The sequence below is a fragment of the Cucumis sativus genome, chromosome 6 (assembly GCF_000004075.3).
Source record: "Cucumis sativus cultivar 9930 chromosome 6, Cucumber_9930_V3, whole genome shotgun sequence".
NCBI classification, from domain to species: Eukaryota; Viridiplantae; Streptophyta; class Magnoliopsida; order Cucurbitales; family Cucurbitaceae; genus Cucumis; species Cucumis sativus.
Genome location: NC_026660.2, coordinates 1,711,984 through 1,782,189, shown reverse-complemented (window position 1 = coordinate 1,782,189; position 70,206 = coordinate 1,711,984). Strand labels below are relative to the sequence as shown.

The following is a 70,206-nucleotide window of genomic DNA, read 5'->3' as shown; positions in this document are numbered from 1 at the left end:
AATATTTGTATTGGAAGGGAAATAAATAAATAAAAAAAAAAAAAGGAAACAAAAGGTAATGTGGTGTGTGATGGTAACAGTTGAAGTCAGTGAATGAGATTTTAATATTTACTTCGGTGTTTCTGACACTTTGAAGGGACCCATTTTCTTATTCATTTCCATCCATCAATTCAATTTTTCATTTCCCTCCCTATTTTCCTTTCTTTTTTTCCCACCCAATATTCCCCAAATCATACATAAAAGTTCAAATTTTACTATCTCATTCATACAACCTTTTTACTATTTAAAATAAATAACTCCTGTAAACAAAATTTCTTTGTCAAAAGGATCACAATATTACACATAAAACTTAGTGGCATCATCATTGGGTTTTTAAGTTTTTATGTAAATTTGTGTGTGTCTCTCAATTAATTTTCTACTTATTTTTGTAGTGGCTAGTGGTGGGACGTTTTATCTCCAACAAGTGACATTATTAGAACTTTAAATTCATGGTGTTGAAAAACTTCTAGTACTTTATATCATCCAAATATTTTATGAACTCTTCATAAAAAGAGCTTGAAGAGTAAACCAATCATTGGTGTTCCTTAAGAGTCCGGTGGTGTGGTGGTCCAGTCGAGTATAGGGGTTATTCCAACATAGGTTTAAAGAAGAAAGTTTACACAAAAAAGATAGGTTACTGGGAATGCAAGCAGTCAAACGAAGCATGAGCATGAAGATATAGTAGCTTCCTTAAAAAACTTAGGGTTGGATAATGGTGTTATTGTCTTTCTCGTTGGGGAAGACAAAGACTTCCTCCAAAGAAAAATGATATTTTACCATATAGAGAATATGTGATGTTAGCAATTTCACAAGTCTGTATACATGCATTAACTTGATAGACGACAGTTATGCAAAAGAAGAATGGTTGAAGAATTTTCATATGAGCTAAGTAGATAGAAGTTGAGGATTTAGAGAAATTTGTTTAATCATAACAAAATATTAAAAGAGTAGTTGTCTCAAGTAATAGAGAGCTCACAAAGAATTTTGTCCTTACTTTTAGAAAAAATGTATAGTTATTTATGTTGGAGATGCTGTGTAAGGTTTTGGTTAGTAGTTGAAAATCAAATAATAATAAACACAAACAGCAATGGGCTGAGCCACTGAGCAATATAAGGATGAGGGCCATTATTCACTTTATATATTAATTGAATTTTTTTTCTTTATATATATATATATATAATATAGTAATACTGGTATGTTAAATCAAATCAACTTAAATGTTTATTTTCTATTTTTGAATATATAACACTGCATTCAAATATTAGATTGATTTTACAAAATTGGTGATATTTAATGAATGTTCTTGGTGTCTCCATGTTCAACTACTATACTCATTTATTAAATATTATATCTCCAATTGTCAAGTAGTATCAGAGATTCAAACATAATGTTTTAACAAATCAAATTATATTAAATGGAAAAATATTAATAAATTGGGAACAAACTACCATAAATCTTACCCAAATCCTAAATCAAACTTTTATTTCTTTTGGTTAATTTAAACTTATTTGTTACTTAGTTATATAATTTAGAAATATAGCATTATGAGATGAAGACGAAGAGAGGAGGGCTTGCAGCAACCACTGGGCCCATCTCAACCCAAGCCCACCATATCTTTTCATGTGCAATTATGCTTATTTATTCATTCTTCATATTCTCCCCATCAATTTCATGTTTCATCACATCTAAATATCATGCTCACCATTTATTTTTCCTCTCTTTTTTATTCAAATCTTTCAAACCCATCATAAAGTAATAAAAATCTGTTCAAAACATCCATACTGCTATCTTTTCTTCAACCAAAACATTAAGTTCAGTGTTTCATTCAGGAAAAAGACAAATAATATTAAATTAATTAGGATCCGAAAAAAATGAATTTAGCTGTAGAAGTTTAGAGAGTTGTTTAATTCAGATGTAAGTATAAGGGGTTAATAGAACATGCATTGCAAATTAATTTTGAAAAAAAACTATAAAATAAATAACGTAATTTTTCTTAAGAAACGTTAAAATTTATGGAATTTTGTGAATTTGATTAAGAAGAAGAAGAAGAAGAGGAGGAGGAGGAGGGGCGGCACGTTGTGGCGGCATCCAAGTGTAGGAAAGACCAAAAAGGCGCTATTTCCAAAAATACCAACCGAGTCCAAATCCACCGACGAATACCATACACCTGTAACCAAACAACCCCTTCCACCGACAACCCGGGAGATTTTCCCTTAATTTTTGCTTTTCTTTTTTAATTTTTCTTTTTTAATAATAAAAATAAATAAATAAAAAAAATAAAAAGAAGAAGAAGAAGAAGGGATAAAAATATGAAATAATGAAAAGATTTTAAACTAAGGACGTCAACCTTTACTTTTTTAAGTGACAGCTAATGAAAGGGACAGAGAGACAATCACAGGTTGCTGACTTAGCTGTCACTGGTCCCCAGTTTTCCTACGTGGATTAGTGTTACCCCTACGATCCTATCATCCTCTTCCTTTTAATTTGAAATAAACAATATTTGTTTTTCCAGGCTCTCACCGACGATCCCGTTTGGACTGTACACTCCATAATTGGAGAGTGGGGTCATGGGCCTCATGGCTCTTGGATTTTGCCACCTGGCTTCACTTTAGATGTCTTAACAGTTTTGATGAATTGGACGTACACGTACTTTTCTTCTCCTAATTAATCTCTCCTCTCTCCTCTTTTTTCTTTTCAATTTTCTTTAATCATATGTGTTTTATATCATCACTCCTCCACCCAATTACCTCCCTACCCTCCTTTTACTTTTACATCTCCCAATTACCCACCTGCCTTCTCCCATCTCCTCTCTCTCCCTCTCTTCATTCCTTTATTTCTCCTTTTTTTTTAACTTAACAAACTCATACTAAGTGTTATTCATGCCAAAATCTTTAATGTGCTTCAAAAAAATGTTTAGAGTTGTATTAAACTTCATATAACGTCCATTGTTATTGGATGAACAGTAGGTTCTACACATCTATATAAACCCGGTTTATGACCAACATATACCATATAGCCAAATTTACTAGCTTGTACTAGTAATCCAATTTATCATTTAACAAGTAAAATAGTAAAGGACTATTTGGAAACAGTATTTCAAAATAGTTTGTTTTAAATATACATAAAACTTATTTGACAAAATAAATATTTCATTTCTCTTCTTTGTTTGTTTGTTAGACTTCTTAGACTTCTTAATGGCTTTGTCCTTTGCTCACTACTTCTCTATTTTTGTAGAATATGTTTTCTTCAAGTTCTCTATTGGGAATGTGTTGTTGTGTTTTCCACTTCAATTTTAAGCAATTGTAAAAGAAATGAATCATTTATAAATATGCAAAAAGGGGTTTATTTTAGGATAAACTTATTGTATTAAACTTACACTATTTTTGTTGATTTTTAGTTTTACTACTCTTTCTTCATATTTTGAAATGATATAAGTGAAAGAGTCGTGTTAAACAAAAGAAATAGACAAATATATGTAAAAGATTGAACTAATTACCAATTATATGGATCTCCTAAGTTTCATTTACTATAAATATATTTTTCCAAAAAGTTACATAATCACTTTTCAACCAAAAATTACCTAAACTATAATAACTACATCTTGTTATAAATACTATTTTATAATCTATTATAATCTTCAATTAACTACGGGTAACATTATTTCAAAACTCTAATTAATTTACTATCGTATTTACTATTTGCTATAATTTTTACTATTATACGTTTACTTTTTTTTTTTTTTTGGTACGATGTTTACTACTTTCTTCTGAAACCAAAATAGTTTACACCTCAAACACATACTATTATAATTCAAACCAAAATAATCTACACTTCAAACACAAACTATTATAAATCAACTACCCTAACATAAGATTATAAAAATCAACTTCTTACTCGAACAAATACCTTTACGAGTTGTTTGGGACGCTAAATGAATTATTATAGTTTGTGGATTATAAATAGTTTGTGTTTGAGGCAAATTATTTCAATCTGAATTATAATAGTTTGTGTTTGGAGTGTATACTACAATAATATGTGTTTTGGGTGCAATTTATTTTAATTTAAGTTATAATATAGTGTGTGGTGCAGGTTATTTTTGTTCGAGTTTATAATTTTTTTTTCTACTATTTTTTATTATTAAATAAATAATGGTAATTTAAATATTAAAAAAAAATTGTTAGTCTCCTAAATTAATGGTTCTTATTTATTAATAAAATTGTGAGGACACTCAAACTTATACCATCGTTAAAATTAGACCCAAAATTTGAAATTTATAGAATTTTGATATTTAGTTGCATATTTGTTAAAATGTGTTGTTTTTTAATTAAAAATATTTTGTTTGTATCAAAATTTATTTTCTTCTTCCATAGAATTTGATAGTAATTTGGGAAATAATACTTTTCCTACATTTTTAAATATCATTTTCCACCGTTGTATGCTAATTCTAACCGTTATAATCTCCAAGTTTGAGGTTTTATTTTATTTTATTGGTTTCATTTTTAGAACTAAACTCTGAAAAGAGAAAAAATGAAATCGTATGAAATAGTTAAAAGTGAAAATTATTATTTGTTATAGTTTACCCCGCTTCCTATGTTTCAAAATGTTACACAAACTAGTCTCAAAAGTATTTTTATATACACAAGTTTGTTTGATTTACTATACTATGTTTCTATTAATGTCAAACAACTATAAATGAAGACTATCAATCACTATGAACTAGTTTCTTAAGGTTATTATTAAAGTTAGTTTCCTAGAGAAAGTTTTCAAAATTAGTCGTTAAAGGCGGTCAATTATTGAAATTGGGAGTCGATGGTGGTATTTGCTGGAGTTGGTTACAAAAGGTGGTCACTGGCACTGGTAGTGATCATCAAAGTTTTTGTTGCTCGTCAAAGGTAGTCATGTGAAAGTGGTCGTTGTTGAAGTTGGATGGTTAGAGGTGATCTTCACTAGAGTTGAACAAGTAGAGAGAGTGTCAGCGTTGGTCGTCAAAGTTGGTAATCAAATAGGCCATCATTGCAGGTGATCTTAGAAGTTAGTCATTGGGAATTTAATTAGTCGTTAGAGCTAGTCGTTGAAGGTGATTTTCACCAATATTAGGAGTCGGAGGTTGTCTTTGATTGAAGTTGGGCCATCAAAGTGATCATTAGAGGTCGTCAAAAGGTCTTGGTTGGGCCCCAAGTCCAAGTTTCGAAAGAGTATTGCTTCCAGTTCTTCCTCTTCCTATGACCAACAGATGCACTCTAGAGAGGTTAGCTAACTAAAGGCTAACCTTGAAAAAGTTGACCACTTAATTGAAGAACAACGAATAAGGTCAGAAGAGCATAACTGACAAATGGAAGAGCGTGACCAAATAATGAAAGAGACTACTTGAAAAATGGAAGAAAGTACTAGAAAATGCACGACAAATGGAAGAGATGAGAAAGATGATTTAGGAAATGAGTCGGGCACAGAGAGGACCGTGAACATTTGGGGAACGTATTTTTTTAAACTTTTAATTTGTTTAATTTCTCATCGGTGATATATATTTCTAACTTTACTTTTATGTCATTTGCATGTTTGAAATTCTTTGAATTTGACGCGTGCCACTATGTTTTAAGAGATAGTGTAGTTTTTTTTTTTCTTTTAATGTAATTGTTTTGAAAAATTTGAACAACAACTTTAATTTTTATTATACATTCAGATTTTGTATTTCATTTTATAAATTGCAATTTTTTTTTAATAATTTGTTATAAATTTTTTCTGTTGCCTTCCGAAACGGAGACGAAAACGATACCCCACGATAACAAAAATAATAATAAAAAAAATTAACTACAAAATTTCTTCTGACGTATATCCTACTTTGGGAAGGGATTCCCCAACATCTTTTCCATGACATCAGGAAAAACTTTTTCAGACATGGCGTCGGGATTGCCTTAACCCTGGCGCACAAAGGAGACGCCAAGCGTACTCCACTGTTGATGTCATCCACACGTCGACATTGACGGCGTTGGGGATAAGATAATCCCAACGTCATCCCTTTGGTGCATCAAAGAAATCTCCCCTAACGTTGTACTCCTAACGTCCTTCCCAACGGAGAGCTTCTGACATTGGAAAAACCTATCATTTCTCGACATATTTTTTGTATTATTTACGACGCATTGGGGCGCCAGAAATAATGTCTCAATTCCTTGTAGTGAATAGAGAGTCAAAAACAGACAAGCAAATGAGAGTAAACAAGAAGATGTCACTACGCGTCGGGAGTTTTCCATTGTTTCCAGACGTCTTTGTTAAGTCGTCAAGAGTTGACATCAAAAGATACTCTATATCCCAACACTACACAATATGCGTTAGGAGATACTCGATCTCCCGATGCTCTGATTATTATTGTTCTTTCGTTTAATATGTTATGAAATATTGGGAAAAATCTTCCAAAGCCCCTTTTTAGATTATATAATACATATTATCTAGGAGTATTTAAACCTAAATTATTATTTTTAGAATAAATAAAATTCTTGGCTACAAAAACTATTAAATAATTTTTCTTTTCTTAATTTTTGTTCCAAGGTATATATCTAAAAGTATAAGACTCTTTTTTAGAAAAGATTTTTCCCTGTTTAAATAAAATTATTTTTAAATTTTTCCCTAATTGAATATATAAAAATCTTTTATTTTAAAATTTGTTCAATTCTACATAAATAATAGAAAAATGTGGTTTTCTTATAATTATTTCAATATAAAATTACATAAAATAACGAGGTTTTCTAAAATATTATTTAAAAACACAAGCTATTTACATAGACAAAAATTCATTACACTTAAAAGTTTGGTATAAGATGTTAGACATTTTTAAAAGTAGCAAAATAAATTAAAATATTTACATGCTATAGCCAAATTTTAGAGTAGTGTAATACGAAATTTTGCTATACAATACAAATATTTTGATTTATTTTGCTATATTTTAAAATGTCCACGTAAATAATTAAACAACTTTACCTAATTTTATAATCAAATGCTCTAAATTCACACATATTCCTTTCTTTTTCTTTCATCCTAAATAAGTTTATTTAATTCAACAATAGTAGATAGTAATTAACATAATGCAAAACATTAATGGTTATTGAAAGGAGATAACAAAAATTAAAAAACAAATCAAAGTATTTACAAACAATAGAAGAAAAAAAAGAGACTTAAATGATATATAGAGAGCTATGAATTTTGCCATCGTTAAAATTGAATAAATAAGATTATATTTTCTAAATAACTAATATACAAAATCACCATTGAATTAATCATGACCTATTGAAGAACTAAGTGTCGGTACAAAGCAATATATTTCAAATAATAGAAAAACAAAAAGTCCTTTTTAAAAATTATTTTTTTAATAAAAAAAATCCCCTTTATTATTTAATCAATTTAAAGGGTTTATTCAAAATTTGTCCAAAAAAGAAAAAAAGTGTTTATTCAATTACTAATTTATATGCTTTATTGACCAAATAAGAGATATTTTATATCACACGCCTTGGTTTTTCATTATTCAATATCTAAGTTTACATATTTCAATCATTTATTTATTGAATAGAAGTAAAAAATTATAGAAATAGTTTTTAAAAATTATTTAAATAGTCTCCTATTTTATTATTATTTAATCAATTAAAATTAATTTTAATTACCTAAATTTAATATTCATTAAAAGTACCATAGACTGAAAATAAACAAATCTCATATTTCATAGTTTGAAAATTATTTTTCTTAAGCGGCAAAAATGATATTCTAACCAAATAGAAATATTAAAAAAAGGACCTCTGTCATTTTTACAAGTAAAGCAAAATAATAAATAAATACTAAAATCTCTTTTACCAATAAAAATTGAAAACAAAATATTTAAAAGTTTAAGATACCAAAAAAAAACAACCCAACATTTTAAATGGTTAGAATAGAATATGTACTTAAAATTTACAAAAGGAAAAAAAATGTATTCATCAATTCGTTTTTAAAGTCAATATCTATAAACCATATTAAACTTATGGACCACTATCGTTTGTTTATTTAACTTTAATGTTACCAAGTAGATAAAAAATATAAAAATTAAAAAACAATTAATTGATAACAATATATTTTATAATTCTTAAAATTAACACTATTAGTTAGAGATTTAAACTTGACATCTATAATTAAATATGAGGATGGATTAAATGAATTAACTAATTAAACAATATTCAAAATTAGTTTTTTCTTTTCTTTTTTGGTAATATTTGGATTAAAATATAATGGATTAAAGGTATAATACATTTGTTTCAATTATAGAGGAAACTTTCTATTTTTTTGGTATCATAACAAATCTCAAATCAATGAAATTGATAAAAGCATCCAAAGCAAAAAGGTCAACCTCTAGTGGGTGAGAGGGGAAGGACATTTTTGGAAGTTTGTTTTAAACAAAAAAATCAAGTGTGTAAGTGTAAGGTTTGATTAGAGAGAGGATTTATATCTGATTAAATAAATAAATAAACATTTTAATAGTAAATTGATAAAAAGGTATTTCCCAAGTTGGACTTTAAAAAGAACATTCCATCTTGAACCACTCAAAGCTAATAATCAACTAATCATGTACAAAATTTCAACTAGGTTTCCCCCTATTCATTCTTTTCACTTACTTTCTCAACTCATCAATTCATATGGATAACACCTCCATTACTCCATCATTAACACATTACAAAATAGAAAAGAAGATCAAATTATCATCCGGTACATGTATTCAAGTCGGTTTATAACAATAGTGTCAATTCTCTCGATGAAAAACTAAACTTGGATAGATTTGTCTTTTTAGTACAAGTAATAGTCTATATATTGGTTTGATAAACTATTGCTATCATTTTTGACAATAGAGTAACCTTCGTGTTCAAATGTACTACTTTGTATTTTCTTAGACGTATTTGTCAAGTTGTTATCTTATTAGTTATTTTATACGTTTTTATTTGGATTCATCTACGTGGTTGGTATTTTTTTTTCTTGATTTTTCATTAAAGTAAAAGTGCATGTTTATAATTTTCTCAAAAAAGAAAAAAAAAAAGGTGCATGTTTAATTATAAAGTTTAAAATTGTGTCGGTAAGAGTTTTACAATATATGAATTATTATTAGATCATACTCACACATTTTAATAAAAATCAATTTAAAAATACTTTGATTTCTATTGCTAATATCACAACCTCTCAAGTAGATGTTACATCATTTTCATTTATATAAATTAAAATAGACCCTCATCATTTTTAATAATTTTAAATGCAAATTATTTATGCTAAGATGTGGTGTCACTAAAAGGAGTAGTTTGTTTAACAAATTCATTATTAGATTACATGAACGTATTTAATGATTGTTTTTTATATCATTATACAAATACAAACATTAAGTTAATCATATTATAAATTACCAATCCTAAAGCACCATAATTAAGTAAATATTATCCTCTTTGTTTAAATCATTAAGAGTATTTTCTCTTCATTAAAGCAAATAAAGAGAATCAGTACATGTGTTTGTTCTTCTGAAAAGGAAAATATAATTGAGAGACTTTTTTTTCTATTTATTCATTCATTCTTACAAATGTGATTAAATTGACTCTACCAAAACAGCCTCCATTTTTGTTTTCTAAAAAATAATGTGCAAAACAAAAGTTAATAGGCTCCTATTTATAAATTCACTTGGTATCTTCCTTCTATAAAAAGTAAATTACGTTAACATATATAAATTTTCAAAAAATTAAAGTCCATCGTTACAAGCTTAGCTCAATCGACATCAATATATATATATATATATATTGAAAATGAAAAGACTCGTAGTTTAAATCCATGAAATTTTTCATCTTTGCCCCTCCACTTCCTCGAAATTAAATATGGAGTTGTAGACAAAGAATCTAAAAAGCTAATCTAAACAGTGGCTTATTTGTGTATATTGTATGAATATCTTTGTATCTCAAATGTTATTATTGATTGATTCATTATGCTTTTATTTTTCCCCTTTCATTTTGTATTGCTTCACCTTTTTCAATTTCTTCTTCATTAAGAGATGGATCCACACAAACATCTTAATCTAGAATCACTTTCCTCCTCGAGATTACACAACAACCATATTTTGTAGCATAATTATACTTTAATGCCCAAAAAAGATTAAAAATATAAAAAGTAGATGAAACAATTTTATAAAACACATATGTGTGGTCTTTTGGTTTCTATATACTTTTGAACTATTGTAAGTTAGAAAAATAGATTATAGAAAATGACATATCAAAGTTGAGTTTGGGATGATTGAAAATGACTTCACCAATTTAAACTTTCCTTCAACTTTTAATACTATATTCCATTAGATAGTAATTAAAAGTGGTTTTTAAATTTTGTTAACAATGGGAGCATTTTCAAATATAATTAAAATGACCAAATATAGATAATTTAAATATTAAAAAGAAATTAGTTAAATAATGTATTTTGAAATGTAAATTTAATGATTTTGTAGTGTTATTTGAAGGTAATTAATTTTTCTTTTTCTAAAAAAAGATTAGTAACTATTTGGATTATTGAGCTAATATATTCCAATTTTGTGTTTTTGTTTCATGAAAATTATTGTCATTATGTAACAAATTTTGATAAGAAAAATAAGTAACTAAGTTTAAGGTGAAATATATATAGGAATTAAAATAATATATAAACTAAAATAGTAATAGTTTCTTAAAATAAATAAAGATATACCTAACTCAATTTTATTTTGTGTTTGTAAAGGTGCATAATCCAAATTGAGACACTTTACCTGAAAAATATAATGAGGAAATGATTGACATATATAGCAATAAAATAATATTTATCACAATAATTTAATTTGAGTTAAGAATCAAAACCAGATTTTGAAACTGATGATACAAATATTATATACATTTAACTATTTTCACAATGAAAACTAATGTTTTCCTAAAATTACATCAAATAAAACTTTGTAATATCAAACCATTATAAAATTTAATTTTAAAAGAACAAATCAATAATTTTGAGCCATCCTTTTATATATATATATATATGTATTTACAAATTATTTAAAATTAATTTTAGATAGGCAAAACAAATAAACTGATAGGTGGAAATTGAAATTGAAAATATAAAGTTGTGTAAATTGAGTTTGATGGAGGGCGTAGCGTCGGTGCATGAGGGTAGAGAGAGAAAGAGATGGTTTAAATATGTTTGTGTGTCATTTGATATTTGGTTTGATGATTTTGGATGGAAGAATAAAGAAAATATATGGTAGGTAATGTGTCTTATAAACCCACCACTTTACATTCCAATGGTTTTGAGGGGTCCTTATTTTCCCTTCTTCACTACCCACTTTGTTTGGTCCCCCATTTCTTCTATTCTTTTTTCCATTCTTTACTATTCTTCTTTGTTTGGGACCAATTGATACTCATTTCCTTTTTCTTCTCACATTTTACATTTCCTCTCTTCCTATATGTTTAGACAAGGAGTGAAGTCGTATGATTAGAACAACTACGAGCTCATCCAATTCACAATCTAAAATGTTTATGAAGTATAAATTAATTGTTTTTTCATTTTTTAGTTACGATGTTTATAAACTTTCTTGAAACAAACAAATAGCTCGATAATATCACTTCTTCTAGCCCCTGCTTCTTAGATCAAACACCCTTGAAATAAATTAAGAAGAATTGTTGTCCAACTATGCTCATGCTATGTGAAACAGTTAGTTTAAAGTTCTTATTGATACAATCAAAATGAGCCTAATGAATCAATTGACATAAATTTTATGTTCTCAAAAGTCAAACACAAACATTGAATTTTTCTATTATTGTAGAAATAAATAAAATAAAGTTTAAAAGTATAAATGACAATTTGAACTTTTTTTGTTTTTAATGGAAGTCATTGCAAATATAGTATATTGGTTGATACAATTAAAGTATAGACAAATTTTAAAGAAAATCTTAACTAAGAGTTTAAATTGATTCTAACAATTGTTGGGAGTAAATAAAATTGGATGATAATTGATAAAAGTTTGAACTATAAAGGTTTTTTTTAAAAATGCATATGATCAATTGGTCATGTATAATGAATTGGAATTATAGAAATAATAGATGGTACAAGTTTACAAACAAACACACCGTCAATAAAGTAATAAACTTGATAGTATTCTAAGTATTGAATCTCACGATGCTAAACCCAATTCTAATTCTTTAGGACAATGTAACCAAAAGTAATTAGATGTGAATAAATAGTGATTAGGTTAAATTTGATTTTAAAAAACAATCACAAAATGGGATAATTAGGGATACAACTTAGTTTCAACTCTGAGAACCGTATGTTTTAAAAGATAATGCACATGCATCATACCTAGACAATATGACTTATCAGGAAAAAGAAAAAACATTTCATTCGATCATCTCTCTAGTTTTTTAATAACCTAAATAGAGAAATTTATATAATATGAACTGATCAAGCATCAAATTATGAATTAGACTTTATTTAATAATTGTGATGTAATTTTAATATTTTTTAGCTCTATCCTTTCAATAACATTTAAGTATGGTTAATTTAGTCTTTTTACAATATACAAGGATTTTATTTGGAGGCTATTTAAGCCTTGCCTTTAGGTTGTTTAAATTAGATTTTGACCCTGAATAAGTTTTAGCCTTTGTGTTTGTTTTCAAGATTAGCATTAAAGTTTCTTGAATTTTTCAAAAACATTTAGGTGGGACTGATCATCCCATTTGTGAAGTGTTAGAATTATGGGGTAAAAAATTGGTTCTTGAGAAGATTTTCTAATTTTTATTGAATGATATGAAAACCTTAGCAATTAGATCGATTATATGCTAGAAAAACTCGACTAATAAAAATGTTTTATTTTAAATATTAATTTTACAGGAATTTGACATTAATAAAAACACTTTGTATATCAAATCGAGCATTTTAAAAACATAACCATTAAAAATGTGTGAATGCTAATTGGTCGATTAATAACCATTAACAACATTGTTGACTGACTCTTTTAATTAAAAATTAATAAACCAACTCATTGATTAGGTGGATAAATAAGGGGAGAATTAATTAGCTTAGTAAATAAAGAGAAAAATAAATATATACCTAATTTTGTAGGTTGATTTAATTAAAATATTAAATTATATAGTTTTATCAAATTATAACACTCAATTTTTTTTTTCTTGAAACCCTAAACTTTGCATATTAAGATCCTAACTTTGCTAAAGTGATTTAATATATACCTTTGTCAAATTTTCTAGAAACTTACTTTAGTTAAATTAAGGCATTTGTTTATTACTTTTAGAAAGAAGAGGGAAAACTTACACAAATACATGAAAATGATGACTTTTCACATTTTACAATATAGGGAAAAACTAAAATAAAATGTAGCTTTTAAAAAGTTTAGTGTTAGCATTCTAATCTATATTCCACGTACCCATATATGAGAATTAATTATGACTTTTCGTATTGTTTTTTCTTAAGAGTTTTTCTTAACTTGTTGTACTCGAGGGATGAAGTGTTTGCTTAACTTGTTTAGGGGTGAGTTTTGCTTATCTTGTTGTGTTGAGGGGTGCGTTTATAGCTTGAACACAACAGTTTTCTACTCGATTTTGAGTCCAAGTGATTTTTTAGAGTTTTGCTTTAACTTGTTGGGTTGAGATGTGAGTGTTTGCTTGATTTGTTTTATGTATCTTTGTTTACTTTGCTTTGGAAAGTTAAATGAGGTTTTTGTCATTTTAGTTGGAATATTAAATGTATTCAATTTTGTAATAATGTGTTTTGTTTGATGCGATTGTAGATAAATTGTTGTTCGAAGATGATGTCTTTAGTCGGTTTTTGGAGATGATATCTTCTTTTATGTAATTATTTATTCAAAAGCACTTGGTAGACTATTTGTAAACTCTTTTTTCTAATTTTCATTGCAAAATATACTATAATTTTGTAATCGATCTCGTCTTACTATTTTGTTATTTATTATATATCATTTGGTTTGATAAATATTATTTTGAATTTTAATTTATTCAGGTTGCTATTAAAAAGTTGAAAGAAATAATAAAAAACAGAAAATTATTTGAAGAAACGTCTTTTCGATGATGTTGTGGGGAGTTCATGAAGAACGTCGAACAACGCGGTTAGGAGATATATTTTTAAACTTATGTAGCAAAGGTACTCTCGACAAAACGCTTACAGTGTCAGAAGTTATCTCTATCTCCCGGTGGCTAAAGTCGTTTGCAAAAAATAGGTAGTCATAATCGTGATGATCCGAACTCCCAACACTTACGAGAAGGTCGTCGGAGGTTCTAACAACTTTCAACGGCCTCCTCTTAAACACCAGGAGTTATTCTCCCGACGATATTTTCTCAAGACCACTTTGTCAATGACGTTTTGTTTGTCGGACATTCATTTTTTATGTGTTTTCAGACTTTGTTCAACAAATTTTTTGATGTGTATTTTCCTTTTTTATAACTCAATTACAGACTTAACCAACTTATCACCCAAACACCCTTAAGTGTGTATCCTCACTTAACAAGTAATTGCTTGAATAAATATTTTAGAAAAAATATAAATTAAGTTATTTAATAAAAGAAAATTATTGTAAATAACGAATCTATTGAAAATATTTACAAAATATAGCAAAATTTCAAATTTGGATACTCATAGACTTCTATTAGTATCTATCAATATTACTAATAAACACTTATAAACACGTGAAAAACACAGTATTAACTTGGAGAATTATGTTTGCATCAATGTTATCGACAGATTAAATAGTATAAGCAACAGTAAGAAGAGACAAAAGACAACCAAGTTGACAACCCAGTTTGGAGTAATCACATCTACATTTAGACGACCTTAAGCCCTGATTGAAAAGAACATTTACTAAAATTCAAGACCTTCACAAGTACATAGTTTATCAAGAATTAGCTATCTTGTATTACACAACTTTTATATGGTAAATGTTTAGGGTCTCCCTAAACCACTTGATATTGTGTGAACAAATGATTCGATCTAAGCTCACCTTAGATCATATGTTTCATGTTTCACCCTTACGTTTCAATGGTCAAGCTCCCCATAAGAGAGACTCCTCATAATAAACTTCAACGTTAGACTCCCTCTAACTTTCACAAATCCTCTAAATGAAGTAAATCACAATGTCAGTAACAAGGTGTTCAACACCACACACCATGCACATGATTTTTTTTAAGTCAACAACTACGAAAACAACCAAATCTCTTAAAATTCCGAAAAAAAGACTTAATCTTCTAAGATCTGACAAAAAAAATATCTATATAAAATTATGTTACATTTTGTAAATATTTTAGTTAATTGTTGAGATATTTTTAAAAATAATAAAATAAATTAAAATATTTATAAGCTATAGCAAAATTTTTGGATTCTAAAATAATTATAACTAGTGATAGATCAGTGCTATCAATGTCACTAATAAAATTTTGCTATAACTTGTAAATATTTTATTTTTTGATAATTTTTTTTATTTTTCTATATTTGGAATCCAACCTTAAATCAAATTAAGGGTTGTAATTGATGGAGAGTGGAAGTTTTAGTTGGTAAAATAATTAGTATGGGATTTTAATTCACCAAAAGTTAAAAGAATTAATGATGGTGAAGGATGAAATAGTTGGAGTCACAATCAACAAAGCTCAGTAATTGATATATATATATACATATAGTTTTCTCAAATTAAGAAATTCCCTATTAATTTTGTTTTGAGAAAGCGTTAAATATTTGAAGTATTAAAGGCATAGACAAAAGGGTCGCGCGGCTACTCCTACGTGTCGGCACCGCCTCTATTCCTCCTTCTTCTTTCTTTTCCTTTTCTTACTTTATTCCAATTTAAATTAATTAAAGAAAAATTTTACCAATCAATGGTTTAATGGTTTTTTAATTTTAAAAATAATCTTTTTTACTCCCAAATTTTGTAAAATAGATTTAAACCATCTCTTTTTTCTAAGAAAAATGTTAAACAATCAATAGCTAATGGTTGATTTCATTTTTCTTAAAAAAATGTATATGTTTAACATTTCCATTATAAATGATGTAGACATAAAGTTGTAAAAACTTTATAATACAAGCCAAAAATAGTATTTAAAAATAAACATACATCTTTTTATCCTTTTTCTCTCTTAAAAGAAAAGGAAAAGGCTTTTTACAATCATTAATTCCAGTCAACCCACGTTCTTTATTTTTTTTTTTTATTATTTTTATATAAACTCATTCTTATTCTTTGCTTTTTTTTTTTTCCATTTATTTTCCTTTTAAAAAAACTGAAGTGATTATTATTATTAAATAAATCAAAGGTCAGTTAATTATTTTAGCAATAAACTATCAATTTTATGTTATTATTGAAAGTATTTTGGAAAACATTTTTAAAATAATAAATAGAGGCAAATAAAGACTCTCTTTTTTTTTATATAAAAAAAATAAAACTAATTAGTTGTTTTCAGAATTAGATTTTTCGAATTTTAATTTAGAAGAGGATAAAAAAAAACCAATGTTAAGTCCATTTATTTGTATGGTAGTAAATAGGGATATTATAATGAAGTGTTATCATATCATTAGAGTTTGTCTACAACTGACCTTCTCATTAGGCAACTTAACAGTAAAGTTTTCTTTTTTAGGAAATTATTCATTTTTTATATTTATCTTACTTAATTTTTTTGGTGCCAAAATTTGTTTTTATCCAAATAAAATTTAGCAATCATAATCATAAATCATAAATCAGTAGTAATATAAAATATAGATGTCATTTGGTTATGTCGTGTATTTGCATTCCATACATATGTGTCATATGAGCTCACTTACAAATCACAATATTTAATTAAGTCAATACAATTATTAGTTGTAGAGTTTAAATGAATATAATTATAGCTAATTCATGGTTTAGAATTTAATGCAACATCTTGAATTGAGGAGAGTGACATGAATGATCTGATATCACATCTGAATGAGGGTGATTCTAAATACATGAAAATAAAGTTAAGAAAGACTTAAAAGAATTAAGAGATAATATTTATACCAACAAGGTGTATCTTTTTTTTCAGTGGCTCAACCATAGAACTCCAAAGTTATGTATGTTTAGCTCGAAACAATTTTGTGTTAGGTGATCTCTTGAAAATTTTCTTAAGATGTATGTGATCAGTGAATACAAAACATGCTGAAAAGACTCGTGTTGGTTTGTAGTGACAACTTTCACTTTAATAAACATGTAAGACAAGTAAAATTCCAAATTCTGGACCTAGGGTTTATCCCATGAAAATGTAATAGATCAACGGAAATAAAAAAAGTGGACCCCATTTGATTATTTTTATGTTGTTTACTTTTGACATTTGTACTGACGCATTAGACTATCCACACCCAAATCTATAATAAAATAACATAATCCAATTGATGAATTGAGAGTGTTGAATTTGATTGTGTATGAGAATTATGTCGTATCGTTACCGTTACAGCTACCACTATTTTTATTATTGCAGCTCAAATTTATCGATTTTGACATCTTTAGCGTAACATTTACCATTACCGTTATTGTTTGACCCTTAGAGGTAGAGACTAGTAACAATAACAGTAAATTTGACAAAAATCATAATTTTAAGTAAACACGATCAAAAGCAAATCTAATTACGTTTGCTATTCAATTTCATTGCAATTGATCTATCAATGAAATTTCATTACGATTACATCAATTTTCATCATGGTTTATGATAAACGTAGCGTTAGTTGAATGCATATGTGTTAACTAATTTAGGTTGAATCTACTTAATATATGTTTACATATGTGTTAACTAGTTTAAGTTGAATCTACTTAATATTTGTGTTTAGTTGGGTTAACTTATATGTTCACATTAATGTGTGGTTTGATAATAAGTGAGGACAAAATTGGTGGATTAATTGGTTCTATTTTATTGGATCGGTTCATTGGGATAAGTGATATGATTGGAACTTATGTTTTATTTATGGTATCATTGAGATATGCTCAAAGGCCTAACCAGCTTTAGGAGACTCAACTCATTCAAATTCATCCCTTACATTCACACATTGCCCTATTGTGTAAGGAAATATGTACTTAGTTGTCTGCATTCTTAGTGTGTAAGGAAAGATGTATGCAATCAACTCTAGAAGTTATATAAATTAAGGCCTCATTTTATTTCAACAGGGGTTTGATAATAGTTTGTTAAATTTGTAGACTAACTATTGATGATGGAGTACTTTTGTAGGTGAAGGTGGAGTTGGCCCTCAAAGATAAGGCCTAGGATCTTGATGGGGTCGATGCATTGTTTCACTAGAAATAGCATTGATCGCTTGTGTGTGGTTGGTAATGAGATAGATGAGTTATATATATATATATATTTGAGGTTCTTACTAGTCACACATGTATGTAGTTCTCAATCAAACTTATATTGTTTCATAGCACGATTGCTTGTCATTTTTTCATTGTGCTCGTAATGAAACTGAAAGTGCTATCATCACTTTTGTCTCGTATTTCATTGTCTATTGTTATCGAACCTGATTGTATTCAAGTGGTTTGTCTTCTAGATCTGGAGAGGAACTGAGCTTGCGCCATTAAAGAGATGGAGACGATGACACTCTTCTTAGCTTCGTTGCGTGGAGTTTAAAGTTGTTGCCACATTAGACACATTTGCAAAATTATGTTGCTAATGACATTGTTGAGAGAGGCAATTTCTCGTGTAACGTCCAAGTTCAGGTAGGGTAAATTGATGAATTGGGATCACATCCTAATGAGAAGAGTTTTGAAGAAATGAAAGTATCATTAAGAAAGTCTTAATAGAAAGGATAACTACCGCTTATGCCAGCAAGGTGCATATTTCTTTACGGTGACTTGACTATAGAAATTAGAAAGTTAAATTTGATTAGTTTCAAGTAATTTTAAGTTGGACGACTTCATGAGAAATTTCCTATAAAATATATGAGAGTAGATAAAACATGTTGAAGAACTCAATAATCTAAATTAAGCATGCTTAGTTTCCCGTGATTCTATGTTGAATAATTTACTGATTTTATATCATACATTTTTCCAAATTTGTATTTAAAATAATTGTATTTATTCTTGTGTTTAAAAGTGTGATTGACTTATTACAAATATATTCTTTTAAATAAAATATATTACTTCAAAATTATTAAAGAATACACTCTCGACTATTAAACTTAAGAAAATAAGTCATATTTTTTTTTAAAAAACTTGTTTTTTTAACAATGACTGATTTTGAAGTGTATTTAAAATAGTTTTAATCAAAAGAGTTTAAATAAAAATGAGTTTAATATATAAAACTTTAACCAAAATGAATTTGAATCCTCATTTTAATTTTCATTAAAGAAAAAAAAAAGTCAAACATTGTTTTAGAAATTTTGGAAGTACTTATGAATAATCACTAAATTCATGGTTTTTTTTTCTTTTATTTTCAGAAATGATATAAAAACACACTAAATTGAGGGAAATAGTGGGTAGAGATAAGCAAAGTTATATATCATACAAATTCAACCTTTGAGGTACATCTTTGTTTACAAATTTAAAATATATTTCCATCCCATTCCATTATAAAAAAAAAAAAAAACCCAATGATTTGTTTAAAATAGAAAAAGAAAAAGAAAAATGAAAGATGTATTTGGTGAAGAATATAAATAGGGAGGAAATAAAATAAATTTGAGAGGGCATGAGAAATGGTGGGATGGAAGCTATCTATTTGACCCACTTGCCCTTAATATTATTTATTTTGGGGAATTGTCTTTGTCCCTTACCTTTTTCAAAATTAAAATAAATACTATTCACCATGTGAACCACTCATCTACTTCTTATTCAATAATTTCTATAACTAAAATATCTCCTCTTTTTTATTCTCAATTCACATGCCCCTTTTTCATCTTTTTCTCATATTTCCATCCAACCTAAATTTGCTTTCCATTTGGTAAATTTTAATTCAAAAAATTATTTGTTAAAAATATTTATAAATACAGTATTTCCCAAATGAGTTTCCAAAATATGTGGATCATGTTGAGATTTTGATAAAAAATAATGGTTGAATAATTTTTATTGTGGAGTAGATGAGTGTAGTCTTACACTCTTAACTATTTTATGATATTTGATGTTTTAAAAATTAAATTAGTTGATCAATCACTTTTCCCATTACAATTAATTTTGTAGAAAAAAGAAAAGTAGAATCTTGTGAATGATTGAACCAAGTTTACTTTTTTTTTTTTTTTTTTTTTTGTGTGGTTTCCTTTTCTTCTTTTTGAACAATAAATTATTCATAATTCATATCAACTAAAGAGACAGCAAAATTCTGACTATTTTGATTGATCAAATATATACAATGTAGGTAACAACTCATATATGTTTTCCATTTCATTAATCTCTCTCCTATTGAGCATTTGTTATTTTTCCTATTCTAAAAAAAGACAAATCTATTTATATGTGTCTTCCATATCAACAACATTTCACTCATCAATTTCAACCTAACTACTTAAAAATAAAATCTTTGAAATTGCAAAATAAAATAGAAATTAAACTTCTTTAGATTTTCTTGAGTATTTACATTCATAATTTGTAATTAAATTATACAGACTTAAACTAATGTGAAATTCTTATTGGGAGAGTCAACATTCTAAAGGAACAAACAAAAAAAAAATAAAAATGAAAAGATTAATTACAAGAAAACTTTATGAACATATAGGGTTAGATTTAGATGCCAATGAAATTCTTTCTACTTTATGACCCATGTGCTTTAATTCAATGGTATTCAAGACATGTAGCCATTAAAAAAAAACACATAAATAAATAGTTCCAATATAATAATTTAAAAAAAACAAATATAATGTTTGATAAAGATATATTATTATTATCTATAAATTACCGTTATTAAAAAGTGAAATTTTGCTACAAATTTATTAGATATACATAAAACATAACTTTGTTTTTATTGAATTGTTTGTTTTTAAATTATTTATCAAATAGATTATAGTTTTAATTCTTTCTAAAATGAAAACAAAAATATCGATAAAATCGATGATAATGTGGATGGATATTTATAAAAGATAGGGTGTGATGTATTTTTAAATTATGAAATAATCATTTTAGCCTTTTTGATGGAGCTAAAATATTTAATTATTTAATTTCTATGACATTGATTAGATATTAACAGTTTTTTTATTAGCTACACCTGCCCTATTATTTACCTAGAGTGATCACATTCTATCAAAACATCCAATAATACCCAAAATTAATAATAACAACAACAATAATGATAGTAATTAAAAGGAAAAAAAAGAGAGACATAATTACAAAGTGAATAACAAAAGCATATTTTTCATTAATTTTGTAGATGTGAAAAAATTGGAGCAGTTAAAATCATTGAGTAGAATTTCCAGTTACTTTTTCTTTTTTTCTAATAATCTCTTATTGAATGAATGATTATAAATTATGTTTAATTAAATTGGCAATGCATGTCATTCCCATTTAGGGTAGAGGTAATGAAAATACAATATTATTTTAAAAAGTTGCCCACAATTAATTATATGTTTATCATTGTGAAAAGTCATGTTTATTGTCTAACAAAAGTCACTTTAAGCAATTATTATTGAAAATAAAAGAAAAATAAAAGAAAATCAAAAGATAGGGTAAAATAAAGATTGTCTCATTCTTATTAACAAAATGAAAAGAAAAAGGAAAAAAAAAAAAAGTAACAAAGCAAATAAACAATACAAGACAGAGAGGTAAGTGCATTATTGATTTAGTCACTATTTTACACTTTTAAAATATTACAAAATCAATCAAACTATTTACGGGTTATCGTAAAATTTAGAAACGGATACAACTATCACTAATATTACTACTAGATGCTGACAATAATAGAAACTAATATAACTTAATTACAGTAATTCATTCCTTATCTCAAACGTCTTCTAAGACTTCATAATTGTTTACTTCTCACTATTTCACTTCTTACTCGAAATACTTTTAAAAAAATTTTCTTTGTAGGTTATGAACTTTCAATTTTATGCCTATGCGAGATTCTTTACGTTGTATTTAATTAAGTCATTGAACTTTCAACTCTATGTATAGAGTTTCAACTTCATCTAATAGGTCATTGAAACTATTGTTTATGAAATTCAATTTATGTATCATTATTTGATTCATCTTAAAAATTTATCGATATTTTAGAACATATTTTAGACAAAATTGAAAGTTGGACCTTTTAGGTTTATAGCTCCACATATGTAACAATGTTGTGTGCTAGTAAGATTGATTGATCGATCAAAAATAGAAAACTAATTGGATGAAATTAAGAAAAATGAATGATAAAAGTTGTCTTAATTTGACAAGTTCAAGCATAAAAATTATAAATTTTCCATGAAACAAACCATTCCCAAGAAGCAATTAAGAAGTTCATGCAGACTTAAACAATAATAATAAAGTTGGCTTTTGGGGGATTAATTTAAATTGTGAGGAAGTGTAAAATCAAAAGCTTATACTTCAAAAAAATCCAAGAAGAAAATACACATTAGAATTGAGAGCAACCAACCAACACACAAAATTTGACTTTTCAAACCTTCCCCCTCAAAATTACCCTTTTCTATGCTTCCAAACCACTTTTTCTTTTCTCTAGATCAGCTCATTTTTCATATTATTTCTTATTGAGAAAAATGTTCCTCTCACCTCATTTATACCAATTTCATATGATAATACTCTATTAGTTTCACACGCTTATCTTAGCTTCCAAATTTGAGTCCCGACTTCATATATAAAACAATACATGTCAATTACTTTTAAATTATGTTTATATTGATGTTTTAGTTATCTAGTACGAATTCAAGCAATGTGTTATCTAAGTGTGATAGAAATGAATCAATAGTAATTTAAAGAGTGAACTCTATATAACCACATTTGGTGTTATTTACTTGTGTTCTGCATATATTCGTACTAACACATGAGACCTAAGTCTAAATTCGTAAACAAAAGCTGTAATTTGAATGTTGAGCAAAGGGTGATTAATCTGATAATTACTTCCAAAAATTACATTGTACTGTTATGGTTTAGTGTTTGGGTTTGGGTTATGGTTATGGTTACACTTTTAGAGAAAACACTTCATTTCTTACATTGTTACTATTACAGTTATGGTTTGGATTAACCCAAATTATAACGGTAACGATAAATTTGATAAAAATTCATAGTTTTAGTTGAAAGCAATAAAATACAATCCAATTTCATCTGTGATCGTCGTGCATTACAATTGATCTATTAATGAAATTTAATTATGATTACGCCAATTTTTATTACGGTGAATTAGTAAACATAACCTTAATTATTGCTGTTTACATGTTCTATAAAATTTGCCATGATTTTTTTAAGCAACACGACGACCTTCCATACTTCCATTTCCAAGCAAAATTTAACTAAAACAAGAATGACAACATAATTTAAGTATATATATATATGTGCTTAATACTTGAGTAATTTGGTACAACAATTTGAAGTAAAGAAATTCAAAGTTCTAGTTTCACGATCGAAAATTCATATCGATCAATCCAATTATACCGATCAATTGCCAATGACAAAATTATTATAGGTTCAAGAGAGCTCAACATCTCTCAACTAACATTATAACAATTTCACCCATCATGATTCAGTTTTTTGTAAATCCAAATTTATGTAATAAACTTGTCTCAAATCGTTATTACTTGCCACAAACACCCTAATTCTTGTTATTTTATCAAGCTTTTTAACGTGATAATTATTTATTTTATTTTTTAGAAAAAGTTATTTCTCACATATTCATTGTTTATCAATTCCTTTTGTTTTGAAGTGTTTTATTTATTTATCTTCTATTAATCTGAAGACAAATACCAACCATACATAAATGTTAATAAATGGAATTACTTTTGAGTTTTGCCCCTAAGTACACTCAATAGGGAAGAGAAATTCCACTAAACTACACAATTAAACACAAAAATAAAATCTAAATGTTATTCTTCTTTTCTCCCCTCAATTAATTTAATTTCCAGTTCCTTAGTTTTCACTTATTTATCTTTTAATTTCTAGTAATGCTATAAAATAAATAAATGTCAAAATGAACATGTTGTTAAAGAGAATTTAATTGAGATATTGATTTGTGTTGTGAGGGATAAAAATGTACATGATCTGATCTCCTATAATACTAAACAATGAATTAAAATTTTGTTTGTAAGAAAAAGAAGAAAAAGAAGAAAAAGAAGAAAAAGAAGAAAAAGAAAAAGGGGTTAAAATAGGATTAAAATGTGGTGTGTAATATAAAATGGTTTAAATATGTAATAATGAGCTAATCAAAGAGATGGTAATTGATAAATATAAAATAAGAATAATAATTTGTTTTGTTTATAATTTAAAAGAAAAAGAAAAAAGAAGAAGAAACAATGAGAGGCAGAAGTGAGAAAAGTGAAAGAAAGGAAAGGAGGAGCCGACCGACAAAACAAAATAATAATAAAAAAAAGGAAAATAGAAACGTTAAAGAAAAAAAGGGAAAGGGGCATTTAAGTAAATTGGGAAGAAAGTGGGAAACAGTAGGGACATCTCATCTATTACATTAAATCCAGCCGGTTTATAACTTTCTAAATATCGCGAGATATTGCACGACCGTCGGTAGACTCATCGCACGTGCCCCACGTGTCCCCTGCCCTACTCTTGCCTCCCTCTCAACTCTCTCAATCATCTCTTCATATAATTTTTTCCCCCAATCTCTTTCTTTTTTTTTTTTTTCTATTAATTTTACCCCCCAAATCCCTACTGTTTTCCGTCGGAACAGCTAAAACCCACGACGGCACCGCCGACGGTGACGGTGATTCTGGGTCCCACACTACTCATCACTCGTCACTGATTATTAGTTTAACTTTTCTTTTCTTTTTTTTAAGTTAAAATTTTGATTGATGGGTGTGTGTTTTGTTGTGTATCGTCGTCTTCTTGTGATTTACGCGTTGAGTTTGTGCTTTTTAAGAACCCCAATTAGATTCTCTCTGTAAATCTCTCAATTGCTCTTTTGGTTTTTTTTCTTTTTTTTTTCTCTCTCTCTGTAAAATTCTTGTGTTGGTCACAGATCGAGAATCCACCATGTAATGCACAGACTCCAGCTGGGACGAAACTGGGTCTCACAAGAAAAGAATCATTCATTGCACACACATATACAATTTCTTTACTTCTTTTTTTTTATTATTAATTAATTTTGTGAATTTTCTATTTTTCTCTTAAAAAAAAAATTGAAATTTCTTATTCCCTCGATTTCTTTTATATCTAAACCCACTACCCTGTCTCTCTCTCCTTCTCTCATATAGACCAGTTTTTTATTCGTTGAAGAAGTATAGTCTAGTTTTTGTGCTGTTTTCTGGATGGAAATGGAAATGGGTGCCTGAGAAAGTGGGCTAAGACTTCAAACCAGGCACCTAAGACCAAAGTGAGAGTTTCAGAGAAGGAAGGAAGGGGCTTTTGGTTTTGAGAGTGATGAGAGAACTTGAAGGGCTGCTTTTCTGAGCTTGGTTTCTCTTAGATTCTGAGTTCTTTGGTTGTTTCTCTTTTGATTCCCACTCTAATGGATACCAAAGGTCGACTCATTGCTGGTTCTCACAACAGAAATGAGTTTGTTCTCATCAATGCCGATGAGGTTGCAAGAGTAAGTCCTGCTCTTTGAGTTCTTTGTTATTGTTATCTTTGCCTTCTTACTTGGAATGCTGACTTCTTCCACCCATGTTCTGATGTTTCTTGCTTCTTTGCCTCTGAAATCCTCTTTCTTACCCCAATTCTAGCTTCTGATTCATCCCCATTTCTTCTAATTTGACTTCATATTGCATGGTTGCCTCACAAAACTGGATCGCTAGCTGATTTTTCTTGCCATGTTTGCAATTTGTTGTCCCACATCTTCTTCATAATCCCAGAAGGGATCTTGAAACTTCAATGGCAGATTGTGGGTGAAGAAAGTTTTTCTCTGTTGTTCTTTATCATCTGGAGTTTCAGTTTTTTGGTACAGATGTTTCTGTTTATTTGGTCTCTAGTTTCTTGGGAAATCCAGCTTCATAGACCAGATCTTGGCGTTACTTTTACCCGTTCACTTTCTAGATTTCAGAGCTAGTCAATGCGTTGGATTCATGAAGTTCTTATTTTTTATTTTGATTCTGAATAAGCTCTTACTCTCTTTCTTTCTTTTCTAAAACTATTTTAATTGTTTTTGAGTTGCAGGTGACATCTGTGAAAGAGCTGAGTGGGCAAATTTGCCAGATCTGTGGGGATGAGATAGAAATCACCGTAGATGGAGAGCCATTTGTTGCCTGTAATGAATGCGCCTTTCCAGTTTGTAGACCTTGCTATGAGTATGAAAGAAGAGAGGGCAATCAAGCTTGTCCTCAGTGCAAAACCAGATACAAGCGTCTCAAAGGTGAATGATTGAATGAATATTCTTGAGCGTACTGTCTTTACATTTCAGAACTTCCATAAGAAGAAATTTTAGGTTCATTGATGATAATTCATTCTTTGACTTACAAATAATGTATTGATTCAATTGCAGGTAGTCCTCGGGTTGAAGGCGATGAAGAAGAAGATGATATTGATGATCTTGAGAATGAATTTGACATTGCAAACAAGGATCCTAACAGTGCATCTGAGGCAATGCTCTATCCTCACCTTGCCGTTGGGCGTGGTTCTCATGCTAATGGTTCTGGAAATATGGCTTCCGACCTGGACTCCTCCTCTGTCCCAACTGATATACCTCTTCTCACCTATGGCCAAGAGGTGAATTATCTTCTCCTTACAGTTATACCATCAACCATTTTCGTCATCTCTAAATTTGCTTAATATTTGATTGCTATTTGATCTGAAGGATGCTGGAATTTCCTCCGATAAGCATGCTCTAATTATTCCTCCTTTTATTAGCCGTGGGAAAAAGGTCCATCCGGTGCCGTTCACTGATTCTTCCATGTCTGGTAAGCACACTGAATTCTTGTTCACATTGAATTTTTGTAAGTCTGTTAGTAGGAATGAATGTTCTTAAAGTCTTTGGATCCTCATCTGGCATGTATTTTTGTTGCATCTAGGTTATTTTTATGTTTACAGTCTAGTGACTGATATTTTAAATGTTGATGTTGCAGCCAATCCAAGGCCAATGGATCCCAAAAAGGATTTAGCTGTGTATGGGTATGGAACTGTTGCGTGGAAGGAAAGAATGGAAGACTGGCGGAAGAAGCAAAATGAAAGACTTCAAGTAATTAAGCATGAGGGTGGTGGTGGAAAAGGTGACGATGAGCTCGATGATACAGATTTGCCTATGTATGTCCCTTCTTTATACTCAAAATGGTTTGTTTATCCGCTGATGTATATTTCTTTTTGGTCTCGGTAGTAATTTTTTATCGCCGTCGTTGCTTGTTCTATTTTAGCAGATTTCTTTACCGTCTTTAATATGGAACTGTCCATTTATTGGTGTACTTTGTCAACATATTCACTAGATGCTTGAGTTTTCCATGAGGACAATAATCTAATTTATCTTCTTTAACCTCATAATTTCTTTTTGTCATTATGAAACTGCCATTATGCAGGTTCAGAATTAGGATCTATAACTACGACATAAGGCTTTATGTCATGGATATAGTTTGATTTAGAAACTGCTAGTTTCTTCTTTAGCTTATGTTTTTGTTAATATTGTTCTGTAGGATGGATGAAGGGAGACAACCACTCTCCAGAAAACTGCCTATCCCCTCAAGCAAGATAAACCCGTACAGAATGATAATCGTACTTCGTATTGTCATCCTTTGCCTCTTTTTCCACTATCGTATTCTTCATCCTGTCCATGAGGCATATGGGCTGTGGTTAACATCAGTAATCTGTGAGATTTGGTTTGCTGCATCATGGATATTGGATCAGTTCCCAAAATGGTGCCCCATTGTTCGAGAAACTTACCTTGATCGGTTATCGTTAAGGTACAACCTCCGCCTCATTCTGTTCCATACGGATTTCCCCGTTCCTTCTCTCATACTCAGGTTTTCATTTGTTATATTTTGGTTCAGGTACGAAAAAGATGGCAAGCCATCAGAATTGGCTTCGATAGACGTTTATGTGAGTACAGTGGATCCATTGAAGGAGCCTCCTCTCATCACAGCAAACACTGTCCTTTCTATTCTCGCTGTCGATTATCCTGTAGACAAGGTTTCGTGCTATGTTTCTGATGATGGTGCTGCCATGCTTACTTTTGAAGCCCTTTCGGAAACTTCTGAGTTTGCAAGAAAGTGGGTTCCTTTCTGCAAGAAGTTCAATATTGAACCTCGGGCCCCAGAATGGTATTTTGCCCAGAAGGTCGACTATTTGAAAGACAAAGTTGATCCAACATTTGTCAGGGAACGACGTGCAATGAAGGTTTGAAAATTGAACCTTTTTTGCTTTTCTTTAAAGTAGTATTATGATTGTTCAAATGAGTGAATGATGAACTTTTACTGTATATGGAAGTAATTTCTGTATCTGAAAGTTGGTGTGGCCTTTTGCAGAGAGACTATGAAGAATTTAAAGTTCGTATCAATGGGCTTGTTGCTATGGCTCAAAAAGTTCCTGAAGATGGGTGGACGATGCAGGATGGAACTCCATGGCCCGGGAATAACGTTCGGGATCATCCTGGAATGATTCAGGTGGGTGGATGTTTCTTGATGCAGTCTTTCAGAATATTCAATACTTTTTCCTCTGGCCATTATGTGTTATTTGGTTCATTATTTTACAAGTTTTTTCTTTAATAATCTTCTGCAGGTATTCCTTGGTCAAAACGGTGTTCGTGACTTGGAGGGAAATGAATTACCTCGTCTAGTGTATGTATCTCGTGAGAAGAGGCCAGGATTTGATCACCACAAGAAAGCCGGTGCCATGAATGCTTTGGTATCTCTCTCTCTGTCTCTCATCTCTCTCTGTCTCTCGTCTCTCTCTGTCTCACATACAATTTAGTTCACCATTGACTAGTATATATCATTTGATTCCTCAAGGTGCGTGTCTCGGCAATTATCTCAAATGCTCCATACATTTTGAACGTCGATTGTGATCACTACATCAACAACAGCAAGGCTCTTAGAGAAGCAATGTGCTTCATGATGGACCCAATTTCAGGAAAAAGAATATGCTATGTGCAGTTTCCACAAAGATTTGATGGGATTGATAGGCACGATCGATACTCAAATCGAAATGTTGTATTCTTTGATGTAAGTAAACATTCCATATACCTTGACTCAAATATTCATATGAAGACACTATTTACCTCATCACAACAACCAAGGAAATGCTAAGTTCTCTTTATGAACACTATTTCAGATTAACATGAAAGGATTGGACGGTATTCAAGGGCCAATATACGTTGGAACTGGATGTGTCTTTAGGAGGCAAGCTCTTTATGGGTATGATGCCCCTGCTAAGAAGAAAGCACCAAGAAGGACATGCAACTGTCTTCCAAAATGGTGCTGCTGTTGCTGTGGAACTAGAAAGAAGACTAAAACAAAGACCAGTGATAAAAAGAAATTAAAGACCAAAGATACGTCCAAACAGATTCACGCACTTGAAAATATTGAAGAAGGAATCGAAGGTATGAACACTTTTAAAAAATACCAATTAACAAAATGCGCAAAACTTGAAGAGGAACACATTTCAGAATATTTGGTTTTGCTTAGTTAAAATCTATGCTCACTTTACTACGTTGTGGTTCAAATGTAGGAATAGATAATGAAAAATCATCTCTGATGCCCCAAGTTAAGTTTGAGAAGAAGTTTGGGCAATCACCAGCATTCATTGCTTCCACACTCATGGAAGATGGTGGCGTGCCAGGAGGAGGGACTTCTGCTTCATTGTTGAAAGAAGCCATACATGTAATCAGTTGTGGTTATGAAGATAAATCCGAGTGGGGTAAAGAGGTATGAAGTTCACTCTCCTGAAGTTCAGAAGTGTCAATTTTTTTAACATGCCTCTAATATTTTTATTTCCTGTTTCGTTGCAGGTTGGGTGGATTTATGGGTCTGTTACAGAGGATATTTTAACAGGTTTCAAGATGCATTGTCATGGATGGAGATCAGTTTATTGCATTCCTAAAAGGGCAGCATTCAAGGGTTCAGCTCCTATTAACTTGTCTGATCGTCTACACCAAGTTCTTCGGTGGGCTCTTGGGTCTGTTGAAATTCTGTTGAGTAGGCATTGTCCAATATGGTACGGCTATGGATGTGGTTTGAAGTGGCTTGAGCGTTTCTCATACATAAACTCCGTTGTGTATCCATTGACGTCAGTTCCACTGATTGCTTATTGTACGCTGCCAGCTGTCTGCCTGCTTACAGGGCAGTTTATTGTACCCGAGGTAACTACCATCATGACTTCGGATTGGGTTAAGTTTTCCTTTTGTTGGGTTTGTTCATCTGAGTGACACGTTCTTTGTTTGATATGCAGCTTAGCAACTATGCCAGTATTATTTTCATGGCACTTTTCATCTCTATAGCAGCGACGGGTATCCTAGAAATGCAGTGGGGAGGTGTAGGGATCCATGATTGGTGGAGAAACGAGCAGTTCTGGGTTATTGGTGGTGCTTCGTCTCATCTTTTTGCACTTTTCCAGGGTCTGCTAAAGGTGTTGGCTGGTGTTAACACAAATTTCACTGTCACATCCAAAGGAGGAGATGATGGGGATTTTGCCGAGCTTTACCTCTTCAAATGGACATCATTGTTGGTCCCTCCCTTGACCTTATTGATCATAAACATTATCGGAGTAGTTGTCGGAATTTCAGATGCCATCAACAATGGTTACGACTCATGGGGTCCACTCATTGGTAAGCTGTTCTTTGCATTCTGGGTGATTGTCCATCTGTATCCATTCCTCAAGGGTTTGATGGGGAAGCAAGACAAGGTACCAACTATTATCATTGTGTGGTCAATCCTTCTATCATCCATTTTGTCGCTTTTATGGGTCCGAATCAACCCCTTCCTCGACAAGGGTGGCATTGTGTTGGAAGTTTGCGGGTTAAACTGTGACGACTAAGATGCCGAAATACACACGACATGAAGGATTACGGGTAGGAGTTGTGTTTCAAATTTGTACGATTGAGCGTGGGGACTCACTAGTCTTGAGCATTTGTTGAATAGAATACGGTAACGGTACTCCACCCGAGATTGTGAAGCATGAGTCAGAAGAAAGATGAGTTGCAAAAGGCTACTTGTCCTGGATTGTAGATATGGAGGAATTTGCATATCACACATCATCAAAATATTTGTTCTCTCTGCAAACTTTGTCATTGATTCTTTTTTCTTCTTCTTCTATACATGGTTTTTTTTATTTTGTGGAAGGGACTGTAATTTATATTTTGTGTCTGAAATCCAAGAGCACATAAACATAAAAAAGGAGGTGGGTGTTAGTTTGATTCTTCATAAATTTATCCCTTCTCAACAAGGGATTTCCCATTCCCTTAGGTGGTTTTGTCAAGATTAAGATTATTGTTGTTGTATCCTTATTTGTTGTTTGTAAATCTCTCTTCACTCAATCAGGGGTTTAGTTTTTTTTTTTTTTAATTTATGGTTTCAATTTTAAACTATAATTCTGCCTTGTTGTAATCACAATAATTATAGTTGTCATCTTAATGCAATAATGGAGGACTTCCTTGCATCCCTTCTCCATCTCTATTCTATAAATATATATATTTTTTATGTATTCAGGGATATTGAAGATAATTGCTTGTTTTCCTTTTTAACTTTAAACTCTAAACTATACTTTCAGATATGATTTAGGAAACTTTCTTTCTAGCTTGGAACCAGTTTGATTTCCAAAGATCTGGTAGTCGGTTTGGGGTGGAAAAGATTTTAGTTGGTCAGGGGATGAGTTTTCCCTTCTTTGTGCCCTCGTCGAGTATTAGGGATGGTTGTGATAAATCTTTGCATCAGGATTTTGTTATGTGATTGGATTGTCGATTGTTTGTGCCTTTTTCGGTTTCTGTGTCTGCTGCTACTTCATGATGGATTCAAAGTTGTTGGACGTTGTCTATTGGGGGGAGATTACTAGGTATGGAAGTATTCTTTAAGGACCATCTCTTTTGACTTTTAGGAGATTTATTTGTTTGCCTATTTGTGCGGAAGCAAGAGCCATTGTGGAGGAGGGTTTGTTCGTGTCTCAATGAACAGTAAACTTTTATTACTATCCTTTCACATTTTGGGAGTTGATTCATTTGATCGATAGATCCATTGAATCTCATTTGGATGTTCATCCCTTTTAGTAAATGTTTGACGTTAATATGACTTTCGTGTTTGCAAAAGCAATAGCTTGAAAAGGCAAGAGATGGATGTCGGTGTCAGTTTGGGCCTTAGATCTGTTTTCAGGTGTTTGAAAAGGGTTATCATTCCCCATTGAAGAGGGAGAGAACGTTGAAGTGGAATAGGATCGTGGTTATGGTTTTAGATTTGTTTGTGGGTGTTTGAAAAGGGTTATCTTTAACCATTGAAGAGGAAGAGAACATTGAAGTGGAAGAGGGTCATGGTTATGTTTTAGATAAGAGGGAGAGAACGAATGGTAGTTTCTATTACTAATCGTATGTTGTCAATGATAGAAGCTATCAATGATGGCAAGATGTCCGTGAAAACATTGTTATGAGTGGTAAAAGTTGGAATTGCACATTATCAATTATGAAAACTAACAATGATAACACGATGAAAAGAGAGTGGATTAATATTTCTCAAATTGAGTGCTTTCAATTGAGCAACTTGTGAAGGTACTGCTAATGACCCACATCTCAAGTATCTTTATAGAAGCTCTACCAAAGCCAGGTTTACTTTTAAGATTTTCATATTAAACTTTGCATTATTTATATAATCTATTTTAAAAACTACTATGCAATTATCTTGTTGATGCTGAATATTTGCAAGATATCTAAGACCTTATAAAGATGAAAAATCATCTCCTTGATTTTCGTGTGGGAGTCAACCAAGAGGTAAGAAATAAATATTTAACCACAAATGTTCATCTTTAAGTTGTACAACTAAGAGGACATCTGGTGTTTGAAAAAATAGATGATGAGTGCTAGCATATGCATAGTTTACTGTTTGATAAATAAGTAAAGATTGCTGTTGTATCAATGGTACTTCATAATGTTATAAGAACTCATTCTACAATTTCTACAATTGACCTTGCCTTTCAGTTTAGGTGGTTTTGACGATGATAAAGAATTGCTCCACTCAATGATGACAAAAATGAGTTGAGTGTTTATGTAGAAAGTGAAGTACGTTGTCATGGAAGGAAGATGGAAGAGTTGCGAGAGAAATTTGGGAGACTTCTTATATCTCGTTAATATTTTTGTTAGACAATTTGCTTTTAAATATATAATAATATAGTTTAAGTATTTTGTAAAGATACAAACATTTCTAGATTTACCCAACAACGAAATAAATTAACAAAAGTAGATATATTATAATTATTTTTTAAAAATATAAACTTTCGAATATAAAGTACACATTTTCGGTAATTTCATAGTTTTAAATCAGTATCAAAATTGAAAAATCAATTATATATATGAAAATCTCTTTTAAGAGTTTTTATTAGACATAAATTTAAATGTTTAGAAACCAATTTTTACAAAATTAATTGTAAGTTAGAACTTAAACTATGGATAGTATGGAAGATTTAAATAAGAAGATCAAAATTTTAATTTGGAAACTTAAAATGAAAATTTTGAAAAACAAATAAATTCAAGTTTATATTATTATATATCCATACATTATACTAATTCTTAAAGTAAATTTAAATATTTCAAATTACAATCAATATAAATAAATCTCATTATCTTTTGCGAGCCAAAAAGTGAGACCTACAAATCAAAGTCTCTTCTAAGATATATTTATGTGTCCATGGATATAAACTAATAACAATAAATTACCTATGCATACCGAAATGAATTTCATCTTGCGTAATTATATTCTTAGTTCTCTACTTGATCTTAAAGGTTCAGTCGAACAAAAGTTCAGTCGAACAAAAGTTCAGAACAAAAGTTCAGAACAAAAGTTCAGTCGAACAAAAGTTCAGTCGAACAAAAGTTCAGTCGAACAAAAGTTCAGTCGAACAAAAGTTCAGTCGAACAAAAGTTCAGTCGAACAAAAGTTCAGTCGAACAAAAGTTCAGTCGAACAAAAGTTCAGTCGAACAAAAGTTCAGTCGAACAAAAGTTCAGTCGAACAAAAGTTCAGTCGAACAAAAGTTCAGTCGAACAAAAGTTCAGTCGAACAAAAGTTCATAATACACTCAAAATTAAGACTAAATTACCTATGTCATTTTAATGAAATATAAATCCTAGTTAGTAAAATTACATTTAGATTTGGGTAGCCCGATATATAAGAAACCCCAACACGAAAAATACTAAAAATGCCCCTATCAACATGTTAGATAGTATCAATACTATGCATCCAAAATCTAAATTATCGTGTATGATTTAACCAAGTACTTAAAGAACATTTATATTTAGTGTACCAATATTGTTTATTTAGTTGTGTACAAAAAGATCTTTAATATTTGGACTTAGAACATGATTTTCTTCATTTCCATTTTATTTACATAAAATTAATTTTTTTAGAATAAAATATTTAAAATAATGACACTATATTCCTCTATTTTTTATAAAAAGAATTATTTGCTATCTCATATAAAAAATATTTTAGATACAAATTTATCGTATAATAAATTTCTGCACTTTCCGAATCGGAATTCATCTCAAATCCGTAATGCGACAAACTTCAAACGCTAACAATCTTATTTCGTTTCAGATCAGAGAAGAACTCATGAATTAAAATAAAGGAACGAATCAGAAGGGAAGAAAAGAGAACCCTTCAAAAACACAATAAAATTAAACCAAACCAAAAAGGTAAAGACTTTTAAAACTTTAAGAGAAGAGAGTCAGAAATCTCGTGTGGAATAGGTGCAGGCACATCGCAACCAAAGCCAATTAGCCGCTTTGCTCTAGCACTGAGACTTATCATCATTCCCTCTTCGGAAAAAACCCTAACCCTAAACCCCAATTGTCAAAAGGAAAGATGGATCGATCAAATGAAGAAGACGCAACGATTTGAGTCCATTTTATATTCGCTTTGCCCTAAAATTACTTTCCCAATGGGCTTTATGAAAATGGGCCCTATGTTGGCCCATTACATGTTGTTTCGGCTAATAGGCCCAAGCTTTTGAAATCAGGGGTTGATTTATAATTATAGAAAGATTTGGGGTTTCTTACAAATGTTGTTACCTATATATTACGATATCTAGGGTTTTTCATCCGCCTTGTGCAGTTGCAGTAGCCGCAGGGGAAGTACGGGTTCTTTCTTTCTCCTTCGCTCTTTGTTTCTTCTTAACCCTAATTTATCTCTGATTTTGAGTGGTTTTGTACATTTTTGCATTGGACCTTGTTCCATGTTTCTACTTTGAAGTTGATATCTTTCTGTTTCTACTCATTTTCGCGTTTGGTTTATGTGAAGGTTTAGTAAATGCGGTTGCACTTGAACATATTCTGTGGTTATTTTGTTATTGAATGATCTTGCACTCTGATTTGTAGAGATGCAGCCTAGCAACATTTTGGATTTTAATAATTGATTCTTGTTATAAGTAATTGCCTATTCTGAGTTAGATATACTTGTAGGAGATGGTTACTTAAGATAATAGTTAAAAAAAGTTCCATCTTTTGATTGTTTAATTGTGATTGTGGTCTATTTCTTCTCTTTCTTATAGTGTTTGGTATTGATAAATTATTTTCCTTGATATTGAATAAATGTTTGTTGGTTATGTGAAGGAAGAAGATGTCTCACAGGAAATTTGAGCACCCAAGGCACGGGTCCCTTGGATTTCTTCCAAGGAAACGAGCAGCTCGTCACCGTGGAAAAGGTTCTTTTTCTTTTAGGTTTTGACTAGTTTAACGTATTATGTTTGAACGTAAGTGTATCTTGATTAAAACAACCGAAGAGACGTATGATATTTCGTAGATGAGTGAAATTTTTAATTATATGATTGTAACACGATGACAGATATTTCGTATATTGATTATACAACTTTCCCAGTTGAGACATGATCAACAATCAACATTTATGTATTTTAGTATTGTATAGTGAGAACTGAGCTTTTCTTAATTTGTTTTCCAATCTGCAGTGAAGGCTTTTCCTAAGGATGACGCAACCAAGCCTTGCAGGTTGACTGCCTTTTTGGGTTACAAGGCTGGAATGACCCACATTGTCAGGGAGGTTGAGAAGCCAGGATCTAGTACGTGTTCTTTGAATTCACTAATTTATTTGGATGACCTTGTTGTGTGCATTTCATTAACTTTTATGAAGCTTGCAATTAATTCTTACATTTGGTTTCTATTTTGTGTTATTTGTAGAACTTCACAAGAAGGAGACATGTGAGCCTGTGACAATCATTGAGACCCCACCAATGGTGATTGTTGGTGTTGTTGGATATGTAAAGACCCCACGTGGCCTCCGTACTTTGGGCACTGTATGGGCTCAGCATTTGAGTGAGGAAGTTAGGAGGAGGTTCTATAAGAACTGGTGCAAATCAAAGAAGAAGGCTTTCGCTAAGTACTCTAAACAATATGAAACTGATGAGGGAAAGAAGACCATCCAGGAGAAGCTTGAGAAGCTGAAGAAATATGCATCTGTGATCCGTGTTTTGGCTCATACTCAGGTAATGAAGTGGACGTAAATTCAACTGAGTATCCTATATTTATGTAGAAATAGTATATTAGATTAATTTCAGAATGAACATATCCGTTTTCAGTTTTCATTATAAGAACTCTTTATTCTTGGTCTATTTGAATTTGTTGGTTAGTCTATTTGTGCAGGCAACAGATCTATATATTTCTCTTGCTCGTCTAAATCCAATTGTCCTTGAATATGAAGTCTGTTGGTAGACTAATTTTTCTTGCTGGTTACTCTATTAAAGCTGTTGAAGATATCATTGGTTTTTCTGTTCTCGTCTTATTTAAGGATATCAACCTACTGGTCTGTATTATGTTTTAATGTTTTAGAACATAGTGCACTTTAGTAATGTGCTTGGTTTTGTTATCTGGTGAGGTTTCATATTGTTTACTAACTCGGGCAAGTTGTTTCACCAAGATGAATTGTTTTGTACTTATTGTGCACACTAGTAATGTTACTTACGTTTAAAGGTTTATTACTTTAATGCATTGCTTTGACTTTTGTAGATCACCAAGATGAAGGGATTGAAGCAAAAGAAAGCACACCTGATGGAGATCCAGGTCAATGGTGGTTCAATTGCTCAGAAGGTGGACTATGCCTACGGTTTCTTTGAGAAGCAAGTTCCAGTAGAAGCTGTTTTCCAGAAAGATGAGATGATTGACCTTATTGGTGTGACCAAGGGTAAAGGTTATGAAGGTGTTGTCACTCGTTGGGGTGTTACACGTCTCCCTCGTAAGACTCACAGGGGTCTTAGGAAGGTGGCTTGTATTGGTGCATGGCATCCTGCTAGAGTGTCATTCACTGTTGCCAGGGCTGGTCAGAACGGTTACCATCACCGAACTGAAATGAACAAAAAGGTCTACAAAATTGGAAAGACGGGGCAGGAATCGCACACTGCTATTACTGAATTCGACAGGTTAGCTTGCTACATTAGGTTGAATAGCGATTTCAAAGTAGCTCTCGTATTTTGTCTCTTATTTTGCTTCCTTTGTTTGAAACAGGACTGAGAAGGACATTACTCCCATGGGTGGTTTCCCTCACTACGGTATCGTGAAGAGTGACTACTTGATGATTAAGGGAGGTTGTGTTGGACCCAAGAAGAGGGTCATCACCCTTCGTCAGTCTCTTCTCAAACAAACTTCTCGTGTGGCTCTTGAGGAGATCAAACTTAAGTTCATCGATACATCCTCCAAGTTTGGCCATGGACGCTTCCAGACAACACAGGAGAAACAGAAGTTCTTTGGTCGCCTCAAGGCTTAGATTTAACTGCCCTCCTTTATCCATGGTTGTTTTTTTGGTTCCTATCATCCCTGAATTTTTGTTATCTGTCTTTCATTTCGAGTATTTTGAGTAGTGGAGTTTTTGTTATTAAATTTAAATTTTGAACTTATAGTTTCCTATTAATGAGACTTGATTTCTCCTTTTACAATTTGTGTCTTCCTCTTATTTTAATCATAACAACCGATATGATGTCTACGTGAGTCATTTTTAGTATTTTTAAACTCTCCTTAAAGGATTAAGATTTTGACGATACTTTCAATCTGATTTTGTTCATAAATTTATAGGTCATAAAAGTAACTTCAATTGTGATATTAATTTTCAAGGTTACCATTGAAACTCTATTTACTAACGTTCTTAACGATACCTTCTAATTATTATATTATAGACCTTAAAAGAAGAGGCTACAAACAATTAAAATTTTACTTAATTATGAAATCCCAAACTACATGAGGATGAGAAATATCGATTGAGTTCATTGGTATCTGTATGTAGTCTCATGTTCAAACGTCCCATAGTTTAAACTATAAATTATGTTTTTAATTACCCTAAACTATCTAGAAAAAGGGCTACTACTAAAAAAATAAATGGGCAGGTTGCTTCTCCAATTTCAAATTCTCAATGCACGTTTCTCCTTACATTGTAAGCTTATGATGGTAATTTACATGTTTTAATTAAAGTGTACGAAATATATCAAATCAAACATTGTAGCTCATATTTACAAGTTTTAGGGTTTTGTAATTTTTTGGTTTTATTATATTTTTAACTTGTTTTGCCATACCTACAAAGAATAAGTAGGGTTGTCATTTTTCTAAGGCTTTGAAAACGTTATTCTTTCTGGTTAGCCCATGAAATAATTGAAGTCCAATTTTCTTTTCCTGCAAGCTTGCATGCAATGGCAGGAATTTGTAGACAAGTTTTAAGTGAACTTTTTTCAGTTTGGTTTTACTTTTTGGTGGTTGATCTTTCTTTGGGAGTAAGGTTTGTAATGAGATTACTCTACCCACACCTTGAGAACGAGGTGCGTTTTTGGGACCTAGCTAGAAATAAAATAGGTTATTAGAAAAATATTAGTATGAAAAATTTTGTAGTGAATTTCCTTTGGGTGAAAATTTGAAAAAATGCAGTCCTCTTGAAAAGTTAGGTACTTTTGATATTATAGCTTATATTTCAATATATGATTGTTCTTGAGTATCTCTTATTAGATTGAAGTCTACCTTATTTTCACATCTCATTTTTTTAACTTTATTTAGTCCACCTTTTATCAATGTTTTAAGAACCCAAGCAAAATTTTGAAGAAAGTAGCTTCTCAAAGTTTGTTTTTGTTTTTAGATTTTGACTAATCCAAATGTGGAGGGGAAAAAAGCATAAATTTCAAAAACAAAATGATGTTCATGTTTGTGCTGTAAATAGGATGGAAGATATCCAAAAACTCAATCAAGCATGTACAATAAAAATTCAAGCCGTTTGTGCAACTTGAGCTACAAATGAATTGATTATGGCGTATATCTCAAACCAAGAGACTAAAAATTTGAATACTCTTACAACTAGTTTAACTAAGAAATATTCAAATCCTTCGTGATATGGAAGCTTGTAGCTTCCTAATTAAATACTCACCCAAACCAGTGCCTGCTTCAACTATTCTAGTGTCTCTTCTTACATCTTTCTTCAAAATCTTCTCCCAAACTTCACAAAATTTGGCAGTGTCCTCAACTTCACAAATCCCAGATATAATAATCTCCCAAGTATCGGAATGAGGGGCTTTCCCACGCTTTAGCATGTCTTCAAGAACACTACACGACTCGTGGATTCTGCCAATGCTATGGAAACCCTTAACCAAAGCATGAATGACAGAGAAATGTGGGTAAAAACCCTTTAATGTCATCTCCTCAACATAACCCTTTGCCAATTCAAACATTCCTTGATCACATAATCCATTAGTCAAACTCTCGTAGGATACTAAATTAGGCAAACAACCATTTGACTGCATATCCTCCAGAATCTTACAAGCATCAAGAGCACGCCCTTCTCTGCAAAATCCCATTATAACTGTATTGTAATGAGCAATATCAGGATTGCAACCTTTAACCTTCATTCTACAGAGAAGTTTATAAGCTTCCCTTAGCTTTTTCTTCCTACATAAACTATTTAACAAAGTGGCATAGCTCAATGTGTCTGGAATGTATCCTTTGTTCAACATATCTTCAAGCAAGTCAACAGCACCATTCACTTGATTCTTCCTGCAAAGACCCTGCATTAATGTCCGATACGTCTCGACATCTGGAATGACATTTCGTTCGAACATCTTGTTGAACAGTGTGTAGGCAATACTAATATTTCCATTCCAACAGAATGCACGAATAAGAATGTTATAAGATTTGGTGTTGGGCAACACTCCATGATGACGGGCATTCTTGAAAAGATCAAAAGCTGGTCGAATGAAGTTACGATGAGAAACCAAAATTTCCAGTATGCGGTTCAATTGTTTGGAAGAAGGCGTACACCCAAAGTCGATCATAGTATAAAAGACTTTAAGAGCTTTATCTGGTAAATCAGCTTCACCATAGATTTTGATTATGTAGGAGAAGGCTGTTGGAGTGACAGGGTAACGTCTAGACTTGAAGCTAAGAAGAAGATCATCAATCAGAGAGAAGTATTTGGAACGGCCTAGCTTGAGGATAAGAACGAGGAGAGAGGAAGATGATGGTCGAAAATGGGGTTGACGACAAGCATAGTCGAAAATTTCCTTGGCAAGAAGAGGATCAGATTGGGATGCAATGAGTTTCTGTACCCTACATGGAGACCCAATTGAGAAATCTGGTTGATCTTCACACTGCTCATGTTTTACATTGGTTATCAAAAATTTTGATTCATTGTGCACATTTAAGTGTGGTTGGTAAAGAGAGGATGAGGAGGAGATTAAATTACGAAGCAATGGGGATTTGCGGGCAACATGAGCAGCAGCAACAGTCTCAATAGTCCTATAATTACAGGGCCGAAGAAGGTGTTGCCACATAATTTCACAAACTTTCGAATTTAACTATACTCGAGGCTGAATTCTTTTTTTTCTCTACAACCTCCAAATTTAACTGCCCCAATGGAAAGACAAGATTCAATGGCAAGGTATGGAATAATTATCAGCGAAAGGAAGTTCAGGCAGAGATATCACAAGCACTCAAAATCAAAACCATATCAAGAATTTTAAGAATTGATTTAAATTTTCATAAGATTAAGAGTGATGCCAGTGACTTGGTAGATTTTCACAAGTTAGGTTTTGGAAATTCCAAGAGTGAATTGTTAGTTACAGTTGGGAAGAATTTAGGGAAAAAGTGGGAATTTGACCTATTGCACAAGGAAATGAAAAATCAAGTAGTTGCTATCTATCGATCATGTTAATGTATATCTTAAGAAGAATACGTGGGTACCGGAGTCGGGAAGATGAGCGGCGCGAAGGATGTTGGTTGGCAGCGAGAAGAGGGGCTGGTCTGGTGATCTGGTGGTTTGGGCAAGAGATGAGCGGCGCGGGGGTGTGTTTGGGGTTGAACTGGTTTGAGTTTTGAGTTATGTGTGACAGAGCTCACACGGATCCAAATCTTAAAAGAATAAACGAGAAAATTGTGCAACTAAAATAAAAAGAGAATGGTCAACAATTTAGACGGATATATTCACTTTGTTTTTTCAAATATAGCATAATATATTTATTTAAACTTTTTATATAAATATTTTCATCCATTTATTCTCGTTTACAATCGTTTTTCTTTTATAAATTAAATTATTTATTAAGAAAATTAGTAAATTTTATCAAATATTTTAAAATTCTATCAATAACAAACATTTGATAGTCAATAATATTATTCTATCAATGTCATTGATAGTCAGTGATGGACGATAGAATCTAAAAACTTTGCTTTAACTTGTAAATATTTTAATTTATTTTGCTATTTTTAAAAATATCCCTATTTAGTATGTAACTTTTTCCTATCGAGTGTGATTTATTGTACATTCAATAATATTATAAAACAATAGGTATACAAAATTTATTTATATGTGTTAATTGAGTTATGTTCATTTTGCAACTATAATTAATTTACGATGTTAAATATAGTATTGGTTCACATGAAATTTATAGAGAATTTCAATTGAAGAAAGATTTAATTCGTGGAATTTGAGCTTTGTATTTGTATTGATTCACTTTGATACAGTGAGTACAATTTCCTAGATGTTTGGCATTTAGGCTTGATGATCCTCATGGATGAATGACCTTTAGACATATTTCTTGGATGATCGATCTTTAGATTAGATGATTAGTTTGGATCAACTTCTAACTTGTTGATCTATTTGGATGCAACTTTATGAAAGTTATATTCTTGAGCTTTTAAGAGCTTTATATTCTTTAGATCTTCAATTGTTTATATTCTTTAGATTCTCAAAACTTTATATTCTTTAGGTCGTTGAAGCTTTGTTGTTCTTATAAACTTTTAGATCTTAACAGCTTTAAAACTTCAGTCTTCCATCAAGTTTAATCTATCAAGTTTATTAGTTTTGTTCTTACGAACTCTTTGATCTTAAGAACTTTAGAGCTTAATCAGTCCTCAAGATTTCATAGCTTTAATCTTCATTCTTCCTCCCAAATGAAAGGGCAAGACCTTTATTTATAGAAAATTTCTATGAATTAAGGCAGGCTTGGATTTAGCTTGAGCTCAACCTTCTTTTTAGGCCAAAATTTCACCATGAGGCTTAAATTGGATTAGGCTTGGACCATTGTAATTACTCGACTCAATACATTTATAATTTTCGAAATAGACTTGAACTTTTATTGTGATGGTGTGACAACATTTATTTGGCCAAACTTTTTCAGTAACAAACACAAAAATAATTATTTAAATTAAAATACAATTTTTAAAATTGCTATCAAACACATACTTGAAAAAATAAAACACTAACTTTAACATGTTTATTTGAAGTTATTTTCAAATTTAAATTCTCAATTGGCTATCAAATATTTCTTTTAAAGAAAAACATTTGTCATGTTAGTGTAAAATTAGCATGGACTCTTATGCACACATGTTAACGTCTTGCCTTAGCTACTCATTTCATTTCTTTTCTCTAAGTTTTCTCGTTATGAGATTAAACGTAGTTTGGACTAGGTTAAGAAAAACATGTTTTTAAGTTATTTATTTTTTTAATAAAAGTTTTTAAAATATACTTCATTAGTTATTTTGAGTAATTGTCAAACACTCTCATTTTTTTTTAATGATTTATTTTTTAAATTAAACACGTGAAATGTATTAAAAAACACAACCTAAATATTTGTAATATTCCTTTATTTCATTATTCGCCGTGGCTTTCGAGAAAACAAAAACAAGTGAAGAAGGAAGCAAAAACGAACAAAAGAAAAGAAAAGAAATGAAGAAGGAAATAAATGTTGTAAGAAAGAGGGAGGACAAGAGCACAAATATTAAGAAAATGTAATATTAAATAAATATGAAAAATAAAAAATATTTTTTTTCAAGATTTAGAAATTTCAGCAATATACGTTTATTATCTCCACTACACACTTTTTCGATTAATAACCTATGGATGCACATATCTCTACAAAGCACTATTTATAGAGATTTTGGATAGTAGGAGGTAAGCTTAATTGAGCAATAGTGATGAAATACCCTCAAAGACACATGACCACATGGATGTGGATGGAGTGCGGTGGGAGTAACACATATAAGCATAAGCAACATCTATTTAACACTATATTAATATTTTAGAACTAGAAAAGTGAAACTTAAGCATGGGTACCACTTATGAAGCTGACAGAATGAGTTAATTTTGATATATACAAACATTGTCTCCCAAAAGCACTTGAAAAAGTGCACTCCCAAGCTCCTATTCTTTGTGAAGATTCTAGAGAGGGTGAGGCCAACAATGGTTGAATCCAAAGGTAGAGGAGAGGCCAATCTATCTATTACCATTACCATCTCCTTCTCCACTCATGATTTTCCACCTATTTTCACATTTAATTATATTAAAAAGAAACCAGCGTGTCTACGCATCTACCATATCTACGCAGGATAAGAAAGAATAGAAAAGAGGGATTTTGAGAGCATATTTTTTCTCACAAACCCTCCAAAAATGGCTTCTCTTCCTCATCCAAAGCTCTCTCTCACTTCTCTTCTACCATCTCTGACTCCCAAAACCCCATCTTCTAACAAACTTCCTTTTCTTTCTAGATCCTCTACTTCCCACTTTCATGGAGCTCAAATTTCTCACCACATTCTCCCTTCATCTCTTCCTTCTTCCTCTTCTTCCTTCAAATTTACCATCTCCGCTAAGGTACCCTCCCCCCATCCCCTTTTATTGGGATTTTTAGTGTTACATTTTGGTTATTTTTTTTTTTTTATTATTAGTAGTATTTCATTTTGGTTTTGTTTTTGTTGATGTGTAGGTGAATAAGGGCCAAGCCCCTCCTCCTTTCACTTTGAAAGATCAGGAGGGAAGGAATGTGAGTCTTTCTAAATTTAAAGGGAAACCTGTGGTTGTCTATTTCTATCCTGCTGATGAAACTCCTGGTTGCACCAAACAGGTACTTTTTCTATGTTCTAAAATGTTGTTCATGTTTGCTTCCATTGAAATTGGCTAATTTTATGCTAGTATATTTTGGGACTCGTTCTTGCTTGAAATAGTAACACTTGGGGAAAATGTTGGAGTTTTGTTCTGTATGGATAACCCAAATTTGTTTTTGGGTTGAATGACCCAAATTATGAAAACTATTTTGCAAACGTTACAATACACCAGTCAATGCTGAATTCTCTTTAGATCCCATTTACGGTTGTGGATTTGCTCGAATTGCGAATTGACGAGTCCTCAGACGCGATTTCAAGGCACATTATGATTTTTATAAAAATACAAATTCTTGCGATGCTGTGACTTTTCTTGGGATATGAATTGCATTTGAGGTCTCATCAATTTGTGATGAATGACACCGGCGATCGTGAAAGGATAATAGTATTGACACATGCAAAAGGCTAGTTTTCATGTTTTTAGTATTTTATTGTTTATGATTAGTGCAATAAAATTTGGGTCACATGTACAAAAATCTCAGAAAGTTGAATGGTTTCAGCGTGTCCAACCACATTGCTAGTATACGGTATGTGAATGTTGATTTGGCTGTTTGGGTCAATAAGCTCGGTCTTGAGACATAAAAACACCAAGTGCTTAGGCAAAAAACACCAAGGGCTTTTTAGATTGAATTTTCAAGTGACTAGTGACACTTCCTTAACCCTATATAAAATCAAATCAAACAGGCTCTAAGTCACTAAGTTGTAGACTTCGATATGTTTACAAGTGCTTTTATATTTTAATGCTTTCAAGGTTATAAATCACTTCCAAACATAAGTTCAATGAAGTTTTGACCCATCAATTAAGGGACATTATCCCTAACAGGAAATTGACATTTATGCAGGCCTGTGCTTTCAGAGATTCTTATGAGAAGTTCAAGAAAGCAGGAGCTGAGGTTGTGGGCATAAGTGGGGATGATTCATCATCACACAAGGTAACTATAGAAGCACTTTTTTCCCAAGCTACCAAAATTTCTGTAGCAGGCTGAATATTTTTATTTAAACTCAACTTCATCTGATGAACTTCTTAAGACTCAAAAACTAGCATTATTAACAAGTAGGTTGACATTTTTGGGAATGTAGGCTTTTGCTAAGAAATACAGACTTCCATTCACATTGTTAAGTGATGAGGGTAACAAAGTGAGAAAAGAATGGGGAGTTCCTGCTGATCTTTTTGGTACATTACCTGGAAGACAAACTTATGTTCTAGATAAGAATGGGGTTGTGCAGCTCATATATAACAACCAATTTCAACCTGAAAAGCATATCGGCGAGACGCTCAAATTACTTCAGAGCCTTTAAATCTCTCTCTTGTTTATAGCTGTGCATTTCGTTGTAGAATTAGGAAGTTGTTGTTTGTTGGTATCGTTTGAGAGGCAATTATCTAGTTCTGAATAAGAGTGAAAAATGATGATTGTTCTTTTATTGTTTTTTTTTGGTTACTACTCACAAGTGAGATCGTGTATATTTGAATCATAATGCATGCAGTGTAATGTCTTTCACAATGTTCAATAATAAAACTTGTTGGTTGTAACAGAACAAGCTCTCATCAAGTTGTTCTATATAGTACACAAATCTTTCCATATTGGTCTAAATCCATTGAAGTTTCACAAACTCCTTAAAGCCAAAGACTAAGGCTTAGACTAAATTTTTGTATTATAGGTCAAGCATTCATTCATCGAAGCTGTTTAGGGCACTGTGTTTATATAACATGGTATATATGTCTATTTTGGGCTGCAGAGTTTGTTTGTTTGGGTTCATATGTAATATGTGAGTGACGTCTGATGCTATATTTTGAACTCTTCCTAATATATTTTTATGATTACTATTTTTGTTTTGAAACATGTTTTCAATAATTTACATATTCACGTTAGATTTCAACAAAGAAAATTTAATTTGTGATAATGAACTTGATTTTATTGATTCGTAATATAAATGTTTCAAGTTACTAATTTTTATCTAATACTTTTTATATTTGAACTTGCGATGGTCGATCCTTGGACTTGATAATTTTATTTTAGGACCTTTAGACTTATTGATCTTTTTTTTAGAATCAATCTTCAAGATTGTCAACTGTAAAATACAATAAACTACAGCTAAAGAAGATAAGGCATTTTCGAGTAATAAAAAGATTTGGTGACAGCGCCTACAAGATCTAGTTGCCTGACCACCTACACATCAACGACATCTTTTAAACATCTCAACTTGAAACTCGAAAACGAGTTTTTCTTAGGGAGGGGGAAAATTGACGTATTTAGTCACTGTGTTGTTTTTATTAGTGTGTTGTCTTCTATTAATTACTAAATAACATCTCTTGACTTAAAAACTTCTCAACTGGTTGTATCTATCAGGTTACTGCCTTTAGATACAAAACTTCAATTCTAGGCTGTTGTGTTTTTAAAATTTCATATTTTAATAAAAAAAAAAAAGAGAGAGACTCAGTTCTTGTTCTCTTCTCCAAGACTCCATCACAACGTATATCGGCCCTTGAATACCATCTAATCCTCTCATGTTGATCTAAACTAGTGTTCATAAGGAGAACTTAGCATTTCCTTCGTTGTTAAATAAATTTGTGTAAGAACATATTAAGACAAGAAGCTTTCAAACAATAAAACTAGGATTGATAAAAAATACTTTAAAAATAACAGTCAAAACATGTTTAAATGAGAAAGTAGCTAGACATTATACATTAAAAAAATCTTTAATTCAATCAAATACAGGATTCAAGATGAGAAATTAATAACTACCTAAAATATAGTAATAAGAGTACCCTCTATGTAATCTAGTATGGGCTGGCGGGTATAAAATATAGCTACAGGATACTGACGCCCATGGACATGGAACACCTTTGCTCCACCAGAAAACTCAGAGAAAAGGGGTGCATTTAAGCTGGCTGACATGATAATTAGCTTCAGGGGAGGTAGTTTCCTTCCTTGACATCTCTTTAAGGAAAAGGCATATTCACTGCTATTTCTATTTTCTAACGTCAAGCCATTATCATTTGTGTTCAGATCATTAGAAGATTCAGTTAAAGATTTAGATCTTGCTTTCTGCACTCTTTTCAAATACCCTAGCAATACATCAGTATCAACAGTTCTTTCATGAGCTTCATCAACAATAATAACTGAATATCTAGAAAGATAAGAATCTAACAGTGCTTCCCTGAAAATTAATAAAAGCGACATGATAGGTAAGTTACACATTTCACCAAATCCGTATTGACTAGCTTTTCTAAACCATGAAGAAACAAGCATAACTGTTAATAAAAAATTGCCCCATGTATTTGTTTTTTTACAAGAAACAATTTAATCGAAAAGAAATTGGGAGACATGTATACAAGCATGCATGCGTGTACAATAAAGAAAAATGGTCTCAAATGAAAAAAAGCAAAAATAGTAGTCTTATTTTACCTCAGTAGTATACCATCTGTCATATACTTTATTCTGGTGGAACTGGAAGTTACATCCTCGAATCTGATAGAATACCCAACCTTTTCACCAACCACGACACCACATTCCTCAGCAACTCGTTTGGCTACAGATAGGGCAGCAATTCGTCGAGGTTGGGTTACCCCAATAGCTTTTCCATGTCGACAAAACCCAGCATTAAAGAGGAACTGTGGTATCTCTAAAATATTTCAATAAAAATGCCAAATAGTTAATACGCAATGCAAATTGTTTTGATTGACATAATAGCTTATTTAAAAGATCAGAAGTTAAAATCTCACGTGTTGTTTTTCCACTTCCAGTTTCACCAACAACAATATGAATCAATACATCATTTTCATGCACATTTTGGATGAAATTTGTCTCAACTAAGCACATAAGAAAAAGGGACAGCCATCAGAAAAAGTTTAGAACTTTCGGGTGCAAGAGAGAAAAACATGAATGAGAAAACCAAAAGAACTTTAATCAATACCAGATGCTATTGGGAGTGATTTTCTCTGTTCTGCAATTGATCGCTTTCGCTTTCTACATCAAAACCAAAATTGTTAAAACTAAAAGTACTACCCAAACATGAAAAGTAAAAGTTGCAATCACCTTATACTTTATTTTCATTGTCCCTCTAAGTCCAAACCAACAATAAACAAAGTAAAAGAACAATGAAAAAAGTGAGTTAAAACTATGGAGTGGCATGCCTGAAGACAAAGTCATTAGTTGAGAAATTAGCATTGACTCCCCGACTTTCCATAGTTTTCGTCAATTCCTGCAGGAGCCAAAATCTGAATAAAATTATTGTCGTTGTGATCAAATATAAACTTGTAAGCCATAAAACTTCTACACCCTTTCTAGTATATTAAACTATAACTGGAATACAAATGGTTTGCTTTTTTTTTTTTTTTATATAAAAAAGATTCATTGATAGACCGCTTTTCCAATTGACTTCAAGGAAACTCCCCTAGAAAGCAATTCTTTACATGCTTAATCTACTGGAATCGATCATACACAAATAGTTAATTTTTTGTTGAAAGGGGAGAAGATAGTGAATTGCTAAGCAAGGGAGATTGAAGGAGTAGACAACCTTCCAGCTTCTATTATTACCATTAATTTGGGGAGTTTTGTGATTTCAAGATTAAGTGTCACGTTGGGTTATGAAAGACAAACTATCTGGTTCTTCGTCCTTCACTCTTCACTCTTCTCCCTTATTATTTAGTGCATTGTCAGATTTTTTTATTTTCACTACATTTTTTAAATAGTGAAAATAGAAAAATTAAAAATTGTTTATAGTTATATTTGGAAAAGTGATAACAATAATGGAATAGAATACTAATTTTAAAAAGAAAGCCAAGAAAAGGAGGGAAAAAGTATAATTATAAAATTTATAAACATGAGGGTTTCTCAAGTAGAATAGCTTGTCAAGGAAGTCACTTGCTCCTCTCATTTATTTCAAATCTCAACTCACTCCCCCTTCCCTTCTCCCTCTCGTCTCAACATGGCTCCGTTGCCACTGCCACAGCCGCAAGATTCTCAACCCCAAGCCCCGGTGAAACAACTCCAGCCCCAAGAATTTGATCCACCGCAAGAATCTCAACCCCATGCCCTGGCCAAACTACTGCAAGAATCTGATCCAGTGGATCCCCCGGAAGAATCTGAGTCTCCTCGTCCTAGAATTGTTGTTCTGAATATGGCCGCGAAGTTAGCGTATAAACTGGTAATCATTTTTAACTATTATTTTCACTGCTCGTTCTTTAAATGTAAATCATTATGGTTTTAGAAAAAAAAGAAATGTTATGAAATGTTTTATAATCTTATTGTTTATCATTCCTTCTCTTGTGTGCACAGTTGGCGAAGTGGTATAAGCAAGCTGGTAAGGTTTCCAATGATGAAAACCACGAAGCAACTGCGGCTAATCATTCTAGACCTCCAAGGTTAGTACATAGTTAATTAGAAAGTTAATCCAAATAGGTCTATATTAATTAATAACGATTTTATCAAGATTTGGAATCGGCAGAGATCAAGATGTCGAAAGAACTAGGAGATTAATTAGTATGGTTTTTAGTCTTTTGATCCATTTTATAGTTGAAATCTCTCAAGTCAAATGGCTGGATTTGATCCACCCGCGAACTTAGCTTTCTCTTTATTTATGTATATATATATATATATATATAACTGATATAATACCAAAAGCACCATTTAACTCGGGTAAAACTGTCTCCAGTCCCCGTCTAATATAAACCTAGATTCAAACCCTACTTTGTACATTCTTTTCGTATTATTTTTATTAAATTATAAAGCCTACCATCAACAACATTTCAGGATCTGCCGTTCGTTCGATCCATTTGAGTTAAGTCAGAATGCTGTGAGATATGTGGCTGGCATAAGGCCAACAGAGCGTGAGACTCTTAATGTGACAGACGATTATGTGATTGTGAAGACATATAAGTCTGATGCAGAGGAAGATATTGCTAATGGTGAAAAGGCTGAGGAAGATAATGCTAATGGTGAAAAGGCTGAGGAAGATAATGCTACTGAGAAAGACAATGATACTGAGGAGGATAACGATACTAAGAAAGACAATGATGCTGAGGAGGATAACGATACTAAGAAAGACAATGATGCTAAGGAGGATAACGATACTGAGAAAGACAATGATGCTAATGAGGATAATGATACTGAGAAAGACAATGATGCTGAGGAGGATAACGATACTGAGAAAGACAATGATGCTGAGGAGGATAATGATACTGATAAAGACAATGATACTGAGGAGGATAATGATACTGAGGATATACTGAGGAAGATAATGATTATGAGAAAGCTAATGATTCTGACGAATATTATGATACTGAAGAAGATAATGATTTTGAGGAAGATGATGATTACGAGGAGGATGATGATTACGAGGAGGAGGATGATGCGCACGATCAAAGAGATTAGACAATTATGATCAATTTTCTGCTTTTGTACTTATAATCTGCCTTCCAACAAGTATATTTTTATGCATCTTATCAATGATCACTGTTGTGAAATTTAGGATTGATTTTTAGTCTGACTTAGCTTGCACGTGTAGAAAATACTTGTTAGTGTTCTCATGGAGAAACATTAGGAGTAAATTTTGACTTAGTATAACTACTCTCTCTCCATGTTGTAGATATTCTTTTTGGTACTACGTAGCCCATATGAACAATGAATTGCTTTTTTCTTTTTAAATAGTAGTAAAGAACTACCTCCTTCAATCTTGTAACATTTTAGACCTTTGTATTGAAATCATGAGCAACAATAATATGCCATCCAAGCAGAATGTAATTGCCTAAGTGAGCACAACTTATGTAATTGAGATGACTTTTTCCTCCATCTTAAAGATTGAGGGAAGATTCAATTAAGATTAGAAGGACTCGAACTCTCTCAAATTTCATCATGATCATATATATATATAAATTTTATAGAACAAAGGTAAGGCAATGCATGTTGAAGCATTCACGTACAAAATATAACTATTTTAGGCTAAACTATCCAATTTGTTTCTAAAATATTATTGAATTTTCAAACTTTTTTTTAAAAATAAAATAAAAGATACCCTAATTATGTTAGTTGTGGATGAAAACTATTAATCCTTTGTTTAAAAAATGTCATGAACTTTTAAAAGTTTAGAAATTAATCTTACCATTAGATTCTTCAGTCAATTTTTCAAGCAATCAAAATTGAGCTCCAATTAAAGCTTCACAATAAATGGTCGTGACTTTTAAATCAAAATTCATTCTCACTATCCCTATGAGTGGGACTAGCGTGCCACTCTCGAATATTGAATATCAAAATCTCATCAACAAAGTCTAAATGACACAATTTCTAATGCACACATCCTTTCCCTCACATCGCCTGTCCTTTAAATTATACTCAACTTTGTTTCTCTTGTTTGTGCTAAACTCAAAAGATGTATTAACACTCATCCAACTACTAACATACAACCTTCTTAAATTTAAGGTCCATTCATCATGGTTCCATCATTCTCTTTCTTCTCGGTAGCTTATATACTCTTAATTGAATATGTTATACTTACAAGTTAGTGTTGGTTTTTTTTTTTTTCAAAAAGAATTAATAAGAATTCTTTTTTATTATTTAATGAACATTGGTTATCTTAAAAAAAGAAAAGGTACAAATACAAAGCTATGTATGTTAAAGATAAAAAGATTTACCCCTTTAATTGAAATATTTTATCTATATCTTTGAAATAAGAAGATCTTGAAGATTTGATATCTTTGAAATAAGAAGATCTCGAAGATTTGATAAAGTCTTTAATATTGAAGCTCCACACCTGGTTTGGTATGCACTTTTCTGGACATTCAATTCGAAAGTATTCTTTTAGGAGAAAGGTTTCGAAGGGTACATCAATTACCTTCGTTGTGATGAAAAATTACTGAAATTCTATTAGTGATCTTAGTGTGTACCAGTTGATAAGAAATATGAAAGAATACTGAAATAATTGAACTACAGTCAATGAATTCAGGGGAAGACTGAGTTTATCTTCAAGTAGATTCAAACACAAATTCAGGAAAGCATATTTTTTGTTTCAACTTAAGATTGTTGTTGCTTGCTCATTTGAATCTTACTAATATTTCTTATATGAGTTAAGAAGCTCTTCAAATGTAGGTGTTATTCGCCGAACTGAGTTAACAAAGCCTTTTGTGTTATTTGTTCTTTCTGTTTCTTTAGTTATTCTCACTGTTAATTACTTTAGGCATAGTTAAAGGATATTATTGATTATCTCACTTGTTTTCAATTGGTATTAGGAGCGGGTTGACGTTGGTTCATTGAGTCTTCAATGGCGTCGATCAGGGAAGTAAAACTTGGAAAGTTGTCATTTTTCATTGGGAATCACTTACTATTACTATAAATAGTAAATGAATTATTGCTTTTCAATTTGTTCATGAGGAGGTAAATCTTGATAAAAGTAAATCCTTGAACGATAACATAAATGAGTCAATTGCCATGTTAACCAAACAACTTTCTAGAGTTGTTAAGAAATTCAGGAACACAAATAATTATGGCTCTAATAGTAGAGAGATCAAGGCAGCTATAAAAGGAAAGAGTGTGACAAGTCAAGTGATAAAGATATCAGATTTTTCAAATGTAGAGAAGGTGAAGAGTATGACCAATATCAAGCTTAATATCTTACCTATATGAGGAGATAGAATAAAAGTTTTGATGCCACTCTATCTGATGAAGAGTCTGATGATAGTGATGAGAAAGGAGAATATAGTACAACTTTTGCCAGTATTCCATCTACAGATGATTTTATATCTTGTGTTGAAGGCTCGATTTCACATAAAAAGAATACCTTGTCATGTGATCAGTTACATTATCAATGTGAGGAAGATTCATTAACTTGTGCTGCTCAAAAAGAGAGAATACAAGAATTGTTTGATGAAAATCAACGACTATTGGATATTGTATCTTCGTTGAAACAAGAACCGAAAGAAGTAAAAATGAAGTACGAAAACATGTATCATTGAAAATGTTGAATTTATGACGCACATGATTTGAATCAAATCTTGAATATTGGAAAATTGTTCATCTTTTAATGATTTTACAAATATATTAGAAAAATGTAAATACATTTATTGTTAAGCACATAAGACAATATATTGTACATATTGTCTTGCTCATGTACTCATCAAATAAATGGTAGTTTATTTCTACAAAATTCAAATATATAATAGATATTTTTTAAAAAAATATAGCAAATCATCGAAATATTTACACTGTATAGAACAATTTCGAAAACAAAAAAGCTCACAGACTCACAATGAAAAATACAAAAAATGTTACGGTCAACACACGATTAATTGGTCACTCGCGCACATAATATATTTGGTAAGCAATGATTTTTTTTTCAAGATTCTTCTTACACGATCATCCCCCATCTAAAAAACTTTTTTTCCAAGATTTTTTGGTACACAATTGTTTAGATTTGTCTACACGGTCGTTTACATTCAACTACATAATCGTTTGAATTTAGCTACTGAAATCTAAATGACAGTTCCAATATTCAAATTTTTTTATATTTAGTACACGACCTTCAACCAAATAACATTCTAAAAAATATAAGTTTTACGATTAATTGAAAACATAGACTCTCCCACTTCAGCACACAATTTGTTGACCCCTACAAAACTTCATACTAATACGTAACAAACTTCTTTCATACTAATACGTAAGAAACTTCTCTTATATCCTTGTTTTGATATTAATATTACTATATGTATATAATTTTTTTAAAAAAAACTAATAAGAATTGAGTTACTATTAGTGTATTAGGCCAGAATAAGAATGTTTAGACGATGTTATAATTATACGTAACAATTTTAAGAATAACAATTAAGTATATAATAACATTTTTTTTAAAATCGTCGATATGTCAAAATCTATTAATGATAAACTCGCGTTACATTAGACTCTTATGGTCTATCAATGATAGACAAATATTTACAACAAAATTTATCACTAATTAGTTTCTATCCTTAATAAATTTTATATTTATAGTTTTTTCTTTTTGAAAAGTTGCTATATATATATACTAATATTTTAATCCAATTATGTATATCGATCTATCTCATAGTTATACTAGTTACGGGTAGAAACTAGAAAGCCCAATATATTTTGGCCCGGAGGCCCACAATGATTGGGATTATTGTTGTTTAACTTTTACTTGGATAACGCAAACTATTGTGCACCACAAAATGGAGAAGTGGGGTACGTCATTGAGTTGACGAAAGCCATGACAAAGTGGGATAATAATAACGATGAGATGAAAGAACAGTTTTCAGACATGGAAAGAAGATGACGATGAAGGGTGAACTGAAAATCATCGCCATAGTTTCAATGGCTTTGGTGCATCAGTTGTACATGTGTGAATCAAGCAACTCCCTCCACCCTCTCATCCTCATCCCCGGAGCTGGTGGGAACCAATTGGAAGCTCGCCTCACCAAAGACTACAAATCCTCCACCTTATTTTGCAGCCGTTGGAATCCAATCATGAAGGACTCACAAGGTTGGTTCAGGCTTTGGTTCAGCCCTACTGTTCTGTTGGCTCCATACACAGATTGCTTTGCTCACCGGATGACACTTCATTATGACAAAGATTCGGATGATTACAGAAATGAAATTGGTGTTCAAACTAGAGTCAATCAGTTTGGATCAGTCCAGTCTCTTCTCTACCTCGATCCCAATCTCAAGTAAGCTTTCTAGAAATCTATGTAGCACAAAGTCAAACACAGAGATATGTATTAGGCTACGATGATATGTCAATACCTCAAAGACTAGGATACGGATTCTTTGAATATACTTTTAAAGAAAAAAATCTAGGAAATATGTAAATTTAACTTGAAATACTAAATGCAATCCACTCGAAAACATAAAATGTCAAGTTAAAGATAATAATACTAAATATAATATAAACGCTGAAATACAATACAAAAAGCAGCAATAATACAATAGAAAAGGTTGCTGATACCCTGGAATCAAATCAATAGAGAAGAAGAAGATTAGAGGGATTAGTACGAACCTAAAGGAAAAACTTCTTCCTTGAAGTTAATCAAGTGGGTTATTTTTTGCACAACTTTGCGGGGACTAGGGCACGAAGATTACATGATTGGTTTTCAATTTTTTACTTGGGCAGTGGACTTTTTACACAGGTTAGTTATAGAAGGTGATGCCATAACCAATATCTATAAAAAGAAAAATAGATACCCTGAGTCGTGTACTGAATATATTTAAGAAGTATCTCAGAATATCAGTATCTAATACGTATTTCATATTAATTCTCTATTTCACATGAAGTGTACGCGCTTCATAGCTTCTAATATTGCTTGTGATTGGTTGCCTTTTTCTATTGGCAGGAAGATCACAACATATATGGCCGGGCTGGTGAATTCTTTAGAAGCAATTGGGTACGTTAGAGACAAGACCCTATTCGGAGCACCCTATGATTTTCGATATGGTTTGGCTCCAGAAGGTCATCCCTGTGAAGTGGGTTCCAAGTTCCTCAAGGATCTAAAAGAATTGGTGGAGAAAGCAAGCAATTCAAATGGGGGGAAATCAGTAATACTGGTGACTCATAGCTTAGGGGGACTTTTCGCCCTCCAATTTCTCAATCGAAACACACCCTCTTGGCGTAGGCACTTCATCAAACACCTTGTGACCTTGTCTACACCATGGGGTGGATCAGTGGAAGGGATGCGCACATTCGCATCAGGGAACACACTCGGCGTCCCACTCGTCGATCCATTGCGTGTTAGAACAGAGCAACGGAGTTCTGAAAGCAATCTATGGCTATTGCCCAACCCCACAATCTACAAACACAATAAGCCGATAGTAATGACTCAATATTATAACTACACAGTGGAGGAAATACCTCGTTTTCTGAAGGATATTGGATTTGAGGAAGGTGTTTATCCTTACGAATCTCGCATTTTGCCACTCATCGAACATTTTGAAGCACCTGGGGTGGATTTAACTTGTGTAATTGGAGGGGGTGTGAAGACGCCGGAGACTCTGTTGTACGGCGAAAAGGGGTTCGATGAACAGCCGGAAATGGGCTATGGGGATGGAGATGGGACGGTGAATATGGTGAGCTTGCGGGCGCTTGAGAAATTATGGGCAGAGGAGAAGAATCAAACGCTGGAAACGATCGAGCTTCCGGGTGTTTCTCATAAATCCATTTTGGATAATAGAGATGCTTTGGATGTAATAATTAGGGAAATTTCTCGCATAAATTCTATGGCCTCTCGGCTGCGGCCGCACACATCTTGAGGCTTCATTTTGTTGACATAAAATGAAAAAAATACAAACATTTTGTTGACATAAAAAAGTTTAAAATACTACTTTTTATTAATATTTTAAAAAATAAAAGTTTTAATTTTCATAAATATATCGAATGAGTCGTGTAATAAATTGACCATTTTTTTCAAAAAAAAAAAAAAAAATCAGGTTTGTCATTCTGCAATTTTTTTCTTTTGTTTTTTAATGATTTTTTTATTTCCATTTGTCTTTTTCTTTTCATCTCCAATTTTTTTAAAAATATTTTCATTTGTCCTTCATTTTCTTATTTTTTCTTAAAGCAAAAGATGAACTAACTAAAGCCAAGGACGAACCAATTAAAGCCATGGATGAATTAACTAAAGTCTGATGAACTAATTATATGTATGACTCCACCCAAACAAATAAAGATAAGCATCTTTACAAATTAAACAATTTACATAAAATAATCCACAAAATTCAGATTAATTCACCAAAAACAAAAATAAATAAAAAAAAACAAAGCATCAATTAATTAAAACCTAAAAAAAGTAGCACAAAATCAAGAACAACAAAAAAGAAGAAGAAGAACGAAAAGAAGAAAATGAAGGAAAAGGAAATTGTCACCGATGATAAATGAGAAAACAGCGACTGTGGAAATATTTGTCTCGATGATGGATGTGGAAACACGAACAAGGAGAAGAAAGAAGAATATCGAAAAAAAATTGTCATTAATGATTGATCTAGAAACTGTGTACATATTTGTCGTTAGTGATGAAAATGGAGAGATATCGCTAATATCATTGACCCTTAAACAATCACACATATCAAGTCGTCGAAAAAATAAAGGAAGAAAGACGAAAAACCATACAAATACTTCAAGGGTATTTTTGCAATAATATAAAATTAATATATGCCCTTCGTTTTTTTTTTCTATAAAAGGTAAAACTTTTGATTTGCTTCGAATTATGTAAATTCCCCTTATTTTTATTTTTTTAATTACAAATACTATATTTGGATGAAAAATATGAATTTTCATTAATATTATTATTATCGTGTACTTTCAGTTTCCATGGATGGATTTCTTTTCACGGTTCCACCGACCCGGTTGCTACTCGGAAAGTCAGAAGCTCTTCGTTCAGTCCGGCTGTTGGAGGTAGGCCTTCTTCCAATTACACGCATCTGCTGACATTCTTGAATTCAATCTATCGGGGTTTCTGCTTCTACAACAACGCGTGACCGTATACGAACGCGAAATTTTCATTTCCTTTGTTGTAGTCGTCATAATCGTTCTGTAATTTCCAGGTACACCCTCTGGAACGACATTAATCTTGTTTGGCTCATGTTGGAACGCTGTTTCTGAATATTTTTTAGTATAATCTTGCATTCTGGATTCTGGGATTGTTCGTTTGTAATCGAGGAATTGTTTTAGGGTTTGTGCTTTTTGTCAAACCCTTTCCCTGTTGGAAATTCTGGGCAATCAGGGTGATTTGGCGTTGAATTAGGTATGAAGGGGCAGTCGAGCCGCCTTCAGAGTATGGACCCTCCTGACGATTGGGTCAATGGTTCTTGGACTGTGGATTGCATCTGTGGTGTCAATTTTGATGATGGGGAAGAAATGGTTAACTGCGATGAATGTGGCGTCTGGGTGCACACACGGTGTTCGCGTTATGTGAAGGGAGATGATATTTTTGTTTGCGACAAATGTAAGGGGAAGAACGAGAGGAATGATTGTGAGGAGACTGAGGTTGCGCAATTATTGGTTGAGCTTCCTACCAAAACCATGAGCATGGAGAGTACATACGTTTGTACTGGGCCATCACAGCGTCAGTTTAGGCTTTGGACAGACATACCGATTGAGGAAAGAGTTCATGTTCATGGGGTTCCAGGTGGTGACCCTGCTTTATTTAGCGGGTTGTCATCGTTATTTACTCCACAGTTGTGGAACTGCACTGGATATGTTCCAAAGAAATTTAATTTTCAGTATCGGGAGTTTCCCTGTTGGGATGAGGACCAGCGTGATAATACGGACATTGAGAAAAATGAGAATCCTGCTGACAAAGGTGCTGGTGTTCTTTTCTCTTTGTCGAAGGAAAATGTGTTGGCTACGCCTGTGGCAGCTTTGATTGGTATGAGAGGCAAAGTCGGGGATGTGTTATGTGACAGGAATGGGTTTTTGAGCGAAAAGCAGGGTGTGAGTGAAGATTTGGATAGGTGTGCTGGGAATGGTGTGAGGGAGAGAAGCTTTCTTCGACCTCTCATACTACATTCAGGTAAGTGCAAAAAAGAAGACTATTCAGTATCAAAAGATCAACCTGGGAAGACTAAGTCTACACCCTCTGATAAGGTGACAAACATGAAAAAGAGAGTTGATCATGCTAAAATAGGTACTTCATCTTCAGGCTTTCTTAATTGATATCTTAGATTATTATGTAGGAAATGTCTTCAGTTCTTCACATCCTCTCTTTGTTGTTATTTCTAGTGTTGACATCGACGGATGGTGAAAAACAATCGGCAGGCAGAGATCTAAAGCATGTCAGAGGTGATGGTGAAAATCCTAGGAACAAAATAGCGGTTCGAGAATCTTCATCTGATGCATATGATATAGCCAATAGAAATGTTGACAGACCTAAATATAGTTTTGAGCTCTCTTCTGATACTGTTTCTTCCGAGGTATTTAGAAACCATAGTCTCAGTACAGTTGTAACAAAGGAAGATAAAGGGATGCAAGTTGCTTCAGCAGTTGAGAATTCCATCAAAATTGAGAGTGAGACACCACCTCTCTATGCTAAAAAAGATGTTGGAAATGTTGTCATGAAGCAGGTATGTCAGTTTTTTGAATAAGTAATTGTATTTCATCGTATTTATTGGTCTTTTGCATAATTATTTGTATTGCACTGTATGCCACATGTCTTATGACTGCAACTATGTGTTGAGTGTTATACAGGAGATTTTAGTATCATATTGAATGAGATCTCATAAAGTTGAAGGGTGTATAGAGCCAAGTCTTTTCTTTCTCTTGAGTGGCTTTCTAATGCAAAAGAGTTCGTAGTATCTTAATACTTCTGTGTTTATAACACTTAAGGAGTTGGTAGGTATTCATTTATTGTGTACACTGTACCCTCAGACCACTTGAACATGGAGAGCTTTTAGGAAAATCTCTACTCATAATCCTGGGAATTCCATCGGATCTTTGCATCCATTTGGTGTTCTCTTTCTAATTCTTTTAGTCATTATGATCTTGTACGTATCATAACTAAATGGGAGTCAATATATTATTCGTGTTTTATAAGAAAGAAAGATCTTGGGGAGGGGGTTAGTGTTTTCACTTTTGCCCTCCCCCTTCTATGTATTATGTATTTACCAATTCATGGTTTCTTATTTTGATAAAGAAGGCGAAGAATGGAGAAAATAATTAACAAGTTCTTGAAATTTTCAAGAATGTGTTGGGTTTGTTAAAAAGATAGAAACCAAACTCCATGAGAACTACTGAAAGGCTAACAAGAAATTGAAAGCATAAAATAAAAGGAGTGGTTTAAGATAGAAAAAATCTAAAATAAAAGGAGTTAGTTTAAGAATGAGAAAGCCTTAAATAGAAAGAGCGGCATACTTAGAAAATTAACTCGAAAAAGGTGAAATAAGTTGTGAAAGAGGGTTCCCATTGTTTTCTTTTTTCTTTTTTGGCAAAGGAACAAAAACACTGTCATTATTTGGAAGGTTTCATCCAAAATTAAACTGCACGCAGCAACTTTTGATTTCAAGTGATCTGGGATCCCAAAGGACTGAACTGTTGGAGGGCAGGCAATTCACCTTTCAAACCTTCATCAAGCTGAAACAGAGCATTGAGGTCTGTTTCAAAGGGCTCCTTCTGTAACAATTTCTCATTTTCATCTGTCTTTTCACCATAATCTACTTCTTCGCTGCTCACACTATATGAAGATTCAGTTGCAGACTCGCACCGTTTTTTGGATGGAATAATCTGAGGTTTGGCATGGAGTTCCTCTAAAAAATTTCACCTTTGAGTTAGGCAATGAGATAAGAGAGTGCTCGAATAATTGATGAGAAGGGGGCTGAGAATCTGACCTGTTAGCTTGAGTAGGAGCTTGATTTTTTGCACAATTAACTTCCAACACACCAGGATTTTGTTCTGAGATCAATTTGACCTTGTTTATTCTCATTCTGATGGTCTCCTGTACCCTCTCTCTTTGAACACAATGCTTTGGGAATGGCTTGAATAAATTCGGGTACTTTCACACTATTGAGTGACGTTTAGATCTTTTTTGGGAAATGTTTCTAATTGATGAAGAGGAAGAGTTCAAATGTGAAGAAGAAAAGCTGCTTGAGTGTTTTCCTAGGCATTTTATACCTTCTGATTTGTTCTTTTTGTTTTTTTTCTTTTTATGATTGATCATTCTGTTCTACTTTCCACTGTTTGGTAATTCCCTACCATACTTATTCAACTTCAGGGTGGTACGGCACTTGACTATTCAGATGATGGTATTGAAGGATTTTCTAAGAGTTTCCTAAAGCCTTCTCTTGAAGGTTTAGCTACCATTGCACTTGAAATTAAGGATGATCAAATTCATCTAGATGTTAATTGTGGCAATTCAACTGATTCACTGAAGTCGGATGCCAAATTGAAAATAGACAAGCAACATGATGTATCTGGAGAATCCTTGAACGCCCAGGCTTCATCACATGCTGATGCTGCAGAGCTGCAAAAATGCAATGATCGTATGCACGAGAGTTTTAAGGTGAGTTCTGGTGGTGCAGTATGCGGTTCACAATTCGATGGCCACAAGGCAGAAGAATTCAACAGAAGCTCTGAAGCTGGTAGCAGTTATTGTATTGAAAAGGCTGACGAGCAATGTACTAATCCACGTGAGTTTAAACAGGAATGGGATTGGCCAGAAGGCAGCACAACAGTTGATATTAGTTCTTTGAAATCCCAAAATGGTTCTGAAGTTGGTGTTGAAAAGCCATCAAAATCGGGTGGAATGGTTTCAAATCAACGTGTATTACCTCCTCAACACAAAACAACGTTATGTGTTGGAATATCTTCCCCTGCATCGTCAGACGTTATAATTTCTAAACCATCAATATCCAATGAATTAACACCTGCAGATCCTGAAAGCATAGAGGGTACTGCTGCCAAACATGAGGCAGCGTCTGGAAGTTGTAGCAGTAGAAAAGAATGTTCTTCAAATGATGTTGACAGAGATGAAGAAAGGGAAAAAATGCCTAGGAGAAGAGTTAAAGAGCAACCAAGTGCTGGTACAACTTCATTATACTCTGTTAGGGACTTGTTGCAAGATCCTATCTCAAAAAGAACCTCATTGCACATAAAAGATTCTGTTGTGCTCTCAACGGTTAAAACGTCTGTGGTACATAATGCATCAGATAGTGGCTACAGTGAATCTGTTGAGTCGCATCTCAATCATAAGGGTTTAATTGGACAAAACAAGATATTGGGCTCATGTTTAGCACAAAGAGGTGACAAGCCTAACCAGACAAACTTTCATCCTCCATCTAAGGTCAATCAGCGACATGCAACAGCCATGTGCCCTCCAGCAACTACAAATCCATCTGCTGTTCTGAGTGATGAAGAGGTTCTTAAAAAATTTCAGTTTTTTTCTTTTTAACTCTAGTGATGTACTTTTCTATATGACTTTGCATGTATATAATCTAATTACTTTGGATTCTGGCAGCTAGCCTTCCTTTTGCATCAAGAGCTCAATAGCTCACCTAGAGTGCCTCGTGTTCCACGATTGCGTCAGCCAGGGAGCTCACCACAGTTGGGTTCTCCAAATGCAACAAGCATGCTAATAAAGCGTTCTTCTTCTTCTAGGGGAAGAGATCATGCTTCGGTAAAATATATGCATATATCTCCCTCTTATGAATATGATCTATTCCAATTTGTTCTGTTTTTAGATATGCCGGTTTGCAGGTTCTAAGAGTTATCTTTAAAATATTTGTGGTTATATAATTTATAGGCTTCTAGAATGAAAAACAAAGATGCCTTGAGAGATACCTTCCGCAGTGCCTGCGATCCTGATGACGATGCTAAAAGAACTGATGAAGTTCTTTCTTCCCCTGATCAAAGAAGGCAGGAGACAAGTATTTCTGCAGAAGCATCCAAGAGGGAGGAAAATGGATCACAAGCAAGACTGAATGCTCTTAAAAAAGGTTTTATTTCAGCCTATGGTAGAAATACCACAAGTAGTGGCCCATCTTCATCAATTGAGGCAAATGATCATAACAATACATCTGTACGTAATTCACCAAGGAACACATCTGATGATGACACGGGCACTGTTGGAGAAGGTCCTGTTCATCACACCTTACCTGGTATGTGTGTGTAGTGAACTGTACGCGTGGAAATTTTCTTTTTATTTTCATAAAATTAATTGATTTTATAATCTGGAACATTATATCTTTCTATGCAGGCTTGATCAATGAGATTATGAGCAAAGGAAGGCGTATGACTTATGAAGAACTATGTAATGCTGTATTGCCAGTATGATTTCTTCTGATATGCCATATTTATTTGTCTTCGTTTCCTTTGTATATTATCGAATAATCATTTTTTTTTCCTTTTATGTGCAATTGCTTACTTTGCTACTTTTCTTTGCAGCACTGGCATAACTTGAGGAAGCACAATGGAGAGCGCTATGCTTATTCCAGTCATTCACAAGCTGTTCTTGATTGTCTAAGAAATCGACATGAGTGGGCCCGATTGGTTGACCGTGGTCCAAAGGTACGCCCGTGATTGTCTTTGAGCCATTGCTAATTTTCTGCAACAGTGCTCCAGTAAGAAATTTTAAATCCTCTAGTTTTATGAATGTGAATGAAATGATATGTTGACAGAATTTTCAAAATTAGCTACATGCCTCAACTTCAAGTACCTTGGCAGGAATGTTTGACTTACTTTTTAAGGGAAAAAAACAACTGTTATACGATACATGTATTAAACTAAAATAATCATGAAGATTCCTTTTTGGCATGCCACCCTCTAACACTAACTGCGCCATAGAAAAATATCTACTTTGCTTAAAACAGTAGCAAAATCAGTCTAAGAGTATCGATGCCTCTCTCCTCTCTCCTCTCTCCTCTCTCCTCTGTCTCAGTTTTCATCCAGTGCAAGCCTTCTCTGTAGCATTTCATTTTGCCTTTTGATCTTGGTCAAGCCTCCTTCCTCAATCTTTGCTGTGTTAGAAGTTTGTTTTGCTCAGATCTTGTTTCTGTAATTTTCCCTCGTACTTCGAGCTGGTTTCAAGCCTAAGGAGCAAGTGAAAAGTTATATTCGTGGCATTTTCAGACAAATGGTGATTTGATCTTAGTTGAAGGTGTGAAGTTCAAACAGAAAATTCCTTTATCAATCTTCCATCTTCATTGGTCTGAAAGCTACTGGGTGGAAATGTTACATTTCAGTATGTTCAAAATTTTCAATTAAAGTAGAGATCATTCAGGAACTCTTTGAGTGTCAAAGTTTAGATCCCAATCAGGGTAAATTTCAAAGTGTATTATTGGCCCTCTGCTGGAGGAAGAAAGGTTTTAAGGATTCCTACTGGTATTCAGGAACGTGGTTGGCTCTTTTGGGAAATGTTAAGGGACCTTTTGTTATAATTTGAGAAATAGGAGCAATTAAATTTACTTGTTTCAAATCAGCCAGTTTGGACCTTCATAAGCAGCGGGAGAATGGAAAAGTTGAGGAAGTCATTGAGTCAGGCAAGTCCTCAACTTTTAGATTTTAATTGGACTTGTTTCAGAAGTTTTGTGGTGGTAGTAAAAGGACATCCTGTGAATCCTCAAAACAGTAGTGGGTTAGAAAAGAATGAGTTGGTATAAGTCGACCTTAATGAGATTTTCATAGTCTTTAGGTTGTGTCCGCACAATTCTTGGGGGTGGTATTTGTGCATCTTTGGAAAACTATTATTGGGATCTCATTAGTTTAAGTGCCATTATGGCTGATAATGCTTTGGTGAGAACTGAGAGATGAGTTGTTTTGGTTTTTAATGGAAACTAGAAAGTTATTGACTATTTTTCTCTTTTTTTTTTTTTTTTTTGAAAAGGAAACATTTCATTGATAGAATGAAATAAGGGCCAAAGGTGAGAGACAATATAAGAAAGACTCAAAGGCTTAAAAGGGTACTTATTTTTACACCAGTACAATACAGTAGAAATAACCAAATCATGAAAGATATCAAACCTGGTTAGTTTTTCCTCTCAAACTTCAATCTTCTGGATTGTACAAAAGCTGTTACCCAAGTGAAAGGACCTTAGTGGATTTGTTCCTGCCTTCAATCAAATTAAAGATGAGGAGATTGATAATTTTGACCTCAGATTCAGCGATATTTCCTCTCTCGAACTACCAAGTGTTGTCAATAACGATCTTTCTATTGGTAACTTTTCAAATTCCGCCGATTCAATAAGGTTGGCAGAACTAATGGAAGTGCTAGGGTTTTGATTGAATGTTGAATCTGTAGTTATTCCCTCAACTACCTCGTTAAATGCAAATGGCATACATGATCAGAATGGTATCCCAAGTTATCTTGTATAATTAAGAGTGAATCTGAATTTAAATGCAACGTTTCCTCTTCTAGCATGTTTGGGAGTGATCCTTAAAATGGTCAAAATCACTTGAAAAATGCTTTTGATTATTCAAAATCAATTTTATTAGTATGAAAAATGTGTTTAAAAGTGTGAAATTAAACACTGAAATACTTTTGAGTGATCAAAGACCTGTTTCAAAATGATTTTGAGCATGACAAAAGTGATCTCCACAATTTCATAATCACTTCCAAACATTCATTATATTTGCAACAAAGGAGTAGACAAACAGTAACCATAATTGGTTAGAGTAATTTGCTTTGAACTTCAACTCTTGAAGTGGATATCGGGAATATTGTGCTTGGTTGCTAGCTCCATTCTCTCATCCCAATCAAAAGCCAAAGTCTCATTCGGGTCTGATTTTTAGTCAGTCAGTATCAGCAACATCAAATATGGAAGTTTCTTTAATCAAGGGAGTTTTGGTTTTTGGCTCTAAAGATATATCCTCTAAAGATGGAAGAGAAACCTCACAGTCATATCACTCTTCCCTATGGATGCCTAACCCTTAAAACTATAACTCCATGCAGATCATGCAAATTTACACTTCCAGAGGATAGGATCCACACAGGTTGAGTTCTTGTGGTAGTTGCTCACAGTTCGACCTTTACTCTTTGTTTCGTAATTTAGTTAAACATCCTTTGATTTAGTTGCTATTCACTTTGTAATTCTTTATAGGCCGGATGATCTTACATTCTTACTTGAACAAGATCTGTTCTATAGGTTGTACAACTGTGCCCTTGGTTTCTAATTCTTTATGGGCAGGAGTATTTGGCCTTAACATGTGGCCATATTAGCTAAGGCTTGAGGTTTTTGAGTAACACTTACCTAGGTTGCATGTGGCAGTGGTGAGCTTAATAAGAAAACGTTTGACATCTTCAAAGTCTGGGCCCTTGGGCAGGCGTGGACTTTAAAAAAAGCATTTCCTTCCTCCTTTCCATTTCACTCCTCAACCAAATTGTTTCGTATGTTGTGAAAATTGTGAATGTTAGCATGTTAGTGTAAAAGTTGAGTCCATAAACAGGGAGGGATGGTTTATGTGAGATTAGCTTACTCGCTGTTTGAAACATGTAAAAAATCTATGTACCAAATATCGACTCAACTTTGTAAGTCCAAGTTACCAAAAGACTTCAAGGATGTTTTTGCTAATTTTTTTCTTTATTCTACTTTTACATTGGAGGTCGATCAATTGTGATTTAGGTGGTTCACAGAGATCCAAAAGGAAAAACTTTTTGAATACCTACGAGACCTCAGAATTTGTAAGTGCTAACATTATGTTCAAATTGTATTTAAAATAAAAATGTTGAAATTAAGTTTGTGAAACTATATCTTTGAAATGAATGGGAAATTCTAGTTGTTGTAATTTTGCTTCCTTGTCACTTCTCTTTAGCATTTAATCTTCATATAGTGTAAGATGAGATTGTAAATTGTAATTTCATGAGATTAACAAGGAGCAAGTAACATAAGCTATACACGGGTTTCCCTGTTACGCACAATAGTGATGATAATAATAACTATAAGATACCCCTTAAGATATCACAAGATCCTTGACATGGTTTGCATGAAAATCAGCCTGCTTTGGGAATTGATATTGGCTTATACAATACAATGGGCGTCTAGTTAGGATTTTAATTTATAAAACGGGGAAGCTTTTATGATCTTATATTTGGAAAACAATCGTTTGTGTTTCATTCGGTTGCCTTTCAAAAAAGAAAGTTGTGTTGGGTTAACCACTCCAGCTGGCTGCCATATTTTTTTAATAGGGATAACCTAATTTTGAAACATATTTCTATGCCAGACAAATTCAAGCAGGAAAAGGCGCAAATTTGATGTTGAAGAATCCGAGGATAGTGAATATGGTAAAGGGAGAACAGTGAAGGCTACAGAAGGTAAAAGCCTTGAGTCTCAGAAAGAAGAGTTTCCAAAACGCAAGAGGAACACTCGAAAACGAAGATTAGCTCTTCAAGGAAAAGGTATAAAGGATATTAGGAAGAGACGCAAGATGGAGGTGTTTACTGACGATGACGATGTCGGGCTGCTTTCCGATTCAAGTGATGGAAGCATGTTCAGTGAGGACGAGTTGCAGGATGTTGATGAATCTTCAGAAAGAAGAGAAGCCTCTGGTTCAGACGAGTAGTTTGAAAGGTACTCTCCAAATTGTGGATGTAATTTCTTGTAGTTGTAACCAAGTTAGGGCAAATGCAAAGAATCTAGCTGGTGTAGCCTTTGTTACATAGCTTCTGTAGTTTGTAAGTGTCGAGTTAGTTTTGTGATCACTAAGTTGTTTCATCTATCCTTAGAATCGCAATTTGTGAATATTGCTGCAACTTGTTCATATATGTATCAAGTTATCTTCTAATATCTCATCTGTGTATTCATTTTAGTAAAGAATTAGCTTAGTTTTCTTCCAAATATGGCGGTCGAATGGGGTAGGTTATGGAAATAGACTTAGAAGGGATTGACATTGAAGTAAAATTTTGTAGGGGTTTCAACACAAGGTCTTTAAAAAGGCTATATTACACTAATGTCTTGAACATTTCATTTTTTTTTTGTTTTATAAAGAAAGGCTTGAGACTTTGTTTTTCCACTAGTCGGTTCCACACACAATGTGTTGTGTGTATATATATATAATTGTGATTATCTCTCCTCCAGCAAAGGTCACGTCCATTAGTGTTTCATTTTAATTTTGTATATTGTAATATACACTCTTAATTATATTGACATACATATCAAAACATCGAGTTGTATATTATCGTCTCAAATACCTACGTTTACAAATTAGAATATGTGGTATACTATATCAATTAAACAATGGAATATCTTATAATAAAACAAATAATACTCAAAACAAATAAAGGTAAATTATTAAAAATCAAATATGAAAGTGAAGAGTTGCGGTGAAATTGAAAATAAAATAATGTGTTTTATCTCTCCAAATTGAAAAATGGAAGAAAAATAAGTTACAATAAATGCATTTTCGAATTTTTTTATTAAATAAGTATTTAAAAATAGACAAAAAAAAAAATTATTTACACCACATAAAACAATCAATTAGTGAGTATTAACAACAATATTGCAGTTTGTTTTTTTTCTTTTCTTTTTTCTTTCCATTTTCACATATCACTATCTTTATTTTTTTATGATTTTGGACAGCTAATAAAAAATTAGGTAGTTAGAAAAGAAAATACATAGATGGGGTTAAGAAAATACACAAATGGGGTTAGTGTACAAACTATTGTAAAAGATAGAGTAGTTTAGCTTGGAAGGAAATCTTGTTTTCGGTACGACATCTATTAATCCAGTCACAAACATTTTGACCAGTTTGACTTAGTCTTTAGCCACGTGGATTGTGACTGGATTAAAGAAACTTTCTTAAAACAAATTTAATTTCCTAAATTAACCTATTGTTTGAAATTTATGTGATACTTTTAGATTTGAAATTTGGACACAAAAAGAAATAATGCAAAAGGAAACATCATAGTTGATCTACAATGATGAGTATTTCCACTTGTTATGTAAGTGAAATTCCAACATTGACGTTTTTTATTTTCTTCGTTTCAAAATTTTGTTTTGATGCACCACATTTTGATTGTACATCTTTAGATGACTTGGTTCTTTAAGGGTTATTTTTTCCCTTAAGTTTGTGATATATGACTATGATTTTAATACAAACAAGAATGCATTTTCGTCTAATATTATATTTAAAATTGAAGTTCATATGAACTAAAATTTTGAATTACAAACTAAGTATTATCCTGATCTCCCTATGCAACATATCCTTACTCTATCATCATCTACATTGAATGAGTTTACTCGAGATCCGAATGACTAAGCCTAAACATGGTATATCTAGAAGAGTTTACTTATAAGACTTATACAGCTTCACGTTTAAGGGTGACAACCTCTCAACGCTTAGTACCTACACTTGTTCTCCTTTTGGGACACAAAAGATGGAAGTCATCCCGCCAAGATGAATTTGTCTCCAAACTCCTCCTCATGTGCGTTAGCTATATTCTTGTTACTTGTCCTCTCGAGTCGTTAGTGATATACACTGGCCAAGTAATGAAAATAGCTCAGCTAATGCGATAAGAATTATAAACTAATCTTCCTATCAAGAACTTATCATAGACCTAAACTACGAATAACAAAGTCAATGAAAAGTAGAGACATTGATGAATTAAAATAGTACAAATATATATTGTACTAAAGAATGACGACCTTCGACCACTGTACAATATGAACAAATACAATGTAAAGAAATACAAAAATAAAAAGAATAAGAAATGACACTACAAGTTAGGGGAGATGGAGAATGAGATCTTGTTCACTCATACCTCAAGTTTTCACTCATGAACTAATTGGAGAAGATGAAGAAGTGCTTAATAGATTAGGAAAGGCTGCCTTTCCACCAACTCTCTAGGGTTTTGCCCACCTCTTCAGGTGTACAAATGGTGTTCCATTTAGACGTCGCTCTCTTTCGGTAAGGATGAAGTTCCTTTTTATAGGCAGATTTAGGCGAAAATTTTAATCTTTTGAGCATGTTACCACTGAAAGTTGCTTCTCTCTTCAAGCCACATCAATTTCATCTACCACTTTTATCTTCTAGTGAATCTCTTCTCACGTTTTGATGTGGTCTTCTCACCTAGTCTCTGCTCGAGTTCCTCGACAATTCACTAGCTTATTCTTTTGTTCTTTAGCCTACATAAAAACACTAAAAACGGGGTGAAACAAGCATGAATG

At 32.2% G+C, this 70,206-nt stretch overlaps 8 protein-coding genes and 1 long non-coding RNA gene across 13 annotated transcripts; 7 read left to right on the top strand and 2 right to left on the bottom strand.

Annotated features, from left to right (window-relative positions):
- Positions 1-18,006: 18,006 nt before the first annotated feature.
- LOC116404649 lies at positions 18,007-19,043 on the top strand. 2 transcript variants are annotated; one of them, XR_004217626.1, is made up of 2 exons: positions 18,007-18,370; positions 18,592-19,043. It is a non-coding gene; the product is annotated as an uncharacterized LOC116404649 (long non-coding RNA). The 2 variants fall into 2 exon arrangements; XR_004217627.1 differs by having other exon boundaries at positions 18,007-18,429.
- Positions 19,044-25,076: 6,033 nt separating this feature from the next.
- LOC101214061 (cellulose synthase A catalytic subunit 2 [UDP-forming]) lies at positions 25,077-31,690 on the top strand. The gene is made up of 14 exons (XM_004138334.3): positions 25,077-25,706; positions 26,270-26,465; positions 26,595-26,818; positions 26,907-27,009; positions 27,175-27,352; positions 27,733-27,999; positions 28,087-28,432; positions 28,561-28,698; positions 28,814-28,939; positions 29,044-29,256; positions 29,366-29,633; positions 29,762-29,958; positions 30,042-30,392; positions 30,482-31,690. Exons 1-14 carry the CDS (start codon positions 25,626-25,628, stop codon positions 31,064-31,066), a joined length of 3,273 nt encoding a protein of 1,090 aa, XP_004138382.1. The 5' UTR covers positions 25,077-25,625; the 3' UTR covers positions 31,067-31,690.
- A 3,602-nt stretch (positions 31,691-35,292) lies between these two features.
- On the top strand, positions 35,293-38,213 carry LOC101214304 (60S ribosomal protein L3). The gene is made up of 6 exons (XM_011658156.2): positions 35,293-35,359; positions 35,837-35,928; positions 36,190-36,300; positions 36,419-36,723; positions 37,244-37,653; positions 37,739-38,213. Exons 2-6 carry the CDS (start codon positions 35,844-35,846, stop codon positions 37,995-37,997), a joined length of 1,170 nt encoding a protein of 389 aa, XP_011656458.1. The 5' UTR covers positions 35,293-35,359; positions 35,837-35,843; the 3' UTR covers positions 37,998-38,213.
- A 1,174-nt stretch (positions 38,214-39,387) lies between these two features.
- LOC101214544 (pentatricopeptide repeat-containing protein At4g01400, mitochondrial) lies at positions 39,388-41,622 on the bottom strand. The gene has a single exon (XM_004138336.3). The coding sequence runs from the start codon at positions 41,029-41,031 to the stop codon at positions 39,583-39,585; it is 1,449 nt and encodes a 482-aa protein (XP_004138384.1). The 5' UTR covers positions 41,032-41,622; the 3' UTR covers positions 39,388-39,582.
- Positions 41,623-43,968: 2,346 nt separating this feature from the next.
- LOC101214787 (peroxiredoxin Q, chloroplastic) lies at positions 43,969-46,211 on the top strand. Its single transcript, XM_004138337.3, has 4 exons — positions 43,969-44,342; positions 44,455-44,592; positions 45,472-45,561; positions 45,710-46,211. Exons 1-4 carry the CDS (start codon positions 44,142-44,144, stop codon positions 45,926-45,928), a joined length of 648 nt encoding a protein of 215 aa, XP_004138385.1. The 5' UTR covers positions 43,969-44,141; the 3' UTR covers positions 45,929-46,211.
- A 1,162-nt stretch (positions 46,212-47,373) lies between these two features.
- LOC101212544 (pre-mRNA-splicing factor ATP-dependent RNA helicase DEAH10) lies at positions 47,374-48,896 on the bottom strand. Its single transcript, XM_011660081.1, has 5 exons — positions 48,811-48,896; positions 48,545-48,597; positions 48,354-48,440; positions 48,037-48,253; positions 47,374-47,788 (listed from the first exon to the last, which is right to left on the bottom strand). Exons 1-5 carry the CDS (start codon positions 48,894-48,896, stop codon positions 47,374-47,376), a joined length of 858 nt encoding a protein of 285 aa, XP_011658383.1.
- Positions 48,897-49,000: 104 nt separating this feature from the next.
- LOC116404653 (protein bfr2-like) lies at positions 49,001-51,276 on the top strand. Its single transcript, XM_031887875.1, has 3 exons — positions 49,001-49,777; positions 49,909-49,994; positions 50,383-51,276. Exons 1-3 carry the CDS (start codon positions 49,559-49,561, stop codon positions 51,011-51,013), a joined length of 936 nt encoding a protein of 311 aa, XP_031743735.1. The 5' UTR covers positions 49,001-49,558; the 3' UTR covers positions 51,014-51,276.
- Positions 51,277-54,857: 3,581 nt separating this feature from the next.
- On the top strand, positions 54,858-56,940 carry LOC101212778 (lecithin-cholesterol acyltransferase-like 1). The gene is made up of 2 exons (XM_004138499.3): positions 54,858-55,298; positions 55,962-56,940. Exons 1-2 carry the CDS (start codon positions 54,904-54,906, stop codon positions 56,872-56,874), a joined length of 1,308 nt encoding a protein of 435 aa, XP_004138547.2. The 5' UTR covers positions 54,858-54,903; the 3' UTR covers positions 56,875-56,940.
- A 928-nt stretch (positions 56,941-57,868) lies between these two features.
- LOC101213020 lies at positions 57,869-68,053 on the top strand. 4 transcript variants are annotated; one of them, XM_011658150.2, is made up of 9 exons: positions 57,869-58,015; positions 58,165-59,246; positions 59,342-59,682; positions 61,326-62,468; positions 62,568-62,726; positions 62,853-63,207; positions 63,306-63,376; positions 63,494-63,616; positions 67,265-68,053. In XM_011658150.2, the coding sequence occupies exons 2-9, from the start codon at positions 58,367-58,369 to the stop codon at positions 67,601-67,603; spliced, it is 3,411 nt and encodes a 1,136-aa protein (XP_011656452.1). In that variant the 5' UTR covers positions 57,869-58,015; positions 58,165-58,366; the 3' UTR covers positions 67,604-68,053. The 4 variants fall into 4 exon arrangements, 3 of the variants coding, with proteins under 3 accessions (XP_011656452.1, XP_031743493.1, XP_004138548.1); XM_031887633.1 differs by adding an exon at positions 66,667-66,725 and having other exon boundaries at positions 57,917-59,246; positions 67,265-67,401; XR_004217562.1 differs by adding an exon at positions 66,647-66,725 and having other exon boundaries at positions 57,918-59,246; positions 67,265-67,322.
- Positions 68,054-70,206: the final 2,153 nt, after the last annotated feature.

Bases quoted from the DNA above. Each gene is read 5' to 3' on its own strand.
- LOC101213020 (XM_011658150.2), top strand. From the start codon at position 58,367: ATGAAGGGGCAGTCGAGCCGCCTTCAGAGTATGGACCCTCCTGACGAT. The intron at 62,469-62,567 runs GTTCTTAAAAAA...GGATTCTGGCAG, and splicing joins CTGTTCTGAGTGATGAAGAG to CTAGCCTTCCTTTTGCATCA. The intron at 63,617-67,264 runs GTACGCCCGTGA...TTTCTATGCCAG, and splicing joins TGGTTGACCGTGGTCCAAAG to ACAAATTCAAGCAGGAAAAG.
- LOC116404653 (XM_031887875.1), top strand. From the start codon at position 49,559: ATGGCTCCGTTGCCACTGCCACAGCCGCAAGATTCTCAACCCCAAGCC. The intron at 49,778-49,908 runs GTAATCATTTTT...TTGTGTGCACAG, and splicing joins CGAAGTTAGCGTATAAACTG to TTGGCGAAGTGGTATAAGCA. The intron at 49,995-50,382 runs GTTAGTACATAG...ACAACATTTCAG, and splicing joins AATCATTCTAGACCTCCAAG to GATCTGCCGTTCGTTCGATC.
- LOC101212778 (XM_004138499.3), top strand. From the start codon at position 54,904: ATGACGATGAAGGGTGAACTGAAAATCATCGCCATAGTTTCAATGGCT. The intron at 55,299-55,961 runs GTAAGCTTTCTA...TTCTATTGGCAG, and splicing joins TACCTCGATCCCAATCTCAA to GAAGATCACAACATATATGG.
- LOC101214544 (XM_004138336.3), bottom strand. From the start codon at position 41,031: ATGTGGCAACACCTTCTTCGGCCCTGTAATTATAGGACTATTGAGACT.
- LOC101214304 (XM_011658156.2), top strand. From the start codon at position 35,844: ATGTCTCACAGGAAATTTGAGCACCCAAGGCACGGGTCCCTTGGATTT. The intron at 36,724-37,243 runs GTAATGAAGTGG...TGACTTTTGTAG, and splicing joins GTGTTTTGGCTCATACTCAG to ATCACCAAGATGAAGGGATT. The intron at 37,654-37,738 runs GTTAGCTTGCTA...TGTTTGAAACAG, and splicing joins GCTATTACTGAATTCGACAG to GACTGAGAAGGACATTACTC.
- LOC101212544 (XM_011660081.1), bottom strand. From the start codon at position 48,896: ATGGCTTACAAGTTTATATTTGATCACAACGACAATAATTTTATTCAG. The intron at 48,598-48,810 runs GTCGGGGAGTCA...GTTTTGATGTAG, and splicing joins ATTGACGAAAACTATGGAAA to AAAGCGAAAGCGATCAATTG. The intron at 48,254-48,353 runs GTGAGATTTTAA...GAAATATTTTAG, and splicing joins TGGAAGTGGAAAAACAACAC to AGATACCACAGTTCCTCTTT.
- LOC101214061 (XM_004138334.3), top strand. From the start codon at position 25,626: ATGGATACCAAAGGTCGACTCATTGCTGGTTCTCACAACAGAAATGAG. The intron at 28,699-28,813 runs GTGGGTGGATGT...AATCTTCTGCAG, and splicing joins ATCATCCTGGAATGATTCAG to GTATTCCTTGGTCAAAACGG. The intron at 29,257-29,365 runs GTAAGTAAACAT...ACACTATTTCAG, and splicing joins GAAATGTTGTATTCTTTGAT to ATTAACATGAAAGGATTGGA.
- LOC101214787 (XM_004138337.3), top strand. From the start codon at position 44,142: ATGGCTTCTCTTCCTCATCCAAAGCTCTCTCTCACTTCTCTTCTACCA. The intron at 44,343-44,454 runs GTACCCTCCCCC...GTTGATGTGTAG, and splicing joins AATTTACCATCTCCGCTAAG to GTGAATAAGGGCCAAGCCCC. The intron at 45,562-45,709 runs GTAACTATAGAA...TTGGGAATGTAG, and splicing joins ATGATTCATCATCACACAAG to GCTTTTGCTAAGAAATACAG.